General features: G+C 36.8%; 6 protein-coding genes and 2 long non-coding RNA genes across 12 annotated transcripts; 3 read left to right on the top strand and 5 right to left on the bottom strand.

The window, feature by feature from the left end:
• Positions 1-15,620: 15,620 nt before the first annotated feature.
• LOC111998260 (potassium channel KAT3) lies at positions 15,621-25,463 on the top strand. Its single transcript, XM_024030368.2, has 13 exons — positions 15,621-15,975; positions 18,371-18,586; positions 19,404-19,565; positions 19,678-19,735; positions 19,850-20,167; positions 20,622-20,861; positions 21,182-21,280; positions 21,380-21,412; positions 22,701-22,886; positions 23,295-23,372; positions 24,132-24,201; positions 24,378-24,530; positions 25,130-25,463. Exons 1-13 carry the CDS (start codon positions 15,794-15,796, stop codon positions 25,231-25,233), a joined length of 1,899 nt encoding a protein of 632 aa, XP_023886136.1. The 5' UTR covers positions 15,621-15,793; the 3' UTR covers positions 25,234-25,463.
• LOC111998261 (uncharacterized) lies at positions 21,826-27,369 on the bottom strand. Its single transcript, XM_024030369.2, has 4 exons — positions 27,149-27,369; positions 26,323-26,374; positions 25,495-25,650; positions 21,826-22,371 (listed from the first exon to the last, which is right to left on the bottom strand). The coding sequence occupies exons 1-3, from the start codon at positions 27,228-27,230 to the stop codon at positions 25,500-25,502; spliced, it is 285 nt and encodes a 94-aa protein (XP_023886137.1). The 5' UTR covers positions 27,231-27,369; the 3' UTR covers positions 21,826-22,371; positions 25,495-25,499.
• Positions 27,370-35,862: 8,493 nt separating this feature from the next.
• Positions 35,863-42,727, bottom strand: LOC111998243 (probable E3 ubiquitin-protein ligase RZFP34). 4 transcript variants are annotated; one of them, XM_065778238.1, is made up of 12 exons: positions 39,396-42,727; positions 39,076-39,332; positions 38,861-38,948; positions 38,708-38,767; positions 38,561-38,593; positions 38,174-38,251; positions 37,829-37,872; positions 37,358-37,398; positions 37,161-37,243; positions 36,971-37,062; positions 36,758-36,869; positions 35,863-36,406 (listed from the first exon to the last, which is right to left on the bottom strand). In XM_065778238.1, the coding sequence occupies exons 2-12, from the start codon at positions 39,273-39,275 to the stop codon at positions 36,296-36,298; spliced, it is 942 nt and encodes a 313-aa protein (XP_065634310.1). In that variant the 5' UTR covers positions 39,276-39,332; positions 39,396-42,727; the 3' UTR covers positions 35,863-36,295. The 4 variants fall into 4 exon arrangements, with proteins under 4 accessions (XP_065634310.1, XP_023886120.1, XP_065634311.1 ...); XM_024030352.2 differs by having other exon boundaries at positions 39,076-39,674; positions 39,794-42,727; XM_065778239.1 differs by having other exon boundaries at positions 39,076-39,674; positions 42,526-42,727.
• Positions 42,728-45,019: 2,292 nt separating this feature from the next.
• LOC111998252 (uncharacterized) lies at positions 45,020-45,583 on the top strand. Its single transcript, XM_024030361.1, has one exon. It carries the CDS (start codon positions 45,020-45,022, stop codon positions 45,581-45,583), a length of 564 nt encoding a protein of 187 aa, XP_023886129.1.
• A 5,775-nt stretch (positions 45,584-51,358) lies between these two features.
• LOC136069550 (uncharacterized) lies at positions 51,359-53,609 on the bottom strand. Its single transcript, XR_010630770.1, has 2 exons — positions 52,423-53,609; positions 51,359-52,327 (listed from the first exon to the last, which is right to left on the bottom strand). It is a non-coding gene; the product is annotated as an uncharacterized LOC136069550 (long non-coding RNA).
• A 2,469-nt stretch (positions 53,610-56,078) lies between these two features.
• Positions 56,079-58,210, top strand: LOC111998259 (leucine-rich repeat extensin-like protein 4). Its single transcript, XM_065778218.1, is given in 1 exon segment — positions 56,079-58,210. A coding segment is annotated over 1 exon segment (1,977 nt). The 5' UTR covers positions 56,079-56,233.
• Positions 58,211-58,620: 410 nt separating this feature from the next.
• LOC136061546 (uncharacterized) lies at positions 58,621-61,839 on the bottom strand. Of its 2 annotated transcripts, XR_010630769.1 has the most exons (5): positions 61,010-61,839; positions 60,777-60,824; positions 60,261-60,581; positions 59,312-60,109; positions 58,621-59,137 (listed from the first exon to the last, which is right to left on the bottom strand). It is a non-coding gene; the product is annotated as an uncharacterized LOC136061546 (long non-coding RNA). The 2 variants fall into 2 exon arrangements; XR_010630768.1 differs by lacking the exon at positions 58,621-59,137 and having other exon boundaries at positions 59,193-60,109.
• A 32-nt stretch (positions 61,840-61,871) lies between these two features.
• On the bottom strand, positions 61,872-66,964 carry LOC111998258 (uncharacterized). Its single transcript, XM_065778237.1, has 7 exons — positions 66,804-66,964; positions 66,641-66,700; positions 65,164-65,435; positions 64,106-64,766; positions 63,382-63,581; positions 63,050-63,294; positions 61,872-62,566 (listed from the first exon to the last, which is right to left on the bottom strand). The coding sequence occupies exons 2-7, from the start codon at positions 66,659-66,661 to the stop codon at positions 61,872-61,874; spliced, it is 2,094 nt and encodes a 697-aa protein (XP_065634309.1). The 5' UTR covers positions 66,662-66,700; positions 66,804-66,964.
• Positions 66,965-70,864: the final 3,900 nt, after the last annotated feature.

Raw genomic sequence — 70,864 nt, 5'->3', positions numbered from 1 at the left:
TGGTTGTTACATGTAAAGAAAGAGAAATAATTTTAAAAAAATTAAGAAAATTTAACATTTTAATGAATGTAGTGTAAAAAAATAGATAATTTGACGTGTGGTATTTTAAAAAGTGAGAATGTAAAATAGAAAAAGTAAGTCCTTATGCTAAATAGACATGAATTTTTGCATAAATTGATGCAAATGCGCTGGGCAAGCCATTGGTCTTCCACTATCCTCACCACGAAGAAACAGGATCCTCTTTGTCCTCCTATGGTCATATTATTGCAAAGTAATCCAAAAGGGTCACATATATGGATCCGGTTTCTATTTATAAGATTGAAAATTAGTTATCAAACTTTATTTTGTTAGAAATGATGAATTGAATTGCAGTGCCTACAACTAATAGGTCTATAACATTCATTGTATTACAAGACTAAAATGCATACTGATCATTCCATCTTTGATGTTATATGTGTAGCAGTCAGATGCCTTCTCATGTACCAATAATTTGCAGTATGCTTACATAATTTCTTCTTTGACGTGAACAAGACAACAAAAATGAAGGAAAATACAGTTTCGAATTGACACTGCAAGAAATGAATCCTATTTATAATTTGGGTAAATTGCAAAGTACACTCCTAACGTTTGGGGTGATTGAATTTTACACCCCAACGTTTCAGAACTTTGATTTTACACCCCCAACGTTTGGTTCTGCTAGCAAATCACTCCCCCGGTTAGTTTCTACTGTTAACTGCCATGTCATCTTATTGATGTTTTTTTTTTTTTTTTTTTGCCAAATAAGCCCCAAAACGACATAGTTTTAATGGAAATGATGTGTTGACCTTGCACATGCTAAGCGGCACCTTTTTGCCCAAAGAGAAAACAAAAAACTTACTGTTACGACATCGTTTCCCCACCAAACAGAAAATCTCAAAACCCAGCCCTTAGCTCCCTAACCCACGAACCCAACCCTTGCAACCACCACATCGGCTCTACAACCAGTCCTTGCTTCGTGAACCTAGATGTAAGTTAATTGAAGGCTCCAAGTTTGCTCCAAGGCGGCAACAACGGTGGCAACGGGTATGGCTATGGCTCTCTCCCTCTCTTTTTGATTTTTCTTGCCATTGTTGGATTGGAATTTTGGGGTTTTTCATTGGGTTTGCTGGGGCTTTTGTTGTTTGGGTTTGTTGAGGGTTTTTGTTCAATTATTTTGTTTGGGATTTTGTTGCTGGATGCACAAAATGCTAGGTTTTTATTCAATTATTTTTTGGGTTTTTGTAGCACTTTGATACTATTGATTGGGACAAATTTTTTAAAGGATTTTTGTAGCAGTTTGTTGTCAATGGTTTATTATATTTGGTTGTGTTTTGTCTAGAACTGGTTACTTTCTTGAAATTTAATTTTGGTGGGTTAGCCTGTGATGATGAATTGTGTGTATTGAATGGTGTAAAATAATGCACATTTTTACTTGGTAAATTGATTAAGTGGAATGGTTGTGGTCCAACTGAGTGGTCCATGTGTTATGCTTTATAGCTCTTGTTTGCATATAGTATTATATTTATTTTAATAATGGCTTATGTCCATTGAAAGGAGATGGTGATATTAGTGATGTGTTAATTAAATGTTATATTATAGTAATGCCTCTTGTATACATGTAGGTGAATTATATTTTATTGATTTATTAATTAAATGTAATATTTTAGTAATGCATTTATATGTGTGTGTAGGGCTTTGAATATGGATCAACCATTTGATATGTCTATACATCATGGAGGGGTATTCATTACACATAGTGATACACATGTTGAATATGCTAGAGGGACTGAATCAAGGGTCTCAAATTTTGATCCTGACACTTTTGCTGTTTTTGATATGCCTATGTATGCTAAAGATCTTGGTATTATGAATGTAGCATAATTTTTTTTTCCGAATTCCTCATATGGAACTTCATAATGGCCTATTTCCATTGAAAAAGATGATGATGTTAGGGCTGTACATGACTGGTTAGAATTTGTACCTGAAAGGTTAATATACATATATGTGGGGCATGTTGAACAAGCTGTTAAGGAAAAAGTTGATGAGGATCAAGGTAATGAAGGTGATGATGAGCATGAGTTTCATAAAGAAGTTGATGAAGGAGTTGGAGTAGATGACAATTTTTTTGATGAGGACTATGCTGATTTGGTAGGTGACAGCGAATTTGATAGATATGAAAAACCTTCCTCCCCCATTGACCCATCTGCTTACATTGCTTCATCCATTCACATTGTCCAAACTACTGCCTATGACCAATCAAATGTACAACCTTATGTGTAGAACACATCAAATTGGGTACCCACTTGCTTTAGTGATGAGGAGCATAATATAAAAAGTGGGGAAAGTGATTATGGGCACTCTAACGTTTTGTGCACACCTATCAACTTTGAAGATGATGAAGAGCACCTCAAGTAATTGAATTTAGAGCTGAGGTGGATATGTCCGACCCCGTTTTTGGGAAAGGGATGTTGTTTAGTGACCACAAGGAGATTAAGAGGGTTGTGCAATCTTATAGAATCAAGCACGGATATCCATTATTAATTGTTAAGAATGAGTCTCGCAAGGTGAGTTACAAATGTGAGAATTGTGAGTGGTATATTTATGCTTCATAGGACCATGAAGAAAACTCTTTGCTTGTGAAAACCTGTCAGGAAAATATACATGTTCTAAGGCTTTTCATAGTAGGATGGTTTCTGCAAGGTGGATTGCAGTTGCATGGCTAGAAGTGTTTAGATGGAGACCCAACATCAAAAGTGCTGAGATAAAGGAAGGTATAAAAAATCAGTTTCAAGTAGACATTTCCTTGGACAAAGCCTTCAGGGCTAGGCAGATTGCATTGGAAATGCTTAAAGGAATGTTTGCCTATCAATTTGAAAGATTATTGTGAAGAGTTGAGAGTTTCTAATCCGAGCACTACAGCCAAAATTAATTTACACACACCCACACTGCACCTCAAGAGAATGTATATGTGCCTAGCTACTTGTAGAACTGGATTTCTGGAGGAATGTAGGCCAATTATTAGTCTTGATGCTTGTCATTTAAGAGGGTTTTTGAAGGGGCAACTATTGGCAGCTGTTGGGATTGATGGGAATGACGGGATGTATCCAATAGCATTTGTTGTTTGTGAGGGTAAGACCAAAGACAGTTGGTCATGGTTTCTGGAGTTATTGTTAGCTGGTATTGGTCCTGTGAGGGAACGTGGCTGGACCTTTACTTCTGGCCAACAGAAGGTATGTATTTCTTTTTTGTGTAAGTAATGTTGTATTCATTGTATATATTTAAATTTAAATTTATTGTTCAAATTATTTAATATCTACGTAATAACCTTTATTTATTTATTTAAATATAGTCCACAAAGTCTAATCTAGCTTTTTGGAAACCACAAACTTAATAAAATAATATAATACTATTTTATTAAATTATAATAAATTTAAGCAATAAAACATTCGCACCTAATGCTATGATAATGATACTACTACAGTCGACAAAGTCTAATCTAGCACAAACTTATCTTATGATAATGATACTACTATAGTCCACAAAGTCTAATCTAGCTTTTTGGAAATCACAAACTTAATAAAATAATATAATACTATTTTATTAAATTATAATAAATTTAAGCAATAAAACATTCGCACCTAATGCTATGATAATGATACTACTACAGTAGACAAAGTCTAATCTAGTACAAACTTATCTGAGCAAAAAAAAAAAATCAAGCATAAACTTAAATAATATAATATAAAAATTAATTATCTTTACTGGTGGTTTGAATCACAAAATCAATTATCTTTACTTACTCTACTTTCCATAATCAAAGTGCCAAACAACTTTTACTCTATCAAAACGTTACAAGAATTAGCCAAAAAAAGAAAAATCAGAACATAGGGAGAGACCCATACCGCACGTTCACACTTCACAGGGGAGACAGAGGCGAAAAAGGGGCTGCGTTTTTTTTTTTTGTACCAACTTTTTTTGGGACCAACTTAAGATTTGAAGAAGTGTATTTTTTTTTTTAGAATATTGAGTATTTTTAACACACACAAGGGAAAATAAGAGGATCTCTTAAAGAAACTATATTAAAAAATGCCTAACTCTTGGAGAAGTGTAGAATGCATTATTTCACATTCAACCACTTTTATTAGCATGACTATAGTAACAAAAAAAAAATGGTTTCTTATAAATATATTCAATAAATAAATATTAACATACATTATAATTAACATCCATTACATAAAATACTAAAAATAAAATTTTATTTATTAATATCCATTACATACATTATATTTATGATTCGTTGGGATTGAGGGGGAGGGAGGGGGAATAGGGTAGAGTAGAGTAGATTTAGCACAAAATTAGCTTATTTTTAACCAACTCTACTCTACTCCCCTTCACTCCCCCTCCTTTCTCTCTCCATCCAAACAGACTATTAGGTTTCAGGGTATTTTGGTTATTTTTTAGGTTTAGTGCGTATTTTGGTAATTTTTAGTGGCTCTTGAGCATATTTGGTCTTTTTTTTTTTTTTTTTTTTTTTTTTTTTTTTTTTTTTTGGTGCATCCCCGAATGCTAGTGCTAGCTTTAAAAACATCAACTAGCCAATGACATGCTTCTAAAACAGAATCTCATGAGAAATAGTAAAGATAAACTGAGAGATGTTAAGAATTACTATAGTTTATGAGCCACAATAATAGTAACAGTGGTTCTAAAAGCAAAAAGTTCCACGCACCACATCATACTACAGTAATTAATATTTACTGTTAGCCAAAGAACAAAACTTAAACTCTGTATTCGCAAAGGTTACAATAGTCCAGTTGACTGTTTGGAAACATTGTGTTTTCTTAAAATGGCCAACTTAGCAATTTAAAAGATAATCTATACCATACCTATTACCTAGAGAGACTCACTCAAAGATCAATGGTCGACCTCCTCCACTTAAAAAAAGGAGAGTATGCATCTTTCTTCGCACCCCACATTAATTATAAGAAGCCTAAGAAAGAAATTGATACACATTATATTAGTTTATTATCTCAAGTTCTCAACACTCTTTGTCATTTCTCCTGAGCTTATTCAGTGATTTTCTTTATTGATCTGATTCTCATAGTGCCTCTAACCAACCACACTCGTTGCCCTTAGGCCTAATGAATAGGTAATTCTCATTTTATCGACTTCTTACCTGTGATCCTTGGGATTTTCGACCTTTGGGCTTAATCAGAATCCACGTAGCAATTCTCTTCTTTATTTCCCACCTACACCTACAACATCCATTCATTATTTTCTAGGATTCGGGACAAAATTGGCCTATGTCCTTTTCGCCCAAATTATATAACCTTTTGCCCCTCTTCCCAAACTAATTAGGAAAATGCCCTTTTTTTGTAACTCGATTTGCTCAAAATCAAGTTTAAAAAAAAAAAAAAAAAATTCTGGAGCCTTATAGTGGCGTTTTAAGGAGCCTCTAGTGACGTTTTAAAGACCTATAGTGGTGTTTTGTAACTTAACTTTCATAAACTCGAGTTATAACAAAACGCCACTATAGGTCCTTAAAACGTTACTATAAGTTTCTTAAAAGCGCCACTATAGGACCTAACTTGATTTTGAACAAATTGAGTTTTAAAAGATGGGCATTTCCCTAATTAGTTTGGAAAGGGAGGCAAAAGACTATATAATTTGGGCAAAATAGACATTGGCCAATTTTGTCCCTAGTATTCGCTTTTTTTTTTTTTTTTTCATTTTTTTTTCAACATGTTTTCCAATCTGCTTTTTCCTCCTAACAAGAAATTGAATTCAATGTCAACATCCTTTCTTCATGTGGCACTTACATTAGTGGGTTTATACTCTATAATAGAAAAATGTGTAAAATTTATACAATTTTGTCTAAAAATGACTCACATCAATCAATATATAATTATGTAGAAGTTACAAATTTGTATTTATAATTTTATATTGACACTATTCACTTTGCATTTAGTTTTTATTTTTTATTTTTTTATTCTTTCTTTATATATCTCGATGATGAAGCTAGGAAGAAGTGGATATTGGATAATGGTTGTTACATGTAAAGAAAGAGAAATAATTTTAAAAAAAATTAAGAAAATTTAACATTTTAATGAATGTAGTGTAAAAAAAATAGATAATTTGACGTGTGGTATTTTAAAAAGTGAGAATGTAAAATAGAAAAAGTAAGTCCTTATGCTAAAATAGACATGAATTTTTGCATAAATTGATGCAAATGCGCTGGGCAAGCCATTGGTCTTCCACTATCCTCACCACGAAGAAACAGGATCCTCTTTGTCCTCCTATGGTCATATTATTGCAAAGTAATCCAAAAGGGTCACATATATGGATCCGGTTTCTATTTATAAGATTGAAAATTAGTTATCAAACTTTATTTTGTTAGAAATGATGAATTGAATTGCAGTGCCTACAACTAATAGGTCTATAACATTCATTGTATTACAAGACTAAAATGCATACTGATCATTCCATCTTTGATGTTATATGTGTAGCAGTCAGATGCCTTCTCATGTACCAATAATTTGCAGTATGCTTACATAATTTCTTCTTTGACGTGAACAAGACAACAAAAATGAAGGAAAATACAGTTTCGAATTGACACTGCAAGAAATGAATCCTATTTATAATTTGGGTAAATTGCAAAGTACACTCCTAACGTTTGGGGGTGATTGAATTTTACACCCCAACGTTTCAGAACTTTGATTTTACACCCCCAACGTTTGGTTCTGCTAGCAAATCACTCCCCCGGTTAGTTTCTACTGTTAACTGCCATGTCATCTTATTGATGTTTTTTTTTTTTTTTTTTTTGCCAAATAAGCCCCAAAACGACATAGTTTTAATGGAAATGATGTGTTGACCTTGCACATGCTAAGCGGCACCTTTTTGCCCAAAGAGAAAACAAAAAACTTACTGTTACGACATCGTTTCCCCACCAAACAGAAAATCTCAAAACCCAGCCCTTAGCTCCCTAACCCACGAACCCAACCCTTGCAACCACCACATCGGCTCTACAACCAGTCCTTGCTTCGTGAACCTAGATGTAAGTTAATTGAAGGCTCCAAGTTTGCTCCAAGGCGGCAACAACGGTGGCAACGGGTATGGCTATGGCTCTCTCCCTCTCTTTTTGGATTTTTCTTGCCATTGTTGGATTGGAATTTTGGGGTTTTTCATTGGGTTTGCTGGGGCTTTTGTTGTTTGGGTTTGTTGAGGGTTTTTGTTCAATTATTTTTGTTTGGGATTTTGTTGCTGGATGCACAAAATGCTAGGTTTTTATTCAATTATTTTTTGGGTTTTTGTAGCACTTTGATACTATTGATTGGGACAAATTTTTTAAAGGATTTTTGTAGCAGTTTGTTGTCAATGGTTTATTATATTTGGTTGTGTTTTGTCTAGAACTGGTTACTTTCTTGAAATTTAATTTTGGTGGGTTAGCCTGTGATGATGAATTGTGTGTATTGAATGGTGTAAAATAATGCACATTTTTACTTGGTAAATTGATTAAGTGGAATGGTTGTGGTCCAACTGAGTGGTCCATGTGTTATGCTTTATAGCTCTTGTTTGCATATAGTATTATATTTATTTTAATAATGGCTTATGTCCATTGAAAGGAGATGGTGATATTAGTGATGTGTTAATTAAATGTTATATTATAGTAATGCCTCTTGTATACATGTAGGTGAATTATATTTTATTGATTTATTAATTAAATGTAATATTTTAGTAATGCATTTATATGTGTGTGTAGGGCTTTGAATATGGATCAACCATTTGATATGTCTATACATCATGGAGGGGTATTCATTACACATAGTGATACACATGTTGAATATGCTAGAGGGACTGAATCAAGGGTCTCAAATTTTGATCCTGACACTTTTGCTGTTTTTGATATGCCTATGTATGCTAAAGATCTTGGTATTATGAATGTAGCATAATTTTTTTTTCCGAATTCCTCATATGGAACTTCATAATGGCCTATTTCCATTGAAAAAAGATGATGATGTTAGGGCTGTACATGACTGGTTAGAATTTGTACCTGAAAGGTTAATATACATATATGTGGGGCATGTTGAACAAGCTGTTAAGGAAAAAGTTGATGAGGATCAAGGTAATGAAGGTGATGATGAGCATGAGTTTCATAAAGAAGTTGATGAAGGAGTTGGAGTAGATGACAATTTTTTTGATGAGGACTATGCTGATTTGGTAGGTGACAGCGAATTTGATAGATATGAAAAACCTTCCTCCCCCATTGACCCATCTGCTTACATTGCTTCATCCATTCACATTGTCCAAACTACTGCCTATGACCAATCAAATGTACAACCTTATGTGTAGAACACATCAAATTGGGTACCCACTTGCTTTAGTGATGAGGAGCATAATATAAAAAGTGGGGAAAGTGATTATGGGCACTCTAACGTTTTGTGCACACCTATCAACTTTGAAGATGATGAAGAGCACCTCAAGTAATTGAATTTAGAGCTGAGGTGGATATGTCCGACCCCGTTTTTGGGAAAGGGATGTTGTTTAGTGACCACAAGGAGATTAAGAGGGTTGTGCAATCTTATAGAATCAAGCACGGATATCCATTATTAATTGTTAAGAATGAGTCTCGCAAGGTGAGTTACAAATGTGAGAATTGTGAGTGGTATATTTATGCTTCATAGGACCATGAAGAAAACTCTTTGCTTGTGAAAACCTGTCAGGAAAAATATACATGTTCTAAGGCTTTTCATAGTAGGATGGTTTCTGCAAGGTGGATTGCAGTTGCATGGCTAGAAGTGTTTAGATGGAGACCCAACATCAAAAGTGCTGAGATAAAGGAAGGTATAAAAAATCAGTTTCAAGTAGACATTTCCTTGGACAAAGCCTTCAGGGCTAGGCAGATTGCATTGGAAATGCTTAAAGGAATGTTTGCCTATCAATTTGAAAGATTATTGTGAAGAGTTGAGAGTTTCTAATCCGAGCACTACAGCCAAAATTAATTTACACACACCCACATTGCACCTCAAGAGAATGTATATGTGCCTAGCTACTTGTAGAACTGGATTTCTGGAGGAATGTAGGCCAATTATTAGTCTTGATGCTTGTCATTTAAGAGGGTTTTTGAAGGGGCAACTATTGGCAGCTGTTGGGATTGATGGGAATGACGGGATGTATCCAATAGCATTTGTTGTTTGTGAGGGTAAGACCAAAGACAGTTGGTCATGGTTTCTGGAGTTATTGTTAGCTGGTATTGGTCCTGTGAGGGAACGTGGCTGGACCTTTACTTCTGGCCAACAGAAGGTATGTATTTCTTTTTTGTGTAAGTAATGTTGTATTCATTGTATATATTTAAATTTAAATTTATTGTTCAAATTATTTAATATCTACGTAATAACCTTTATTTATTTATTTAATGTAGGGCTTACTTCCTGCGTCTTTCCGCAACTCATGAGCCGCCCCCTTAGCTTCATGTTTTACTTATTTCTACAACTTTCTCTTCTCATCCCATTCACGATCTGGATCATAATCTCTACCCTTAACAAAGCTGCAAGACGATGTGACAAATTCTAAGTTCCAACCAGTTATTGTAAGGAACATTATCTATTGCAACAAAGTTTTAACATGTGGTTAAGAGCAAGGGAAAGAAAACTACTTCTCCTTAAATTTTAGATTCAGCATTTTGATAGGCACTGGCTTTTGCTTCTGCATTAGAAATTGCTGCCCATTTGAAATTGCTGTCCATTTGAACAAAAAAATTCTCATTATTTTGCTTTCCCAACCAGCATCAGCATGAAAAATGGGATCCCAATACATAGAAAAAATAGTATCAAAGTGCTACAAAACCCCAAAAAATTACAATAAAGAGAAACAAACTCCACCATAAACACACTCAAAGTTCCAATAGCAAAGTAAATAAGTTTAAATCACAAACACATAGAGAGTTCTAGCAACAAATCTATCACCTAAAAAATAATTGAACAAAAACCCAGCATTCTGTGCATCCAGCAACAAAATCCCAAACAAAAATAATTGAACAAAACCCTCAACAAACCCAAACATAAAAAGCCCTAGCAAACCCAATGAAAAACCCCAAAATTCCAATCCAGCAATGGAAAGAAAAATCCAAAAAGAGAGGGAGAGAGAGCCATAGCCATACCTGTCGCTGCCGCTGCTGCCGCCTTGGAGCAAACTTGGAGCCTTCGATGAACTTACGTTTGGGTTCACGAAGCAAGGGCTGGTTGCAAAGCCGATGTGGTGGTTGCAAGGGTTGGGTTCGTGGGTTAGGGAGCTAAGGGCTGGGTTTTGAGAATTTCTGTTTGGTGGGGAAACGGTGTCGTAACAACAAGTTTTATGTTTTCTCTTTGGGCAAAATGGTGCCGTTTAGCATGTGCAAGGTCAACACATCATTTCCATTAAAACTGTGTCGTTTTGAGGCTTATTTGGCAAAACACACACACACACACACACACACACACACACACACACACACACATCAGTAAGATGACATGGTAGTTAACAATAGAAACTAACCGGAGGGGGGGAGGGTGATTTGCTAACGGAACCAAACGTTGGGGTGTAAAATCAAAGGTCTGAAACATTAGGGTGTAAAATCCAATCACCCCCAAACATTAGGGGTGCACTTTGCAATATACCCTTATAATTTTATATACGGCAATGGATGGAAAGATGAAATTGATTGAAATGTTAAAATCTAAAGACTAAAATGACAATTCAACCAAACTTAAAAGGTGTAATTTGTAAAATTGCACAAACAATGCATCTAATTTGATTGTAGCTTAAGGACATAGCTTCCATTTAAAAAATTAACATGATTATATATTTTGGAAATCTAACCATTCGATTTGCATATTCATTATATCTTTAAAATTTAAGTTTCAATAAAATAGGTATTAATACTTATATTTGGAAATAATTAAAAAAAATGTTACAATTCTAAACTTATATAATAATTTTTTTTTTAAGAACCGGTTAGAACTTATATAATAATTTAAATTTAATGTAATATGTTACATGTGTTCCATGGAACGAGAGTATACCTTTTCTTTAATATTCTTGGATATGTTCAAATTTGTCAATCAGTGTTTTTTTTTTTTTTTTTTTGAAGTCCTTTTAATAACATCTTTTCCATTTATATAAAAAAAAGTTGGTACATTGATAAGTTTCTATTTTGCTTTTAATTTGGATAGAGTTTGTTCCCCCAGATATATATTAATAAATTTGTGATATCTGATTTATCAACTACTAAATAAAATTATGCTGAACTATTTCCTATATATATATATATATATATATATTTATATTTATATCATTTTTTAATTCAAAATATATTATATGTTCTATTACATAAATCTTATAAAAATATAAAATACTTTTAAATAACACATGTACTATTTAACTTACAAATTTTATATTATACTCTTATAAAATAATTATATTACATTTTCTCATGCAATGCATAGGTTTGTGACTAGTTAGTTATAATTTTGAGGAGGAAGTATGTCCATTTTATTTATCATCCTTGGTAGGGACTGACCCAGGTGGGGGCCGTGCCCTCCTGGGTCCAATTTTTTTTTTTTTAGTTATTCTATATTTCATTTTTATAGTTGGGCCTTCCTTCTCTCCAATCAGTCTAGTTAGCCAAATCCAAACAGCAATTATCCAATCCAAAAACTTAACAAAAACAATAAAAATATTAACAAAGGTGATTGTATTTTAGCAAAAAAACTATTTTACCACTAAAGAACAAAAAAAGTCATGTGTTATTGGAGAAGGTGAAGCTAAATTGTTTGCAATTACAGTAAACTGGTATAAATATCAGTTGACTGTACGTAGCAAGTTGTTAAAAATAAAATACATTATTTTATTAAGATTATATATCTTCCTTCAATTAAAAAACTCAAATTCTCTCTCTTCCTTATTATTTTAATGAGTTGTTTATATTATTTTAAATGAAGTGATAAAAAAAAAAAAATAGAACATTAGATATTTGGTATATTGTAAAGTGAGGTGGTAAAATAGATAAATTAGTTTTTTGAGATACTAAAAGCTGAAATTTTTAGCACCACCATTGTGAATGCTCTAACTTAAAAAAAAAAAAAAAATCCTAACCAATTTAGTATTAAAAAAAAACATTATTTTGTTTTTGTTTTTATTTTTGTTGGTAGATAATTGTATTATAACGTATTTAGAAACAACGATTTTGTGTATTTATAAATTTTTAATACTATCTAGATGTCTATTTGAAGTTTTTTTTTTTTTTTTTTTAATTTTTTATACTCCACCCCTATTAGCTTAAAATCCTGAGTCTATTAACAACGATTTTGTGTATTTATAAATTTTTAATACTATCTAGATGTCTATTTGAAGTTTTTTTTTTTTTTTTTTTAATTTTTTATACTCCACCCCTATTAGCTTAAAATCCTGAGTCTATCGCTGATCCTTGGAGATAAACTGGCAAGCCAAGCATATATAGTTTGAAAATGATTGACATCAAATTCGAGAATAGAATCTTCGAAAAAGAAATCGAGGGACAAATGAAAAGACTAGAACAACTTATCTGATTCTTTCGCATATAATAATATGTCATAGTCACGCAATGAGCTCATGAAAAAGTTAAAAAAATAGTCGCAAATGAGAGAGTTTAAGCAGAATAAAAAATGTTATTTTCAAATTTCAGCTAGTATCAGTTTATATATTCACACCCCATCAGCCAAAGTAGGAGGCAAAGAATGAGAATCGTCTTTGAGCTTTTCCCTTTAAACAAATGCCTGATTCTCAAAAAATAAAAATAAAAAAAATAAAAAAAAAATTAACAAATGCCTAGTAGCACTAATAAAATTTACATCTGATAGGTTTGCTGAATTGTATGGTTCTCCTCTCTCTCTCTCAAAAATACAATTTAATTACATTTTATAGGCTTGCTGAATTGTCGTTGTTGAGTCTAGGACTTAAGGCCGGCAAACCGTGATTAATAAAGTTTCTATGTATTAGTCTTAGAAGTATATATATTTTTGAGTGGATTCGGAGTTATGTTGGGTAATAAATAACAATAGTAGGTTCTATATAAGGGAGTAGCAAACTAGAATAGTGTTATTCAATTTGTTAAAGTTCGATTCAGTTAATGGATTTGTTTTCCTTAGGCTCCGCTTGGGAGTTCATAAGGGAATGGAATGGAATGGAATGAGATGATTATAAGGAAATGGAAATGAATGGAATGGAATAGAATGTATTTAAGTAAGGGAAAGGAATGGAAAAGAATAGAATATAATTGAATTAAATAACCTTGACTGGATGTTTTAAAATAAAATAATGGAAAGGAATCAAAATGAATGGAATGTAAGTAATCTTGTTTTGGAGCAAAATAGAGGGAATAGAATGGAATCATTTTATGACAATATTACTATTAGACCCCTATTTAAAAATAAAGGGTTGAATATATAGGGGTATTTTGGGAGTTTTAGTAAAAAAATCATTAAATCTAATTTCATTCCCTCCCATTCCTCCCAATTTCCGGGGGAATGAAAATTTGAGGTTTTAAAGGAATAGAGAGGAATGAGTGTTCCCTCCTACTCATTCCATTCTCTCCCACTTAAACTCTCAAACAAGGGAATGAACTATCCATTCTTTCCATTAAAACTCTCAAATAAGAGAAGGGAAGAATATTCTAAAATTATTCTTTTTATTCTTTTTCATTCCATTCCATTCCCTCCTCCCAAGCGGAGCCTTAGGATTGCTAGGTCTTACCCTCCCCTAGTTGTTCACAATTTCACACATCATTATTTTAATATATATATATATATATAATATTTAAATTTCATTCTATATTTAAACCATCCATTAAAATCTTTGCCCAACATATTTTCTTGAAATGGTAGAATATATAATTCCATATACAAACACAATATACTTTTTTTTTTTTTTTTTTTGAGAAAGTCAAACACAATACTCTAGAATGTATAGTTTTTTTTTAGAGAGTTTTAACCTATGGCGTCTGCTCCTGATGATAGCTCTTTATTATCAGACCAAGACACCGATCAATTTTGGTGTAGGCGGGGATTGAACCTCAAATCTTTTATACAATCATCAGAGACTTTACTAGTTGAGCTAATTATAACCCACAGAATGAATAGTTTTCTATACAACTTCAACCCTAATAAATTCCTATTATAAAAAAATCGAATTATGTTAAGCTTTCCTGTGCATTACATTCTTGTCTTATTACTAACTTGTATAACACTTCTTTCTCAAAAAAAAAAAAAAAAAAAAAAAACCACCTAGTATAACTCTTGTGCACATGTGTGTGTTAGAATCAAGTTACATATGGGATAACTCTTCCTTATTATTAATTACACAACATTATAAATTTTGATTGAATAATTTTTGAAAATTTCATCATAAGGTTACATGTTCTCTAACATAAGCCAGATTTCATATTAATAAGATCTTATTTAATATTTGACCCATAAACTCATTTTTTATGCATAATTTTAATTTTTTTTTAAAAAAAAAAATGAAATTTAAACATTTCGTAGATGAAATGTCTATTCATCTTTGACTGTCTTGAATTTTGGAAGTAAGGAGGATATACATAAAATGTTCAATAATGGATTTTTCTAAATACAAATTTAAAAAAAAAAAAAAATAAGTAGTGACTGTAGTGTAGTATTGCTAAAGTTTACATAAGATATAATTTGCACCAAAGTTGTCGTAGCCTAAACTTATGCTATGTTATTAAAAAGAGTTAAATGGGAATAAAAATGCATTTATTTCTATTTATTAATTATATAGGCGGTGTTTCTGAAAAAAAAAAAAAGAATTATACAGCCGGTTCTTCTATTAAAAAAAAAAAAAAATTATATAGGCGGTCCACTAGTTACTTTTGTAAAAGGAATTTTTATAATCAATTAAAAAAAATTATTTGGGAAACAATTGATTGGGATTTATGGTATTTTTGCTCAAGAGACTTGTAACTCAATTGACACCTCATGATATTTTCAAATTTGGTTACTTTGACAACAATGGAAATATAATCAAACCAAACAGTGAAAAACATATTTAAGAACATATACACTGAATAATTAACAAAATTGTGTACTTAGCTAATTAGCTTAGTGGAAATAATTAAATATCTATCAATTCACTAAAGAAAAATAGTTGTATTCTTATCTATATATATTAATTATAACAATTTACATTTTTTTTTTCAATGAGGTGTAATACAATAAAAAATAATTCTCAAAATATTATAACATATAATGAGTATTATATGAGCAATAGAAATAATTTATTATTAAAAATTTCTTAATGAACTTATAACATATGTGTGCATCACGAGAATAGTAGTGAAAATCTGATAATCGGATGGTTACAACGTGTGCTAAAACCTGCATATGAAGTGTTTCTGACATATTCTTAAAAAAAAAAAAAACGTTTTCTGGCTTTGAGATTTGGCAATCTATCTATAGTATTGTGATTAATATTCTAACTCCATTAAATTAAATTATCACTGCACAGAAATCAGAATAATTAAATATACAACACCAAATAATAATATTTAACTATGAAAGCTGTTTGCCACCTTCCCTATATTATTCTAATGAGCTCAAAGACTTTGACAGACAAGAAGCTATGGCATTCTAATACTTAACAAGGCCTAAGAAAACAAGAACATTCTCTCTCTCTCTCTCTCTCTCTCAGAGTGAGTTTTTGTGTTTGTGTGCGTGCGAATTGTAGAAAAACTCCGGTGAAGAATCTAAGGATGTTATCAGAAACAAGGCCTCCTGTACCACCTTTGCAATTCCGTAGGCACTCAAGTAGTCATGAAAGCAAGAATTTAAACTCACTGTCTAGCAGCCTGTTACCAGCTTTTGGAACAGTCGTGGATGAAGGATACTTGCAGCTCAAGAAATATGTTATTGCTCCCTACGATCGTAGATACAGGTGATTTTGCCTTCTTCTGTTTTTTTTTTATTTTCTTTCAGTACCCCAAGAAGTTTCTCTTCTTTGGTGCAAATTAAAAAAATAAAAATAAAAAAGAAGAAGAATAAAGTGCATAAGATTAGGATGGTGTTTTCATTTTCAAATTTCAATGTCTTTTTTTTTTTGGATGAAAGACGATTTCAATAAAAACTAAGAAAATACAAGCGGGGCAGGACACAGCCTGTTCATATTGAGTTTCATCCACCCAACAGGAGGTTTTTCCCATCTAATCCTTTTAACACATCTTCGCCTCATCAATCTAGGAGAAGCTATACAGTGCATGAATTCAGCTATTTGGTTCAGTACTTCAATGTGAAGCTGCTGGTTCAGACTTTTCCTTTGAAAAAAGAAGTTGTTCTTGCTCTTCCAAATATTCCAAACGGCGAACGGGAACAAGATTTCCCACGGTGGATTCATAGTAACTGATGTGCTTTTTTTATTTCCATTCCTGCTAAGCCAAGCCAGCAGCTCGCTACTCCAAAACACTCGGTCAACTTCTGGTCTTTCCAAACGGTTCCACACCGCTTTAGCCCAAGGACAGTCACGAAGTGCATGTAAAATTGATTCCTCAGCTTCTTGACAGATAGGACACAGCTTCTACACACACCTCTCCTCATCAGGCAGCTCCTAACCCCAATACTATTGTGAGCACACATCAAAAGAAAAGTTTTAATTCTTGGAAGGGTGTTTGCTTTCCATATCCAGCTAGCACTGAATTTTGAACTCTCTTCGTGCCCCATCGCAATCCTATAGGCACTTTTCAGGTTGAAAGTACCTTGAGAGGAGTCAGCCCATGTAATTTTATCACAACCTCTACTTGTCATCGCAATAGGAGTGGCTTTTATCAACATTTTGATGTCCAAAGGAAGCTCAACCGAAAGTCCATTCCAATCCCAGCCCGTGTCTTTCATGAAGTCCTTGACTTCCTACTTATTTGCTTCCCGAGACAGAGGACCTTGAATTAGACTTCGAAGGGGGCCCTTGTTCAACCAGCTACTATACCACAAACTCAACTTACTTTCCCTTCCAACTGACCACCTACTGCCCTTATCAAATGTGCCCATTCATTTCTTCATTGCTGCCCAGACTGAAGAGCAAGGAAGGCTAATGGGGTTTGTAGCAAATTTCAATGTCTGTAGTCTAGTAATGGTTCTTTCTTGAATTCTTGTGTATATTATTGAGTTTTGTGGAAGGGAGGAGAAAACTCCAGTCTAGAATTATTTGCATCGTGTTTGTTATCTTGAAAACAAAGACTTTGTCGCGTAGTGTTGAAAAAGAGACAGAGAAAGACAGATTTCCAGTACAAGTTCCCTATAATGTGGTGGGCGGTGTTAGACTTGCTTAAACTAAGAATAACCTCGGAAATTTAAAGCCAGTATAAAAAGGTTTCTAGGTAATAATAATCCTTTAAGGAAATTACTTTGTAGAGTTAAAACAGCCAAGACTTCAGAGTCCAGTAACGATGCCTTCTGTTTTGTTGGATCTAGTTTATGTAATGTATAAGGGAAAAACAAAGAAACTGATGATAACTGGTGTTGGAATAGAAAAGAAAGATCAAAGAGTGACAGAGAAGAAGAAATTACAGAAACTGTAATAGTATTGACTTGTTTAAACTATAAAATAAAGAGTGCGCATTGAATATGACATATATATTAGTAGTATTATACAACTATACAAGTATAGACTCTATATCATCATCAATAAGTCCATGGGCACAGAAAATTTCTTGACACCTCTTTTTTGTGTGTGTTGTGTTGGGTAAATGAGGCGAGTTACAATTTTAGGTGAGAGTGGGTGTGAAAACTTCTGTGAAATTTTGGGTAGTTGTAGCAGAACTGGTATATAGATAATAGATGTAATAAATACCAAGTAATGCAATGCAAGTATGCAACTATAGAAAAACCAACAGTACACAAGCTATTCAAAATTGGGGCCTTACTATTCTAACAACCAGAAACCTGCATACTCTCTTGGAAAGCTTAATCAGATGCACGTGCAATTCTACCAGCAAGAACTTGTGCAAAGGATGAACTCTAGTCTCAAACCCAAGACCTCACAAGAAGTGACACACTTTATCGTGAACGTGGCAGTATTAGAATGTATCAATGGAATGAGATCCACATATTATGAAAGGGAGGATACATATTTTAAATGTATAAGATACTTTCTCAACTTAGTAGAGTTTTGAGTTCCATTTTACCACACAGTTTTTTGACAAAAAACTACATAAATTAATGGACCATTAACTTCCAAGCCAACCCAAGTTCCAACTCAACTCATGTTCAGTCACTTAATTTAGTCATAATTTTGTAAATGGATAATTTAATTGATTGTAGTGTGATATCATATCATGCAGGTGGTGGCAGACATTTTTGGTGGTGTTAGTCATATACTCTGCATGGGCATCACCTTTTGAGCTAGCTTTCAGAAAAGTCGCAACCGGCTCACTCATGCCCGTGGACTTAGTCGTAGATGCTTTCTTTGCCATTGATATAGTCATAAATTTCTTTGTGGCTTACTTGGATAAGTCAACCTATCTCCTTGTAGATGATCACAAGAAGATCGCCCTAAGGTACCCTGCTACTCTCCTAAGTGATTTTTGGTGTTCTGATAATTAACATAAGCTCCAATCCAAACTACTAAGAATTTATTATTAAATTTATGTATTCCTAATACAATTTTTACAACATAAACCTTAAAAATTGATGTTAATTTTTAAACATATCGAAAAAAATAATCAAGAAATTGATTTATTATGTTGATATGGCACTAATTACATTTATTATGATGCCAAATTATAAGCACTATGTAGTGAGATTGAAATGTTATTGAAACTTCAAGTCATGATTTATAAAAAGTATTGAATTTTGTCAAATAATTTTAGAAGTTCTGTATTCTTAGTAATAGTTATAAAAAAAAAAATGTTAATTCTAGCCAAACCACTCCCACATCATTTTTTTTTTTTTAATGATAAAAAAGTAAATAATAAAGAAAAAAAGAGAACAGCCCTAAATTATCTCAAACTTTTAAATCTAGACTATTTAGCACTCAAGAAGAAAGAGAGGAGATAGAGATAGGCCCATCCCAATTACAAAAGACAGACAATCAGGCCATATTATGAAACAAAAAATTTACATTCTGAAGAACAAAAATGAAATCCCATGTCATTATTAGTACATGCAAATGAGTAAACTAACTAGAATCAATTTGATCTCAATGTGCAAATGAGTAAACTAACTAAAATCAAATTGACCTTTTCATTGAGGGCAGCCAAACAAGCCCACAGCAAATAGCTAACAAGATAATTATTTCCACTTATTAGTTTTTTTTTTTGGTAGTACACTTCTTATTAGTTAGTTACTTTACAAGATTTGTTTCCTCTTGATCAGATACGTCAGAAAATTATGGCTCCCCATGGACATAGCCTCAACCCTGCCCTTTCCGTTACTATACAGAATCTTCACCGGCAGAATGCATTATGGTGAGATCTTTGGCTTCCTCAACATGCTTCGCCTCTGGCGACTTCGGCGTGTCAGTGAACTCTTCACGAGGTAACATTACTCTCTTACTGTTTCCATGGACACAAATTCACAAGCTCTATTAATAAAACATCAAGCAGCAAGAGCAACTTTTTATCTGATAAAGCACTATATCTTTTTCCAGGCTAGAAAAAGATACACGTTTCAGCTACTTTTGGACAAGATACTGTAAGCTGATATGTGTAAGCATTCGTTTTAAACTATTGCTCCCATCTTTTTTCTTATATTATGCATACTTCACTGAAAGGAAAAATCTTCTTAACACTTCATTAAGAAATTTAAATAATTTATCACAGGTAACACTATTTGCAGTTCACTCTGCTGGGTGCTTCTATTACTGGCTTGCCATCCATCATCAATCATCAAAGAATACATGGATTGGAACAGAGGTCCAGGATTTTGAACAAAAAAGCATCTGGGTGGGCTACACCTATTCCATGTACTGGTCCCTTGTCACCCTCAGCACAGTTGGCTATGGAGACCTTCATGCAGTGAATACAGCGGAGAAGATTTTTAATATGTTTTACATGCTATTCAACATAGGCCTCACAGCTTATCTGATTGGCAATATGACAAATCTCATCGTCCACAGTGCTGCCCGAACGTTTGCCATGGTAGAGTCTACCCTGCCCTGTTTAAAGTAGATCATTTTCTTCTTCTTCTTTTATAATTATTAATTTTATTTTAACCAATTACAGCAAATCAGCAAAGTGCACATCCAAACACGTCTACTAACTTTAACCAGAAATGAAAATGAATTTATAACTTGCATTCACTAGACCAAAAGAATTGATAACAACTTTTAGAAGCACTGATCATACATGTCTGTCCATATGAATATCAAATCATTATAAACTGCTTCTAAAAGCAATAACCTAAACATGCACACACCTCAGACTATTCCCATGGAAATAAGCCAAACAGTTTAAGCAAAACTCTTACCACATCTTGTTTTGTAAAATTGACTGGAATGCTCAATTCCCCAAATAGTGCCACCCCATATATGCATTTTGATCTAAGCAAAACAAACTATTTGACATATTTTAAACTTATACTGTTGCTTCACAGAGAGATGCCATCAATGAGATATTGCAATATGCAAGCAAGAGTAGACTCCCAGAAATTCTGAGAGAGCAAATGCTGGCACACATGCAACTAAAATTCAAGACAGCGGAGCTAAAGCAGGAAGAAGTGCTAGGGGACCTGCCCAAGGCAATAAGATCCAGCATTGCCCAGCATCTTTTCCGCAGAACTGTTGAAAATGTGTACCTATTCAATGGAGTCTCAGACGACCTCATTATACAGTTGGTAATATTTTTTTGGAGTTTATTGTTCCATGTTGTTTAATAATATTATTAATAATACATTTAGAAGTAATTATAGTCTTACTGAAAATGACTTATCAATAGGAAAAGACAGGTTGTAAATCAAAGATGTTAGCACGAATACTACATAACATTGAAGCTTGGTTATGACCATACCATATGTCCACAGCATCTTATAGTAAAATCATAGAATTGGAAGTACTGCCATCATCGATACAAAATTGCAGTACTATGTAGAAAAAGTAATCTTTACTTCTTCAAAGTTGTTATTTCAGCAGTATCTGATATCTTTTCTTCTCACAGGTGTCAGAGATGAAAGCAGAATATTTTCCACCTAAAGTGGATATTATCTTACAAAATGAAATACCAACAGATTTCTACATCTTAGTATCAGGAGCAGTGGTATATCATCTCTCTCTCTCTCTCTCTCTCTCTCGTTTTCTTGCATTCTCATTCTATGCAATCTCATATACAAAACCCAAATTGTATCTGAAACTGCAGGACATGCTGACATACAAGAATGGAATGGAGCAGGTATGCTTGAGCAACTCTACATTAAATAAAATCCCAATTTACTACTCACACTGATATTCCTACTTCTATTTAACTAATCCAGTCCAGAAGATAGTGGAGAGGTAAGAGTATTGAAACTGACTTGGAAAATAAATAGTTGTACTTCTATAATAAGTTTTCAAGTGGAAAAAAATTGTCAGCAGATGACACCTCCTACCCCTTGTTAGAACAAGGTGATGGTGGAGGTTGTGGGTTCACAACCAAGTAGAAAGAAGACAACGTTTAAGAAATTAACATAAATCAGTGAAAAATGGAAGACAATGGCTGTGTAACACCAAAGTACTTAACCCAACTTATTTATCCACCATAAAGCAAAAGTATTAGTATTAGTAGTTAGTACTGAAAAAGATGGCAATAACACTACAATCACAATGTGGGAACTCTAAATTTGTAAACTTTAATGCATTGGTGGTGGTGAATATAGATACTCCTGCATAGTTTAGGCCTATGATTCAATACCATCATTGCAGTCCAACATACATAGCTTAGAGAACAAGAATTGTATTAAAAAAGAAAGACAACCAAGAGGGTAACAGATTCACAGTTTAATATGTGTAGATGTAGAGCAAGACAAAAGTAATTTTCCTGGAAATTCTACCACCTGTACATTCTAATCATTACATATAGCAGTAATTTCATTCATATGACATCATAGTGAACCAAAGAATATTTAGAAAAGTAAAGAGGAAGTCACATGTTTACTTTGCACAAACCAAGAATTTTGGAAATCATCACCATGAGATCTGTTCTGCACTTGAAGCAAAGGGTGAATCAAAACTTGCAAAACATAGCTTTTAACAGACTGCTGATAGCTCAGACTGTATCTACAAGAAGATGTATCCAGCAAAAATAGAATGAAAGTCCATACTTTCTCTACAAAACAGACTGATTTTTCTCTTCTATACACTTCCAACAACAACCTGCAATGGAAAATTAACAAAAGGCTCAATAATTAACTGTGCATTATTTCCATAACTTGCAGAAGAGTTTCATCTCAAATATCAACATTGTACACGCATAAGATTGGCATAAAAAAATATATAATTTACATATAGCAGTAATACAAATACAGCAGTGAGTTCCCTAATGATCATCCCCATCCCCCCCAGAAAAAAGAAAAGAAAAGCCTGCCCTCCCCTCATCTCATAAATAAAGAAGGAAAAGATGTTGCAGGGGAGATTCTGCCATGCCTATTGCAAGACATAACACATTTTTTATGTTATTTACCAAACTCATACGAGTTTTTCAGTTTTTGTCAATACTAGGATCGGCAGACATGGCAGGAGACATTGGGGTAATTTTCAACATCCCACAACCGTTTACAGTGCGAACGAGGAGGCTATCTCAGGTCATTAGAATCAGTCATCATGATTTCAAGCAATTGGTGCAGCCACATAATGAAGATGGAAAGAAAATTATCTCCAACTTCATTCAGGTTTGGAAAATTGTGATCTCTTCTATTCTTAGCTTTAATCTGACTTACAATTTTATGAAGAAATTAAAAGAGATTAAACATCACAAATGAAGTTATAATAAAAGTTACTTCTCACTGGAAAATACCCACATTGGGCCTAATGAAGTTGAAACAACTTTTAAACAAGCACATGTAATGCTACTTTGATTTTGACACAGCACAAGAACCATCGTGGTTTGATAAGAAAATAAAGCAAGACCTTCTTCCTGTATGGATATTATGAGCTGGAAAAATATCATTTTCAACCATGACATTTTGTATTCAAAACATAACCAGTAGCTGGAAAATTTATTGTTTCTTTCCTTCTTGAGATTTTTATAACTCACTCTGATATCATATGTATTTGTTTATACTGATACTTTCACTCAGAATTTGGGGGGTTTGAAAAAAGAGGTGCTACAGGAAATACCATATCTAACAGAATTGCTGGGTGACATGACAACAGAGGTATATATCTTCACCTTTCAGGTAGAAATTGATAATTTCCTAGGAATATATCTTGCCTAGGATCTAAGATTACAAAGATCCAAAAACTTCCAAGTAAAATAGTGGAGGAAAAGCCCTTGTGGTTCTTGTCCAATTAAAAAGAGAACTGAGAAATAAAGATTTCAATTCAATCACTGTGAGCACGAAGTCCAATAATTTTTCTCCATTCAAATACACCACATGAGCTAGAGTGGAATGGTATTCCAAAAAATGCTACCCCAATACATCCTAAAACGATTTTTCCAATACAATATGATAGGTTGATATTTTGTTTGAAATATGTAATATAGTTGGAATACGATCAAGATATTTAATACATGCCCATATGCATATGAACTACTACTCATCTTGTCCAATACAGATAAGCCCACATGATCACTTTTCTACATACATACACACATGTCAGCAAACATTGGATAATGATTTGAGTGAATTATTTATGTACGTATAGAGAGTCAAATATCAAGAGATATATATCTCTTCTTCTAGTATAACACAATGGCATTTCCAGTCATGTAAGAAAACTTTTATGGCACACAGACACAGTATGTGTACAATGAGATCCTAGATATTCACAAAAATGTCATCTTCTGATCTTCTTCTCATTCATATGACAAATATTTCCCGAAATGTCCAATCATTTACCTGACCTTATCATAAATTTAAGGAATGCAAGTTCTCAAATAGTAGCTAATGATAATCCCAGCATGTTCTTTGCAGCATACAGCACCAAATGAGCGCAATGAAAATCGTGAACAATTGAGTAATCAAGAAAATCAAAATGCATTAGGTAACTTGAAGCTCATTCCTGTTTTTGGTGGTGGTGGGGGGATGTGACCATATGGTACCCTATGAACCCCACAAAGTTTCAATCCAATATGGTTATAGATTTTTCTTAAATAAATGGTAATATAAGAACATCTAGCAATTTGTCAACTTTAGTATGATTTGAGCTATTTTTTTCAGGAGCACAAGAAACTTCTAAAACAGTATCAAGCACATTTCCTATAAGGGTGATAGTCCATGGACATCCTCCAAATGAAAATGCAATGAAAGACGACATGATGGGAAAGCTTATAAATCTGCCTGAATCAGTAGAAGATCTTTTCAGATTAGCAGGTATTACCATGATTGAGATGCATACATCCAAAAATTCCATATATTGGTAAGTTATGCATGCCGGCGGCGTTTGAACCCATGCCCATACCTTCCACCCTCACTTGTGAGAAGAGGAAGTGCTGTCGGAGCCATAACTCATTGGCATGCATACCTCCAAAAGATGCTCAAATCCTAGTATTTTTTTTCCCAGAATAGTTCTGGAAGACATGCTAAAGGACTACTAAAGGACTTAACCATTACTAGATAATATCAAATATCTCTAACAAAAAGAACACAAATCCAAATTACACCTTAAATGTTTCACCAAAAAACTAGAGGAATTGCCACACAAAATTAAATTAATGAGATCTTGAGAGTCTATTATGGAAGGCCTACTGATTTACTGATTTAACATGTGGCCGAATTATTTAGACAGCAAGAGTTATTACACTGATACAAGTTACTCATAAAATGAGAGTACTAATCATTCCCAACAAAATTTAACTTTTCAACCCTTGCTCTATGTCAATTTATTGATGCAATTTTTGTATGTATAAATGAGGGAGGAATCCCCATAATGATGTAATACATTGAAACTGTCTCAAATTCTGCCAATGCAGAGAAAAAATTTGGCAAAAGGGGAAGTACAATTCTCATGGCTGATGGATCAGAAGTGGAAGAATTAAGTGCTTTAAGAGAGAATGATCACTTGTTTATCTTTTGAAGACCAAGATGATATTTAACAAAATGTCAATGCAGATAATCCTTTGCTATGGGCAAGTGATGATTTCAACCATCTTCCAAGTATTTTTGCACATGATAGAGTCATAATAGATAACAAGGGGAAAAATGGACGTTAAGCATGAAATGTGGTGAGAATAACCTCTTATGTATAAACACGTGTCATGGAACTCATGGTATTTATGAAAATCATATATTCCGTTAAGGCACAAAGGGCTACCAGTATAAAAATAGCAGAACTTACAGTTTCTAATCTCTGTTGTCAAGCATGCCTAAGACAGTGTAAGCAGCTTTCTGAAATCGCTGCTTCTCTTCCTCCAAAATTCTCTTCCTCTCAAGAGCGGAATCTTTGCACTTCTCTATCTCTTCCATTATTCCTGCAGAGTTTTGATCAACTTCACTGTACGGAGTTTGTCAAGGAAAAAACAAGTAGAGATGACAAATTGTCAGCAGATAGTTATTAACAAAAAGGAATAGTATACTAGTATAGAAATAACATATCCAATCCTTCATTGAGCAAACTGTTTTCTGGGTAACCAAAAGGGCAAAGATATAGCGTGTGTGTGTGCGTGAGAGAGACTACAGAATGGTCAGATATTAACAACAAATGACCAAACAAGACCTGGAGAAGAAGAAGAAGCTTTGGGTTTGTTTTGCATGCAATATAGGAGACCATAAAAGATGTTATACATAATTAGCAAATAAGAAGCAAAGGAAGTGAGGTGGGAAAATACAAAATGTGATAAAATTATACCTGTAGAAACTATATAAATAAACTTTTTTTGTGTTGTGTCAACATTAGCATAGTCATTGTCAAAGACAACCAAAACTGTGATAACAGATGCAAAAGTAACCTCAGACATAGTAGCTGTGTTCGGAAAAAGAATACTACAAAGAATATAACATAAAAGTTTTTGATTTACACGGAAGAGGAACAACAGCAGCAACAATGTGATGGACAAAGAATATGAAAGTAGTGATAAGTAAAGTGAGTAATTGGCTCGAAAAAGTGTGCATTGTAGTGACAAGAAGCAGTATTTCTAAAATTTTATAGTACTAATTATGAACTCACTTAATCATTTTAAGCATGTTCTCCATTGCCCCTTGGAGTTGTTGTGACAAATCTGCATTTGTTAAAAGAAACACGAGGTATTAAGAAAATTCTAGGAATCTTATATTGTCATTAAAATGAGAGCAAATTGACGATGTGACTTAGAGGTTTGATTAATTCCAAACTATTATAATACGTTTCGTCATTTATCATATAAACTAGTGTAAATTCCATTCATTGAGAAAGAGAATCTTCAATAATTGTGACATGATCAACTATTTCTCAAACAACAATAGCCTCGATTCCCTCGAATCCAACAAGGTACAACCCCTCAGGTTCAACAAATCAATAAGAATCCGATGAGTAAAATAATAGTTTGGTAAAAACGTTGTAAAAGTTAGATATACAGAAGATTATGCTTAGTTTAAATTAGTTTCAGCTTTAAAACAACACTAATTTATCAAGCATTAATGTAAAGCTGGCAGGATCTTTGATATTCTTGGCGTGATAACTCTCGTTTTCCAAATATGAACAAAATGCACATAAAATACAGGAAAAATGTGAGCCAGAGTTAGCTTCAACGAGTAAAAAAACTGTTTGGCGATTTTCAAAGCATTTTTGTTTCTTTTTCCTGAGCAGAACTGAAATTACAAAATTCGGACAATTAGAAATCGAATTCTCACAATAATCACATATTTCACAGCGATTAATCGAGTACATTACGAAAATTTTGAACAAACGTACAATAGAGATAGTTAACGTAAACAGATGCAGTGAGAATAAATTTTCTCAGATCATAGAATGTAACAAAGATGGAAAGCGAGAGAGAGAGAGAGGAGAGACTGACCGTAGACGAGAGATGAGAGCTGAGATTCAGGTTCCGGAGCAGGAAGGAGTTGAACATCGGAGTGAGATGGTGAGGCCGCCATTGCTTTGCTTTGAGAGAGAGCGATTTGGGAATTATGGGCGGGAATGGATGAGAATTTGAGAGGGAAGGACGAAGGGAAAAGTTATGGGTAAGACCGTGCGAGTGGAGTGGATGTATATCTGAAATGACAATAAATATTTTTTATACTAGTAACCTTTTTTTTTTTTTTTTTTTTTTTTGGAGAAACCTTTATAAATAATTTCACAACACAATTTCCACCGCAACATATCGTGTATTTGCTTCGCCCTGTAGGCTGTAGTCAATTTCGGCTCACTTCTGTCTGCTTATTTGGTCCTTTGGTCCAATTCGGTCCATTACAGTCCAGTTCAGTTTATTTGGGTCCACTTCAGTAAAGCTTGATCCATTTTAGTCTATTTTAGTCCAGTACGGTCCTTTCAATCTATTAGGTCCACATAGGCCTATTCAGTCTACTTCGATCCATTTGGTCCATTTTAGTTCACTTCAGTCCACTAAAATTACTTTAAAATAATAATTTTTGGAATGTGATTTTTATTAATTTAATTTTTATTTCATTAACTTATATATTTAATATATATATATATATATATATATTCTATTTTTATTTATTTGGGTGATAAGTGCTCTATATCATTATAGTAGTCTTAATAGTCATGCAGCTATTGTCTTTTTTTTTTTAATAGTTCTTATTTTATAATTAAGTTTTTCTATGGGAAAAATGCTCATACAATCCCTAAACTTTGAAGTAGTGGCCAAGACACCCACTAAACTTTTTTATTAGCCAATTTACTCCATAAACTTTACGTACTTGCCAAACTAGTACCTCCGTTAATCTACTGTTAAAAGAACTAACAGAATGATCATGTGAGACACACGTGAGCTTTAAAAAAACAAACTCAAACCCCTTAATTTGAAACCTAGTGGATTGATGCAAAGAAGAGGAGCAAGGTCTGACCGGATTGACAGAGAACATTTAAAGAACCCATTGACACTTTACAACTTGAAGGGGCTTTGAATCCCTACACGAATCCAACAACACACAGAAAACATCATAATCAGTGCAAACACCTTGACCCATATACTCCACAACTTTTTTTTTTTTTTTTTTTGCATAATAGTGGAAATTTTATTGATGAAACAAAACGTACAAGATAAATTGGAGTTCACACTTAAACCAGAGTAACCAGACACTAACTACAACACACAGGACTACACATTGACTATTACAACAAAACTAAACAAACAAAGAAGTCCTTAACCACACTAAACTACCAGTAACTAAACATTACCAAAAAAAAAAAAAAAAAACCTGGGAAAATAGGCCACAATTTCACCAAGGCCAGTTGTTAGCCTAAGCAGAAAACAACTCCTCCAACCACACTGAACGAAACCACTCAACACAGATGAATCCACTCCACAACTTGTTCAACCTTGCCTTCCTCACACAAACCCATCAAATCAACATTTGGTGGGTCACCACATAATGGGTCACTCTCATTTTTATTGTTAAGCTAATTACTCTTCATCTTTTGCACATTGGAGTGGTTCTTCTTCCTGTTACTCTATTACTTTGAAGAAGGTTTAGGGTGGGATTTTTATTGAGTGTTGGTGCTTTGGCGGTGAGAGACACCACTACTGTGGCGGCAATAGGCCTTTGAGTCGTGGTATTGGGTAATGTGTAGGTGCAGAGAGGTTTGGATGATGTGGGGTTGAGAGAGCTGAGCTGAAAGTTGTGGTGCTATTTGAGGTCTCAAGTGGGAAGCGATAATGGAGTTTCTTGAGCCTTGAAGAGATATTAGAGAAACCATCCTCTATCCAGTCAAACATTGCTTCTTTTCTTTGTTTAATTCATTGAGTTTTCAATTAAGGGGTTTGAGTTTGTATTTTTAAACCTCGCGTGCATCTCATGTGACTATTCCGTTAGTTTTGACAGTACACTAATTGGAAGTACTAATTTGGCTAGTATGTAAAGTTTATGGAGTAAATTGGCCAATAAAAAAGTTTAGGGGGTGTCTTGACCACTATTTTAAAGTTCAGGAGGTGTATGGGCATTTTTTCCTTTTTCTATTATAGTTATTGACAATATGTATTTGCTTAAAAAATTGTGTTATTTTCTATGTTGTTATATCCTATTGGCATTCATGGTGGTTGGTAACTAAATTTTCATTTTGAATTTACATGTCTTGACTAAAAATCAATTATAAATTTATCCAAAATTTTAGTATTTCAAGTTAATGTGGGTGTTAGCTTTATTTTACAATGTTGTGTTTATTTTTATGATCATGAATACTATTTAAAAATAAAATTAAAAAAGAGGTCCATGATCATGACTACAACTGTTTTTTACTCGATAGAGAAAATGATGGGATGCTTATGATGAATATATGGCAGTTATAAACGCTAACAGTTTTAAATCTTTTAAAGTGATTACAAAACCTAGCATTTCATTTAAATTTTGTTTTTTTATACTTCTATTTTTGGGTTATTTCCAACACTATTTAATAAAAATATGATTGTGTTAATATAATTGACAAGGAATATTTAACTTTGAATATAAAAGTGTAACCTTTTATTATTTAGTAATAATTTAGCTATATTGTTTTCACATAATTTCATAATCTGTGTCAAAAAAAAAAAAAAAAAAAACACTAGTCATTGGTAGCATAGCAATGACTAAGAGGTTCATTGGTAGCATAAGGAGCAATGACATTCACGTATTTGTACTTTGTTGAGAAAGACAATCGTTTTCCTAATCCCTTCGGTCCATTTTATTTTCTAGCCTTTAGGTTCCAAAGTTTGTATTGATAAAAAATTATAGTCTACTAACACATTAGCTATGGTAGATTATGGAGTGTGTTTATATGACTGTCCACAAAACCATTACAAGGTTTATCTTTGCCTCCAATAGAACTAATGCATTTTTACATAATCAAATGAACCTAACAATGAAAGAGTTGCATTCACATTAAGACCAGTAGTAAAGACTTTGATCCACAAATGAACAAAACCTTGGGGTCTTTCCTAATCAAGGATTCTTTGTTAAGATATTGTGTTTTGCCAATCTAGCACATGAACATGGTGGTGGTAATCTCTAACGAGATGATGGCTCAGATAAGAGCTACTTCGACAGAGACACCGGGTTGGTTCGACCCAACGCTATGCAATGCTTGAAAACACCTATTTCCTATAACCCCCATCAGTATTAGAACAAGGGATCTTGCTCTGGATCATTCAGTGTGGGCTTAAACGCCCAATCCGTGGTGGAGATTCATCACCGACACCCCACTGCTGTCCTGGGAGGAGGTAGAGATTTTAAGCAGGCAGAGGAGGCCATTAGTCTTGCCCCACTTCGACGAATCAGGGTGGATTATTCAAGATAGGAGGATTATGGATTTTCGAGGATCAGCTTCGACTCACATGGGGAATCATCCTGCGTTGAAGCTGATTCAGATTCTCGTCCTAGTCAAGAGATGCGACCTGTTAATATGTTGCAGAGAGGATACACTAGGGATTCTCAAGTATATGATGATATGGAAATCGGAGTGGAACTCGTCCAAGGATCTTCTAAGGAGGCTAGGGTGGACTATGGTGGATGCTGCAATAATGAATCCTAAACCTGTGGAAGTGCCGTTGGGTCAGTTTGTTGCAATGAATATATTAATGTGGAATTGTAGGGGTGCCTTGAACCCTCATTTCAAAGGACGAATTTATGAAATGGTTGTCAATCACAATCCAACAATAATGGTGATCACAAAAACTAGAGTGGGTGGAGATAGGGTTGAGAGGATTATTGATGACCTTCCTTTTGATGGTTTTATTACAACGGAGACTGTTGGTTATGCTTGGGGTCTTTGGGTGTTGTGGAAAAAGAAGGAAGCTGATATTGATCTCCTTGCAGTTACGGAGCAGGAAATTCATGCCTCAGTTAAGGTATGTCACTCTAACTTGACCTAGTTTATTTTAGCTATTTATGCAAGTCCTCACCTGGTTGAGAGAAGGTTAGTCTAGTCTAATCTTTCGAAAATTGCTAAACTCCACAATCATCCCTGGTTGATGCTTGGTGACTTTAATGAAGTGTTGAGTAGTGAGGAGAAATTTGGAGGGAATAAGATAAACCTAAGTAAGGCCTTGAAATTTAAAGAATGTTTAGCTAATTGCAACTTTTTGGATTTGGGCTTTACTGGCCTAAAGCTTACTTGGACTAATAAGAGGCTTGTCATAAGCCTTATTCTTGAAAGGCTTGATAGATGCTTTGCCAATCCTAGTTGGAGAATGTTATATCCTAAAGCTACTGTAACCCATCTCCCTAGGACTTCTTTGGATCACTGTCCAGTTTTAATTGAGCTATTGGGTAATAGAACAAATGCCACTAATAAACCCTTTCATTTTCACACTATGTGGTTACTGCATTCCCAATTCCCGAAGGTGGTTGAGGAAGCTTGGTCTGGAGATAGGTCCCTTCCTTCAGCCATTTCTGATTTTACCATCAAAGTGAAGAAGTGAAATATTGAAGTATTTGGGAATTTGTTTGCAAGGAAAAGAAAGGTGCTAGCTAGATTGGGTGGAGTTCAGAAAGCTATAGCTTGCAACCTCAGTGAAGCCTTTCTCAGGTTGGAGAAACTATTGATTGAGGAGCATGCCTTGATTATGCTTCAAAAGGAGGAGTTTTGGGCATTGAAAGCTAGGCTAAATGCTGCTGCGATTGGGGATTGTAACACCTCACATTTTCACATCACAGCTGTGGTAAGGAGACAAAGAAATAAAATCAGATGCATAATGGATGGGACTGGTGAATGGATTTATGAGGAGGCTAAGATTAAGGAACATATTCAACATGAGTTTTCTAAATTGTATACATCAGAATTATGCATGGCTTGTATACATTCTCCTATTATGAATTTTTCTTGTTGTATGCTATCTGAGGATGAGAGGTGTAGAATGGTTAGAGAGGTGGACGAGGAAGAGATTAGGGCTGCTTTATGGTCCCTCAAGCCTTTTAAGGCCCCAGGACCTGATAGATTGCATGCTAGATTTTTCCAATATTTTTGGCATGATGTGTAAGCCTCTGTTTGTCATGAAGTTAAGAAGGCTTTTACTCATGTTATCATTCCGGCCTATTTGAACACTACCTTGATTACCTTCATTCCTAAGTGTAATAACCCTGAGTCTCTGGCTAATTATAGGCCCATCAGTTTGTGCAATTCAAGTGTATAAAGTTATTTCAAAGGTGCTAGTTGCCAAGATTAGGCCATTGCTCAATAACCTCATATCCCCAATTCAGATTGCCTTTAAGCCGGGGAGGAGAGGAGTTGATAATGTAGTAATTGCTCAAGAACTAATATATACAATGGATAGAATCAAGGGATGAGAGAGTTATATGGCAATGAAGGTTGATCTTGAAAAAGCTTATAATAGATTGGAATGGAGCTTTATACACAAAGTGCTCCAAGCTTTTCGGTTTCCACACAACATCATCAAGTTAATCATGAGTTGTATTTCAACCTCATCCTTGTCTGTGTTGGTGAATGGGTGTGCTCCTGAATCCTTTAACCCCTTAAGGGGCATTAGGCAAGGAGACCCTTTGTCTCTGTACCTATTTATCATGTGTATGGAGTACTTATGATTTCTTATTGAAGAGAAGTGTTCCAAAGGATTGTGGTGTCCCCTTAAGGCCTCATGTGTGAATATCAAAATTTCCCATCTTTTTTTGGCCGATGATCTCATCCTTTTTGCTAAGATAACTAATGAGATTGGTGAAGTTATACCAAAGGTGTTACAGACTTTTTGTATGGAGTCTGGCCAAAAAATTAGCTGTGCTAAATCTAGAATATATTTTTCCCTAAATGTTGAGTTGATTTAAAGGAGGGAATCTATGATAAGTTCGGTATGTTTGAAACGAATAATTTCGGGAAGTATTTGGGGTTTCCCCTTAAACATAAAGGAGCAACGAGAAGGCAGTTTAATTTCATGGCTGATTAGGTTATGAAGAAATTGGCTAGATAGAAGACCAAATTTTTATCCTTTGTTGGAAGGGCGATTTTGGTGAAGTCTGTGATGTCAGCTATACCAAATTATGTTATACAAGGAGCTGCTTTACCAATTCATTTGTGCGACAAATTGGATAAAATAAACAGAGATTTCTTATGGGAGTCAACCAATGAGAAGTGAAGAATGCATCTAGTTGGGTGGGAAAAAGTTATAAGACCTAAGGAAGAAGGTGGTTTGGGAATTCAGTAAGCTAGAGCCAAGAATATAGCTCTGTTGTCCAAGCTGAATTGGCGTATGTACCATGAAAAGGAGGCTTTATAGGCAAGGGTGCTCTTGACTAAATATTGTTCCAATGCTAGAAACAGATCCAATAACCTAGATGACCTTCCTTTTTCTTCTAATTGGAATGCTATCAAGGTTGGCTTCCCTATTTTCTCTAAAGGAATTTGGTGGAGGATTGGGAATAGCTCTAGAAAGAGTGTATGGATGGACAGTTGGATCTGTAGGCAGTCCTTAAGGGAGCTTATTAAGGGGCCTTTAAAAAGGGAGGATATGCAACTTACCATAGTTGACTTTTGGGACAACAATGATTGGAGGTGGGAGAGTTTGTCCTTTGCCTTGCCTCCTTGCATCAAGGAGAAAATTCGAGCAATCCCAGTTCAAGAGTTTGGCATTGGAGAGGATGTATTAATGTGGAAATTTACGAAGGATGGAAATTTTTCCACTAACTCGGCTTACCTTAGTATAAAGGCTGATACGGGAATGGAGAACACATTCAAGGGTGCTCGGATTTGGAATTTATATACTCTTCCAAAGATCATGAGTTATTTCAGGCTGTGTATGCACAATAGTGCACCTGTGAGGGAGGTTCTTGCGGGCAGGGGCATCAACTGCAACCCTCTCTATCCTATTTGCAAGAATCAAGGTGAGTCCATAGATCATTTGCTGAAGGAATGTTTATTTTCTTATCAATTCTGGTTAAAGATTTGGTCTCCCCACATCATACCGCCCTTGCACAACCAAAGTTTGGGTGACTGGCTATATGAAAATTGCCACAGTAAACGAATTCATCATAGCAACATTTCTTGGAGTGTATTTTTCTTTTTGCTATTTGGAATCTACGGAAGCATCGTAATAGAGTGGTTTTTGATAATGCTCCACTCAACATTAACCTTCATGGGCATTGTTTAAGTCAAGCCATGGAGTTTATCTTTTGTGTTGGAAAGATGAGGAAAGTTAATTAGAGAGTTTTAATGCAGGTGAAATGGTCCAAACCTCCTAAAGGGTGGTATAAGCTTAATTCATATTGAGTTTCTTGTGGGAACCCAGGTAAAGTAGGGGGTGGTGGACTAAGTAGGGATTACAATGGGAATTGGTTCAAAGGATTCACAACATCCATTGGCTTTGCCACTAGCGTTACAGCTAAGTTCTGGGCTTTAAGGAATGGTTTGAAGCTAGCTTTGAGTGAAGGGATCTAGAACTTGATTGTGGAATTGGATGCAAGAGTGGTGGTTGATCTTGTAAATTCTAACGTGGACACTAATAATCCATACTCTCCTCTCTTATGCGACTGCAAGTGCTTGTTGAGAAGAATTCCTCGAGTTCAAGTGGTGCATGTGTATAGGACAGGCAATCGATGTGCAGATGTGCTTGCAAGATGGGAGAGTACCATGGATGAAGATTTTGTTGTTTTTAGTTCTCCGCCAAGCCTTGATGTTTTGTATTTGGTTAATATGGATATAGCTAGCATGTATGTTAATAGAATCACTGGAATTGGTCTCACCTCTAGAATTGGTCTCACTTGTAGTGAGAGAGTTAACTTATTTTCCCTTTAACCCAAAAGAAAAAAGAAAAAGAAAAAAAGAAAAGAGAGTTATAATAGACAATCTAATGTAGGTGTTTTTGTAAAATGACTGTAAAATAAAAAAAAATAATGAATTCTTATTCTAAAATAGACAAAAAAATTTATATAGACTAATGCAATTGCTCTAAGAAATGATTGTAAATTTGTAATAATTGTTGGATATGCCCACATTGAGAGATAATAGTAAATAATAGTAGAGTTTACCCCATGTATAGATTTGAGATCCATGACATGGCATGGAGTCTATGGAGACACACACACACACACATTTATTTTTGTGAATATCGCTATATAATAAATTGGATTTCTATGTTATAAATGAGATTTCTTTTGTATTCATTACTACAATTTTTGTGTGCTACTCATTAATTTATAGATTTCTAATCCCTATATAGTGGAGAAATGCTATTTAATTGTAGTGCATATGGATTATTACATTAATGCAAAATTTTTGTGCATAGCATAAATTAGTAATTAGTATTGCATAGGTTAGTAATTAGTATTTATACCCTTATTTGTATTTAAAAATAAATAAAATCTACATTCAGGTTCTTCATTATTTGTATTTACTTAACATCAATGTGCTTTGTTTAAGTTTATCAAAATGGTAATTGATAAGTAAAATTTTAATAATATTTTTGATAAGCGCAAAATTTAAAGACCATACTTATAAACACTACTCCTAAAATTCCCATTTTAAAATATTACTATATAAATTTTTTCTCATAAAATAAAAAAATATTTTTAATTAAATAAACACACGACTAAATTTAAAAAAAAAAACCTAAAAAAGCAACACTAATGTAGCTAAATATTGTTATTTTGATAATTTATTTAAGCTAGGCGGTGTTACAGAGAGTGCAGGGAAACAAAGTAGATGGCAATAAAAGCATAGATGGCATTCTTTAAATACAAGAGAACATTATGGGGGGACAAAAGCATAGGATAACAGGGGATTGCAAGTGGATCATGAGGTATCTTCTGGCAGAGAACGGGCTGCAGGACAGGATCGTGAGAGATTCCCAGCAGATAACAAGATCAGTACCACCAAGGGAGGACCACAATTCTCCCTATCCATGAATATGACTCGGGTAATTGAAACAGTGAAGAGAAATCCCTGTAAGAGATGCATTCAATTTAAGAACACTTGCAAGAGATGCATTCAATTTGAGAACGCTTGCAGTTGTCATTGCCATTGCCAGTTTCATTGTAACGGTCTAGCCATAGCCACTTGCTCAGCCCCGTGTTTGGCGCGTGTTATAAGATTTGCAGTTCAAGCATTTCTGAGCCACAACATGGAACTGTACCTTTGATTTTTTACCGCAGTCGTTGCAAAGGATCCAAACCTGCAAAACAGTATTTCCATCAGATTTTCATAAATAGTAATTGCCATTGATAGTGTTCAGGTGTTCCTCTTTGGCCAGAGGATTAAATGAGAATGTGCGAAACTGAAGGGCAGGTTTCCTCACGCTGGCCCTCCCTAAACTAAGAACACGATGTTGAACCAGGGTTTCCACAAAGATATTAAGCTGCTAGAATGGCATAGAAAATTGTATAGAGCTCTGGTTTAAATGTGATTACTTCTGAACAACGTGAGTGGCGAAAAAGAGATAAAGATATCAAACCCCAATTAGTTGGTAAACAAAGGACTCAAAAGTGATTAAAATCAACACAAGAGAGGGAGAGAGAGGACTGACCATTTTATTTTGATAAGGTTCTGGCATAGGTGTAGCTGCAATTTCCATGTCAATTTTCTCCCATACCTTGGACATATCACAAACAGACTTGGAGCAAAGAGGGCAAGCAAACCTGTTCAACGAAGAATACAATATGGAGATGATCAGTGAGATTGTACAGCAAAAGGGTTATAGTAAAAAAAAAAAAAAAAGAAAAAAAGTGCCAGCACTCACTGAAGATGATCCCGCATTTCCTTCAAGCAGTATTTGTGAATAGTGTGACCACATGGCAGAACAGTCACATCATTTCTTGACTCGAATAGATACTGCAGATCAACATATTATCACACTTGCAATTCAGCTTTGATCATGCAGAACAAATATTACATCAACTAGAAAATGAGATGAAGCTAGCGTGTATTACCTCAAAGCAAACAGGGCAGTCATGATGCATAGCTCCTTCTACACATGGGTGGCTGTTCTTCAACAGAATTGAGTAGCAACAACCTTCATCATAATCAAATATATGATAAGCACAATTAGATAACACATGGAATAATAACACACAAGCTCCCAGCTAGGATTTTAGGTAATAAGAATAATAAGACAAGAGTAGCTTACCACACTTGGAGCAGTGGAAGAAGTTCTCACGCCCTCCAATTCTGTTCACAAAATATAAAAATATAGGTTATGACCAAACAAGAAATTCAAGCATGATGATATTGACGGCAAATATTAAAGGAGGATTAGGTGCTGGCTGTTGGGGACTTAGTGGGGCAGTATCTCCTAAAAGTTGTGAAGATACAATGGTGATAAGCAATCCCTTGATTACAGAGTTAGCATTTCCACTTTCTGGGGCTCTTCGCACCCACATACATATTTAGGGAAGGGCTATGCCAACACACCATATCTTCTTTCTTTCTTTTTATTTTTTTTACTTTTTTTATTTTTTTATTTTTTTCATCTTTTAGATTCTTGGTCTCATTCTTTAACTCTACCGAATCACTCACTACGATCAGCTGTAATTCTTCCCTAAATATGTCCCTAAATATGCTCTAAGGCCTAACCAGATTGAGACATGACCAAGCATACCTGCATATTCCACAGCCATTGCAATGATACTGTTTCTTGGATGTCTGCAACATATGAAAAACAAGACAAGTAATTAAATCAATTCCTTAATATGAATTACCAGTGTAAAAGATATCATGAGTGCTGACAACAGGGCTGAAATAAGACCAAGTAACAAGGACAAAATCCATGTCTACACAATTGTCATTAACTTTCATTAATGGGTACTTATGTTTCAGTACACCATCTGTGACACCAAGAAGATGCACGGAATCGACAACCATGCTGAGGTCCTTGTTACTTTCTTTTTTTTCTTTTTTTCTTTTTTTGGGGAGAGGAGGTTGAAGGAAAAGATTGATTACATACATCATCATCAAACAACTTGCAAGTCTCGCAGAAGTACTTCCCCATACAGACACCACAATTAATACATACTTGCTGAACCTGTAGTAGCAGCAACCAACACAATGAGCAACTTGAGTTAGATAGAAGTCGTTAGTTCTAAGAGACCAACCAAAAAAAATATATCTTTAAAAGAAAATAAATCTTTTAAATTGAGTAGACTACTTTGTTTTTTGTCTTCAACTATGATCATCTCCTAGTTAAAAGTACAAACTATGGGTACACAAATTGACTAGCAAGCCACTTTTATGAATATTAAATTCATAAAGTTCTGTGATATTGCATTCCCTTTTTTATAAGTGGTAATGAAGGACTGATGGAAATCAATAATACAAAGTAATCTCTGCTCACCTCTTGTTCGGTGCCACATAGTGAACATATCACCTGAAAATATTTAACAAGGAATACTTTGTCAGTGTCAAAGAGGTACTAAAACCGTGAAGAATGCATAGAAAAGCCAGAAAAACAAAAGCCAGTAAACTGGAGAATGATTTCTACCTGTTTGACTTGATGGCGTGGAATGTCATGTCTAAGCTTTTGATCAACATTAATGCTATTCTGTACAACAACAGAAAAGTTAAAATCCATTAATACTTAAAAAAATCACAAAATATTCATAAAAAATTATTTAAGGATGACCAGTTAGCTCACCTTTGCCTCATTATGACAATGACGACAATCAAATATCTCATTGCAACAAGGAGCTCTAATGCGGCACCTTCGCCGATAATGTGAACATCTGCAATAAATGTTGCCAAGTATTAACTATCAAGAAAATAGAAAAGATAATTTAGTTAAAAATAAATAAAATAGAAAAGATAAGGAGATGCAAATCCAAACAAGCAGCTAAACGAGCAAGACTTTACCCATATTGCATAAGTCCTTTCTCAAATTCTTCGGCAGTTTTTGTAGAATCTGCTGATTCTTCTGCAATCATGCAATCCTGATTTGACTGTTCAGAGTAGACAGCTTCCATTTCCTTCCCTTTGAAGGCTATATGTTGTATGTCTTGAAGCGCAAATTGTTGAGACTCAGAATGATTAATTGCCATAGCCAGTTCCCCCATTGGATACTTTGGATAGAATTATAAATTATCTAGAATCTGGCAATAAGCCTAGAGCACCTGCACAAAGGAAAAAGTTAGAAATCATTCTAAAGCTTTGAAAGACAGTCTCAGTCACCCGACCATGCCAGGCAAACACCGCATGCTACTGTTGATTTCTTCTACACAGCTGCAGACCAATGGAAATCAGCAACAACATAATCCAAGTAAGGTTGAAGTGCTCCAATCAGCAATACTCCCAGACAAGGATTCATCAAAACAAGTAGATCTATAAGAGTCCCATATAACGGAACTCCAGAGCCTTCATCTGTGTATACTTTATGGAAACGAATAGCTTGGCATGATCACTTCTTGATTGGAACCAAATCCACTATACTGGATACGACCAATAGATGCCCCAACCTAAGGTAAAAGCAATACATCACACAATCAAATGTGCTCCAGAAAGCAAAAAAGAAATTGAGGGGTAAGTGAGATTGAAGAAAAGTGTCATTTTGAGTGTCCGACAAGGACAAGCCTACCTCAATTGGTATCTCTGAACCAAGTCTCCATTGAGAACTGTAATTACAACAATCTTAAAACCTTATTTCAAAGGACTTATAGAGAGGCTTCTCCCCAGTCACAATTCAGTTCATCTGTGTCTTAGAAAATCTTCTAATTATCTAATTGATTGAGTCTTGAACCACAACAATTATCATAGGTTTAAGGTCTGATTGTCAGAAGATATCAGTATCCTCCAAGACTGAGGCTCCTCAATCCTCATATCCAAGAAGATACAATCCTTACCCAGATTAGTGGAGCATCATCTCTCTCTACTGACATGGATTGTAAAATTGATGGGTTTCAATAAGAGTTTAAGATTTAGAAAGGGACAGAGAGGCCTAATGCCATTTTGGTAAGGGTGGAGCAATGAAACTAAGGATCACTAAAAGAGGTGATGCAGTTAATTACCCAAATCCCAGGTATGTTTACACTTTATAGTGGCCCACTCTAGAGTTTATGACAGTGTGAAGAGTTCCTATTGAATAGCAGAGATGGTGGAACCTAACAAATGCTGTTTGTTTGTCCAGCATAATTTTTCTTTTTGGAGGGTTCACAAAGACAAAGAATTTATTTTTTTATTATACAAAATTGATTTTACTCTAGTCTAGTCTAAGTATATATTTGTGTGAAATTTCTTCCTAAAGACTTAAACCCCACCCTTACCCCCCACACCCAAGCTCTTATACTTGGTAAGAGAAGAAGATGGAAAGACCGAGCACAGACCATGGGGCATAAAAGAAGAGGCTCTTTATTAGCTGGCTTTTATTTAGACAGTCAAAACAAGATAGCTTACTAGAGATACAATAGTTTCTTATGCTATTCCACTCAATTTACTTTTTCACTGCCATTAGCACGAACAGCTGTAGCAGTCGTTAGCCTAAAAAATGCACCAAGTATGTCACTTACAATCCAAAATGCCTCAAACGTTTATAAAGAATTTGTAAATATCACAAGATATATTGAGCAATGTTACAGAAACACTGAGTTATTGAGTAGTGGTGTTTTCTATTTCCCGTAGATAATTTTTTGTCCACAAAGACACTACCAAAACAAAAATTTATAGTTTTTCCGGTACCTAATTTTGTGTCCGTAAAGACACTACCAAAGCAAAAGGCTTTTTCACCCCCAGCTTCCTAAGTCAGTAAGTTGCTTCATGAATTCACTTTCGTTCTATTTATATTTGCAGTAACTCTTTATGTGTCCATAAAGCTACTTCCAAATATAAAAAGCTATTTTACCCCGACTTCCAAAGTTATTTTTTCCACTATTGATGTCATGTTTATTCTGATCAAATTTGTAGTTTACTTCCTTCCCCCATTTCTTCCTCCTCTTAATTAGAGGTTCACAATATTGAGACATATTAGCAAGAAAAAGAAAAAAACACACACAATTGGGGTGTGTTTCTAAATTCCCTATGCCATTGCCATTATAAAGGTTCACTCTTTGTTAATTAAATCAATCCTAATAATACCCCCATTGAATGATGAGTTGTTGTTTCCAAACACAATACTCTCATGATGCAATGTAATTATTTCATAACACCTTCAAGGAAGACCAGTTCAGCTGCGGTGTCGGTTTCTCCATTAATAAAGAATTCGATACACCAAGAGCAGACATAATTTCGACTACCATATCTACTTAATAATATTTAATTTATCGAAATCAAAGTCAAATGAAAGGCTGGTGCTTCCTTTACTAACAAAGAGTTTTTCCTAGAAAGATTACTGGAGCAATATCGACCCTACTAAGGAACTGCTTTATTGACTTCGAACCAGAATGCACATAATCGAAGAAATTCCTAATATGCTCGCAAAACTACAAATGATATTTGCCACATAAAATATCAACTGCAACCAACAGCGTTGATAATGATATCACGCAATGACAAACCAAAAAAAGAAAAAATCTACTGAAACAAGAAATCACCACACGCGTCAAACACATGATATAACTCGCGTTCCCGCGTAGATTTAAATATCATACAACATGTAAACATAAACTAAACATTAAAAAATGTAACAGTATATAATTAACACAGAAAATGCACCAAGACAACCATATCACCACACTAATTGAAATTAAACAACTTTGAATGGAGCATAAATCAGCCATAATCTAGCAGAAAAAACTTTGAATGGAGCATAAATCAGCAATGACCGGAAAAACTAAGATACAGATTGAATGCGAAATTCTCACAGTTACTTCAACCAAAAATAACATCCACAGCAATCCAGGCATTGCAATTCAATTTCATACACAATCATAGCTCAACAAAATTCACTTTCACACACGCAGGCACAGAAGCAAATAATGACACTCTAAACTATCCAATTTCATCAATTTGACCCTAGTGTACTGTTTGGCCACTGAGAAACCTAGCGTAAAAGGGAAAAAGGAATCCAGAGCTTTGAAACCTTATATTCTCCGTGTAATCGTTCCAGAGAAAAAGAAACTTTAAATTTCGTTATCTAGGCAACTAGACCAGAAAATGTAAGATTTCAAATCAGTTTCTCTCTCCTCAGCTGAATTTTCTCAGAAACCAAACAAAATCTAACGAACACAAAACAAACACAAAAATAAAAGCAAAAAGGATAATTACATTACCTAAAAAGAACTAATTTATAAAAAAAAAAAATCAGAGCCACTCAAAACACGATCAATTGAAAGAAACTAGTATAAAATTATACTAATTAACAACATAATGACGAACTTTCAATCTGCGGAGAGAGACGTCTCGGTCGCCAATTCGAACACTTTGAGATTGATCCAACTCAGGTTGCGTAGCTCCGATTCGCCTTCGCGGTGACTCGCTGACGTTTTGAGTTTGCCAAATAGAGAGACAGAGAGAGAAACAGAGCTCGAAAAATAATATATGAGAGAGAAACCAAGTTTGGTAAAGAAAATTCGAAAGCGCGTCGTATTTATAGCTCTGAACAATTCTGTTCTTCCAGAGCTTTCTAATTTTCGAAATTACTCTTATACCCTCGTTTGTCTAAAAATATCTTCTACTTTTAAATTGATAATGTGCAGAACATTGCTACTCACAGCCGTCAGATCTAATTTTTTTTAATCAAACGGCTGAAATAGAGGATTGCTTGTTTTGTAGTTATTCTTTTCTGAATAGTCGGTTATCTTGATCTGAAGTTGAGCTTACACAGATGTGATTACCGCCTTTTTTAAAGAAAGCTTGAGTTTTTTTTCTAAAGTAGAAACGAATTCGAAGCTGACGCGTGTTACTAAATTCGGTTTACGTTACTGGAATTTGACACGTGTGATAAGGCCCGACAGTCGGTGGGCTGAAGTTACGGAATATGACGTGGAAGGATTATCATGATATTGATGTAATCCTCTCTTGGGCATGATCTGTCAATTTTCTATTCGTGCAACGAATTAATTATATGTACTGTATTTCAATTTGTACTTATCCACTAGACGTGATCACAATGATTACATAGATTTTTGGCCAAAGAAAAAAGACAAAAACTATATTATCTTCTTTAAGGTGCGGTTTGAATAGCTGAAACGCTACGCGATTTGTATCTGCGTTTCAGCCTCCTCCTTTTTCTTTTTCTTCTTTTTTTTTTTTTTTAGTGTATAAATAGTGCATTTAGCTTATAAACAGTATCTTATACGGTTTATGCACATAGATTACACTGTAAAAGATATTTTGTACTGTTTACAAGACTCACAATCACTTTATTAAAAAAAAAATTAAAAATAGGTCTTACGGTATTATTTATACATTTAAAAATTATTTTGTTACAGTATTTTCACTTTTCAGTAAAATAAATTGTATCCAAACGGATCAAAATAGAGCCATTACTCACTTTATTATTTATAATAGAGTAACCAAATTTGTCCCATTTTTTATTTACCAAAGATCCAAAGATAACCTTATATCATTTTTTTTATAAAATAATTATGATAAGAATTTTTATTTTATTTGTTTTATAATTAAAAATAATTGTATTAAAAAGAAATTGAGGAAACAAGCATAGACCCGTCCCTGTCTTCTAGAAAGATTCAATTAAAAAGATTAAAGATGATTATAAGTTGGGACACAAGAATTCAGATAAGATACCTGTGCCACGTGTCGTATTTATGGCCGAGGAGCCTATTATCTGCTAAGGAGGCCACACGCTCAGACAGTAAGACCACGTCAGTGGCACATTGCTAGAGGAGGTCCTGCTGTTGAGAAAAAGTTTCAAAAGGTTAGCCCTGACATGATTGGCGGGATGGTGGCTGCCTCTACATTCAATGCATCCCACCAAACCTCCTGTCTGCATTTATGTGGAGAAGACCCTTGAACAGTGCTGCCTTGACTACCACAACTCACAAGGGGCTTGGGAAGGTGTCTGATGGGACAAGCACTCGAGTGATGGACTGGACAATCAACAAATGGAGGGCTAAGATCACCTGAAAGGAGCTATATAATGTGAAAGACCCTCTAAAGCTAAGGGCAGGGGGACACAAAATCTGTAGAGAAAAACACCGTAGTATTAAGAAAAGTAACTGTAATCAGAGTTAAGAGAAATATATTCAAAAACTACTCCTCTCAAACATTGCCAAGGAAGAATTTTTGTGCATCACATTTGTCTATTTATTACTTTTCCTTACTCTCTTACTATCCTTAGCCTATTAAGAGCGTCATTCACTTCATTGAAGCCTAACTTTTTAGCCCACTCTTTACAAATTTATTGTATTGGGCTTTTTGGGCCTTAATCCATTCATCTTTTGGACTTAAGAACTAAAGCCCGCCCCTACAATTGGCAGCATCTGTGGGAATAGCTTGAGCTTTAGTGAGTTTAACGTCCAACCATGGCAGGATCAGGGTAGGACTGGGAGGAGTCTATCGGCTCCCAATGTCAAGATCAATTCCTCAACCTTGAGCAGAGGAGGGACCGTGAGGTTAGTGTGCACACCATGCATACTGGTAAGAGCCAGTCTCAAGGGGGGAGTCACATCTCCCACGAGGAGAATACTAGAAGCTTACAGCTGGAGATAAACCGTCTTCGCAGGAGGCTACGTCACAAGCGATGAAGAAGGACTTCCTCAGATTCTGACCTTTCCTCTGAGGACGAGGAGGATGGTAGCTACAAGCCTAGGTCTAGGACTCTTCCCAGTGAGTCTTTTCATACGACGAAGACTGTCACTACGAGCAAAGGAGTAAGAGTCCGCCACGCAAAGGTTTAGGCAATGACGCAATGAGTAGGGCCCTTAACCAGATCTCCAAATCACCGTTTATGCGTAGAATCGAAAGCGGAAAACTTCCCCGGCGTTTTACTCAGCCAACTTTCACCATGTACAATGGAAGAACGGATCCCTTAGAGCATGTAAGCCACTTCAACCAGAGAATGGCTGTGCACTTCAAGAGTGAGGCCCTAATGTGCAAGGTGTTCCCATCTAGCTTAGGGTCTATGGCAATGAGGTGGTTTAACGACCTGAAGGAAGGCTTTATTGACTCCTTTAAAGAGCTTAATCGAGAGTTTGGGGCCCGTTTTATGACTTGCAGCAGGATTTCTCGGCCTTTGGACTCTTTGCTATCCATGGCAATGCAGGAAGGGAAGACCTTGAAAACATGCTCCGACAGGTACAAGGAGATGTTCAACGAGATAGATGGGGACTTTAATGATGTGGCTATAAGAACTTTCAAGGTCAGCCTACCAGTTGAGCATGATTTGAGAAAGTCTTTGACCAAGAAACCGGTTAAGAGTATGCGTAGGCTCATGGATCGCATTGATGAGTATAAGCGGGTTGAGGAAGACTAGCAATAGGGAAAGGGAAAGCTAAGGTGGTCCCTCAGGACAGAAGGGATCTCAGGTCGGACAAGTACAATAACAGCCAACCTCGGAGGGATTTTGCAGGACACTGTGGATCAACTACTACTCAGGTAGTCAGTACTGTGTTCTGAGAGCCGGTACACCAAATCCTAGAAAAAATCAAGAACGAGTTATATTTTCAATGGCCAAACAGGATGGGAGGAGATCCCATGAAGCGCAACCAAAGTCTTCATTGCCAGTACCATTAGAAACGAGGGCACACTACCAAGAATTGCAGGATTTTGTGGAGCCATTTGGAGCAATTAGTTAAGGCGGAAAAGTTGAAGCATTAATTCCTGCATTAGCCTAACGAACAGGGCGGTCAAGCAGGGTCAGAGGCTCAGAGGGACGCTTCTAGAAAGGCCACCTTTAGGTACAATCAGCGTCATCCTGGCTGCCCAAGGAAGGACTGGTTCTCAGCCATCCAGGGTGATGTCTATGGCTCGGCCACCTACAGATGGCTCGTCCCTTGACCCGAAGAAGAGTAAAGTGGAGGTCCAACCAGCATTGAGCTTTTCCGACGAAGTCAAAGTGGGGACCTTGTAGTCACACGATGATGCCGTAGTAGTTACCCTTATGATAGGAGGGTATGATGTGAAGAGGGTGCTGGTGGAATAAGGCAGCAGTGCCAAGATTATATACCCTTACCTATTTAAGGGACTGAAACTAAGGTCTGAGGACTTGACAAGCTACGATTCCCCTCTAATAGGGTTTGACGATAAGATTGTCTTTCCAAAAGGATAAATCCGCCTACCCGTTCAGACAAGGATAGAGGTTATGGAAGTGAACTTCATTGCGGTAGATGCCTATTCCCCCTACACTGCCATTGTGTTAAGGCCTTGGCTTCACGCCATGGGGGCTATACCTTCCACCCTGCACCTGAAGGTGAAATATCCATTTGGAGGATAGGTTGAGGAACTGGTGGGAAGCCAATCCATGGCCAAGCAATGCATGGTGGCTGCAATTAGACATCAGACCAGGGGCGAGTCCTCGGCCTTTGCGATGAGGGACATATAGCAATCAAGGGTGCCAGAGTTGTCTCCGAGGGCAGCGGCAAAAGGGGCTAAGTGTGAGCAAATGGAGAAGATTGTTATTGGCAATGATGAGGAGAAATTCTTCTAAGTCGGAGTTCAGCTGCCTTCTCGGGAGAAGGAAGAGCCGATAGATTTTCTTAGAAAAAATATTGACGTATTTGCATAGAGTGCTTACGAGGCCACTGGGATGGATCCGGACTTCATTTGTCACCATTTAAACGCCAATCTATCTGTCCTCCCTAAAAAGCAACTACCTCGATGCTTATCCAAAGAACATTCTGTTGTTGTCAAGGAAGAAGTGCTTAAATTAAAGTGGGCTGGGGCCATAAAGGAAGTGTTTTAGCCCGAGTGGTTGGCCAACACGATGGTAGTGAAAAAGAAATGTGGGAAATGACGGGTGTGTATAGACTTCATGGACTTAAATAAGGCATGCCCAAAGGATCCTTTCTCCCTGTCTCGGATAGATCAGTTAGTGGATGCAACCGCGGGCCATTCTCATATGAGCTTCTTGGATGCTTTCCTGGGATACCACCAGATACCCTTAGCTTACGGTGATCAGGAGAAGACTTCTTTCGTTACACCCATAGGGAATTATCATTGCAAAGTGATGCCCTTTGAGCTGAAGAATGTGAGGTCTATTTATCAGAGAATGATGACCAAGATGTTCGAATCACAACTGGGCAAGAACATTAAGGTCTACATAGGCGATATGATGGTAAAGAGTAAGGTGAAGTCCGAGTGCATAAATGATCTTAGAAATATTTTCGAGATACTGAGGAGACACAAACTGTGCCTCAATGCCGCTAAATGTTCTTTTGGGGTGGGCTCTAGCAAGTTTCTAGGTTATATGATTATCCATCGCGGAATTGAAGTTGACCCAGATCAGATTAGAGCAATCCATGACTTGCAACCTCTTTGGAATCCCAAAGAGGTCCAAAAGTTGACAGGAATGACTGCTGCTTTGAATCAATTCATTTTTCGATCAGCAGACAGGTGTAGGCCTTTCTTCTAGTTGTTGCATAAGTAGAAGAGATTCGAGTGGACAGAGGAGTGTTCCTTGGCCTTCCAACAATTGAAGGAATATCTTTCTCAGCCACCTATTATATCCAAGCCTAAGAAAGATGAGGTTTTGTTCGCTTACATTGCTGTAGCCTCACACGCGGTGAGTCTGGTACTGGTGCAGGATGAGAATGTGGTGCAAAAACCGGTTTATTATGTGAGCAAGTCATTACATGAGGCAGAGGTTCGCTACTTACCACTGGAGATGGCTATCTTGGCAGTAGTGCATGCTACACGAAAACTCCCACATTACTTCTAGGCTCATATTATTGTGGTTCTAACCCAACTCCCTCTCCGATCACTGCTTTAGAAAGTTGATTACACAAGGAGGGTTGCAAAATGGGTAACGATCTTAGGAGCCTTCGATATCAAATACATGCCTCGCACTTCTATAGAGGGGCAGGTCCTCGCCAACTTAGTAGCTGAGTTTACTGAGCCTTGTTTGAAGAAAGCAGTGAGAGGCCGAGTATGGATGGAGAATCAGTTGGGATGATCTCCTTATAGGAACCTCTACCTTGGAAGGTGTATGTTGATGGCAAGGTAAAGTAGAGGAGATCAAGAGTAGGGCTAATTGTGGTATCTCCTGAAAGAATTATCATTGAGAAATCCTTAAAACTAGGCTTCTCGGCCACAAATAATGAGGCTGAGTACGAGTCTTTGTTGGTGGGGATGGCCAGGTTCAAAAAATGAAAGGAAGAATAGTGGAGATGTTCTTAGATTCGAGGTTGGTTTTAGGCCAAGTAAAGGGAGAATTGGAAGCTAGGGATGTGAGGATGCATGAATATCTTAACCAGGCTAGGCATTTGTAGTCAGGATTTGACTCTTTCTCCTTGCACCAAATCCTTAGAAGCAGAAACACGCATACTGATTCTCTTGCCACTTTTACGACATCCTCGGCACAGAGCCCACCTCGGGTCATCTTGGTCGAGGATCTATGCAGCCCTGCTGAGGCAAAAAGGGAGAAGGTCCAAATTCATCAACTAAGGGTGGGGCTTAATTAGATGGATCCTATTGTCCTATTCTTTAAGGATGACATCTTGCCTAAGGAGAAAGTGGAGGCTAACAAGGTGTGGAGAAAGGCTCCTCGATTTTGGCTGTCTGAGGACCAAGAGCTGTACAAGTGCTTTTTTTCAGGGCCATATTTACTGTGTATCCACCCCCAAAGTAGTAGAGCTACTCTTGGAAGAGTTGCACGAATGAATTTGTAGGAGTCATATAGGAGGTAGATCCTTATCTCATCGGGCTTTTACTTAGGGATATTGGTGACTTAATATGCAAAGAGAGGCATAAGAGTACATGAAGAAGTGTGACCAATGTTAGAGATTTGCTTTTAACATCCATCAATCTGGGGGCGTTCTTAACCCTTTATCTAACTCATGGCCTTTTGCTTAATGGGGCTTGAACATTGTGGGACCCTTCTCCAAAGCAGCAGGAAATAGGAGATGGCTTTTGGTCGGCATTGATTACTTTACCAAGTGGGTTGAAATTGAGCCACTGGCAAACATCAGGGTCGTGGATGCCAAAAGGTTTGTGTGGAAAAACATTGTCACTCGGTTTGGGATCCTCCTACTCTCATCTCAGACAATGGACTTCAATTTGATAGCAAGGCTTTCAGAAGGTAATGTTGTGATATGGGTATCACGAATAGGTATTCCACTTCAGCCTACCCCCAAGGAAATGGGCAAGTCAAGGCTGTCAATAAGGTTATAGTGAACAGACTCAAAAAGCGGTTGAATGATGCAAAGGGTAAATGGGTGGACGACCTTCCACACGTCCTCTGGACATATCGGACTACCCCTCGTAGGTCGATGGAGGAGACCCCCTTTTCAATGACATATAGGGCCAAGACTGTGATTCCTCTGGAAACTAGGTTCCTAATGCTGAAGACTAGCCTATTCACTCCAGACAGCATTGGCAATCTACTAGAAAAGAGCTTGGACCTAGGTAAGGAGCAGAGAGAAAACGCCATGGTTCAATTAGCATATTACCAACAAAAAATTAAACAAGGGTATGACTCCGGTGTGAAGTTAAAATCGTTAAACCCAGGGGACTTAGTATTGAAGAAGGTGGTGAACACTTCAAAAAACCCAGCATGGGGGAAGTTAGGGCCCAATTGGGAAGGGCCGTACCGTATCATCTTGGTAGCAAGCGTAGGACCATACTTCCTAGAAGATCTAGACGAAAAAGTTATGCTGCGACCTTGGAATGTAAATAATCTGCGAAGGTAGTATTATTAATGAAAGGCAGCTCTACCGTGTTTTCATTTATGACATTATGTGTTGCGTCTATTGCTAGTTTGAATATTAAATAGAGCCTTGGTTATGTCTGGCCCCTCAGACCACATACCTTGGGTAAATTAATATTCTTGATTATTTTTCTAAATGTTAAACAGAACCTTGGTTATGCTTGGCTCCTCGGACCACATGCCTTGGGCAAATTAATATTTCACATCATCTTTGAGTATTAAACAGAACCTTGGTTATGCTTGACTCCTCGGACCACATGCCTTGGGTAAATTAATACTTCACATTATTTCTAAGTGTTAAACAAAACCTTGGTTATGCCTGACTTCTCGGACCACATGCCTTGGGTAAATTAATACTTCACTTTACTTTTCTAAGTGTTAAACAGAACCTTGGTTATGCTTGGCTCCTCGGATCACATGCCTTGAGTAAGTTAATACTTCACATTATTTCTAAGTGTTAAATAGAACCTTGATTATGCCTGGCTCCTCGAACCATATGCCTTAGGTAAATTAATACTTCACATCATTTTTAAGTGTTAAAACAGAACTTTGGTTGTGCCTGACTTCTCAGACTACATGCTTTGGGTAAATTAACACTTTCCATTATTTTTCTAAGTATTAAACAGAACTTTAATTATGCTTGGCTTCTTAAACCACATGCCTTGAGTAAATTAATACTTCACATTATTTCTAAGTGTTAAATAGAACCTTGGTTATGCCTAGCTCCTCGAACCACATGCCTTGGGTAAATTAATACTTCACATCATCTCTGAGTGCATGCCTTGGGTAAATAAATACTTCACATCATCTCTGAGTATTAAACAGAACCTTGGTTATGCTTGTCTTCTCAGATCACATGCCTTGGGTAAATCAATATTTCACATTATTTCTTAGTGTTAAACAAAACCTTGATTATCCCTGGCTCCTTGGACCTCATGCCTTGGGTAAATTAATACTTCACTTTACTTTTCTAAGTGTTAAACAAAACCATGGTTATGCCTGGCTCCTTGGATCACATGCCATGGGTAAATTAATACTTCACTTGACTTCTCTAAGTATTAAACAAGAGCCTTGGCTATGCCTGACTCCTCGGACCACATGCCTTGAATAAAATAATACTTCCTATTATTTTTCTAAGTGTTATATTTTTGTTTAAAAACTTAGACACCCTGTTAATTGCACAGTTTTCAGTGCCAACACATAGCCATTTTTCTCACTGTTTATACGCGTTTAATTCATTTGAATTAGCAACAATTCATTACTGTTAGCTTTTGTTAAAGTCTCGGTATTCACCCTTAAAGGCATCATCAATCTCAAGTCTCATAAGAGGGCAAAACGATAACTACACCAACCATAAATAAATATTGCAAGGAAAATAAAGATCAATAAAGCAAAAATTGATATCTTTTCATTGAACAAAAGAGGGGTACATTATACATAGTGGCAAACCGCCACAACAAAAGGAAAGGTACCAAAAAAAAAAGTAGAGTAAAAAGAAAAAAAGAAAAAGAAAGAGGATCCTAAGACTATGCCTTGGCTCGGGGAGGGTCATCCTTGGGATCAACTGCCTTAGACTTGGGCTCAGCATCTTGGCCTTGGAAATAGTATCCTTGATCATGAGAGCAGCCTCTGTACCCTTGGCCTCTGGCAGGGGCTTGACCTCCTTGCCCTTGCTTTTGTCCTCGAGTCAAGGACCATCCTGACCAGCCCTCTTGCCCTTGGATGCCTCAGCCTCCTAGCCTTGGTTAGCAACCTTGCCAGGCCCTTTGGAGACTTCAGGAAGAGGAAAAGAGGTCGGATGGTGGAGGGCTACTCAGAGGAGGTTAAGGTAAAAGCAGTAGAAGGAGGGAGCACAGTTGGAACTTTACAGATGTCCTCGGGGTAGAAGATGTTCTCAGCGTTCCTCCACTCGAAGGCAGTAAGGACTCCTGCCTAGTTGAACACCTCTACTCACACTTCCTTGCAGTAGTCCTTGTAAACCTCTGCTAGCTTCTCTACCAGCCGAATCTCAGTTTCTTGCACCCTATGGTCATAGGATGCCTGCTTCAAGGCCTCTACAGCTTCCTTGGCCCTCTATAGCTCTGCCTTCAACTCCAAGACCTGCTGTTTCTCAGTGGCCAGCTTTATCTCGATATGATAGAGGTTTTTACGTTGATCCTCAACCTAGTCCTAGGCATTTTTTAGACCGACCTCAGTGCTTTTCCGTGCCCTCTCATCCGCGGTCAGCTTAGTGGCGAGCTCTTGGTTCTCCTACGTGGCGGCTCCCAAGGCCTTGTTGGCCTCGGCACGGAGGTTGGCCTCAACCCTAGCCTCATTCCTAGCATCTTTGACCCATTCCTCAACCACAAAAACTTCCTAGATAGCTTGCACATAAACAACAGAGGAGTACGTTAAAACAAAAAAATAGAAGAAAGGAAAACACTCTTAGTGAAGCATGCCAAGGAACTTACCAGAGCTAAATCCCTCTTTAGGGATAGGAAGAGGTCCAGCTGCCTCATGCGCTTCAAAGCGTCCATATCCTTGGGTAATAGGAGAGGATGCTTTAGAGCCTCGGCCACATAATGGGTGTGGCCTCTCTAGAACTCCCTAATGGAAGAGCTTTAGGGTACTACCGCGCTATCTAACTCCAATCGGGGATTCCAAGTTGGATGGTGCAAGTCGACCGAGTGCTTGGCTTCCTTACTCTCCATCGAAGAGGCCCGCCCTTTGTCTTTGGCCGTTTTCTACTACTTGGGCTCCTTTTAAGGGACCATCTCCCCCTCCTTGGCTATCTCCTTCTCCTTCCTTTTCTTCTTCAAGTTGGGGATGAGGAACAGGCCGGTTGTAGGAGCAGGAGGAGGAGGGGGGAAGAGTAGGTAAAGGTTGGGACCCTAAGGTGCCCTTATTCCTCCCTACGAGGAACTCCTTCAAGCCTTTCTTCCTATTCAAGGCCACTTCATGTTCGAGACTTGAACCACCGGTTCTCTTGACTCCTCTCCCTCTTCTTCGAGGCGAAATTGGTCTATCTCGGCCTCAAGTGACAAACGCGAGGAGGCTATCTCTTCCTTTGGAGCCATTACCTCATAAGGGGAACGATGGAAGGGCAGCTCAACTGGCGAGAGATCTTCTCGAGCTAGAAAACTTGCACTGAAACGTCTATCCGAGCTAGCTGAGGATCGCTTGCTTTTATCTCGTGGCCCACGTCCTAGAACTTATTCGACAAGGGTTCAAAGTCGAGGATGAGGTGGACAGCTCACAATTACCTGTCTTTATTCATAAACACTTCAAACCTCAGCACCTCAGGCTCGCAATGTTGACGAGGTTGAGGTTGGGAGCTACGTGTCTTTTATCTGCAAAAACATCCGAGAAGCAAAACCACGGTCAGGATAACGAAACCATCCATCAGAAGTAAACAGAATACTAAAAGAAAGAAGAAAGAGGTGAAATTGCAAAGCTAATGCCCATTTTCAAAAAGAAAAGGGGAGACCTAAACCTAGGGTACCTCACTTGGCTCTCCCTTCCGGATTAGGCAGTAAAGACCATTATGCCATTCACTCGAGGCTATCAGGAAGTCATCCTTCAAACCCTTATTGGATTTGGGGAGGCACGAGATGAGCCTGATAATCGAGGATCTAGACTTAAGATAATACCCTGTGTCTCTAAGTAGGTGGCACTCGTACATCTAAACGACATCATGCCAGGTGAGGTTTAGTCCCATATGCTCGTTGAGAGCATCTACACTACCCAGAATCCTGAAGAGGTTAGGCGCACACTGGTAGGGGCACAACCTATGGGTGATTAAGTAATCCCTAGTTACCCTACCCATAGGAAATGTCATCCTCCCTTCTATAAAGGCGATCATGAGAATGACCACCTTGCCCTCATTCCTATGGGTACGCACCTGATTTGGAGCATAGTACCGCAGGGATACTCTCTGGGAAATGTGGTACTTAGCCCTAAATCCCTTCATACCGGCGGGAGAGTCTACAAGGTGAGTGGATCTACCTATCTAAGCAGGCTAGGTGAAGTAAAAGAAATTTTCAAGGAAAGGAAATAGAGAACAGAAAACCGAGGAGACTGGCTGAGGAGAAAAGAACCTAAAAGAGCAAGAACTTACGAGAAAAAGCACGAGGTTGGCTTCCTGAACTTCTTAAAGTTTTAAAAACTTTTTTTAAAGATTTGGAAGACTTAGAAGTTTGGAAAGTCTTGAAGGTTTGAGAGTTTGAGAAGTCTAGAGAGCTCGAACATTTGCAAAGTGGGGAAAATGACTCCCCCAGGTGCCTTATATAGGGGGCAAAACTGGGTGGGAGTTATCCCGCCCAAAATTTGAGGAGAAACACCAGCCGTAGGATCTCCATCTCACCGTAGGATGTGGGGAATAAAGTGCTGTCTGGAGCATTTAATGAAACGTTGCAGACTCCGAAGCGCTAGAACAGTTGCAGGACACACGAAGTGGTGCTTTCACGTGTGAAAATCAAAGAAACATGTGAGATTAGTATGCCAAAGTCAAAACCTCATTTTTCTCCTCGGATAAGAGAGAGAGAGAAGAAAAAAAAAAAAACCCAGAGTTTTGAGGGGTTATTGTAGGACACAAGATTTCATATAAGGTATCTGTGCCATGTGTCGTATCCGTGGTTGAGGAGCCCATTATCGTGCTGAGGAGGCCACACGCTCAGATAGTAAGACCACGTCAGTGGCACATTGCCAGAGGAGGTATTGCTATTGAGAAAAAGCTTTGGAGAGGAGGTTAGCCCTAACATGACTGGCGGGATGGTGGCTGCCTCCACATTCAATGCATTCTACCAACCCTCTTGGCTACATTTATGTGGAAAAAACCCTTCAATAGTGCTACCTTGACTGCTACAACTCACAAGAGGTTTGAGAAGGTGTATGATAGGACAAGCACTTGAGTGGTGGGCTTGATAATCAACAAATGGAGGGTTAAGATCACCTGAAGGGAGTTATATAATATGAGAGATTCTCCAAAGGGCAGGGGGACACAAAATCTGTAGAGAAAAACACTGTAGTATTAAGAAAAGTAACTATAATCAAAGCTAAGATGACAACTAAAAAAATTAAGTCTTTAATTCATTTCACATGACAGTTTGAATTAATTGGAACCAACGTAGAGGAATTAATTGGAACCAATACAGAGCAAAGATGAGAGGCCTAAGTGTAACATTATATTTTTCAGCAAAAATATAACAAAAGAAAAGTAGCATCCTTCATGAATCATGATGTAGGGGGGCTTTAATTACAATGAACTACGTGGCGCATGAAAAGCATTATTCGTGATGTATGGGGTTTTACAATTAATTACGTGACGCATGAGCTATAAGTTGCAATGGAATTTAGATTTGTCACCAAAAAGAGGGATAAACGGGAAAAGAAAAGGAAGATGCACTATATTAGAAGGGAATAGTTATCACTTGGAAAAAGAAAAGGGTTATCCCAAGTTTTGATCAATCTTGTGACGTAGAAGTCTGAGGTGCTATGTATGAGAAACTTCTCAACTTATTTATTTTTTATTTTTTTGAGGGAGAGAAACTTCTCAAATTGATAGATCATTTAATACAAATTAATACAATGAAAACTATATAATAGGATTAATGAAGAAAAATGTGATGATAATAGAGAAAAGCAATACTAAACCATAATGGAATGTCAAGTTATTAACTTATTATACCAATTCCTAGCCAAGAGATTTTAACCAAAAAAAAAAAAAAATGGTTTACTTTTAATAACTTATAAGTACAAACCAACAGCTTAACCTGCTATCATTTTTAAATGTTTTCAAGATATTCAAGATTCAAATCCTTCATTTATATTGTATCTATCAAAATTTTCAAATTTACCTTACAAACTAGTTATATATATATTTTTGGGCATGTGCAAATTGAAGATGAAAAACATATTACAAGTCAAACAACATAACAACGCTTTTTTTTAAAAGAAAAGAAAACCATGTTATGTGGCATATTTTCCTTGCAAGAAACTTTGAACAAGCTCTTCACATTTCTAGCTCCTAAATTTTTGGTTTCGGAGAAAATTCCACTCTTGACCAGAAAATTTAGCCGCATTATTGTGAAAAGAGTTGCACCAAAAGCTTGCCATCAAAAAACAGGAAACGACAAGCAAAAAAGAAAAAGAAGCCGCGTTGTGGCTATTTTGCTGTATAAATCTTGATCCATGAATCTTTCTCATACCCAGCAAGAGCTCTAAAATCTAAACCAAACAAACAAATAGAGAGAACTCTATCCCATATATGTTCACTGGAGTGTGATGAAGGAAAGGATTCACATTCTTCTATCCTTCACTTTTCTCACACTCTTTTGCCTCCTCATTAGCACTACTCAACAATTCCATATTCCCAACAATGCAGTCCTCACACGAGCTTCACACATCAAGCAAAGACAGCTCTTGTATTACAGAGACAAGTTTGGCTCAAGAAGTGAGATTGCCTCAGTCCCACACTCCCTTGTTTTTGACAACCCAAGACTCAAGAATGCCTACATTGCCCTCCATGCATGGAAACTAGCAATCATTTCAGATCCTCTGAATTTCACATCCAACTGGGTAGGATCCAATGTTTGCAACTACACCGGCGTGTTCTGCTCCAACGCCCTTGATGACCCTTCGATCCAAACTGTTGCTGGCATTGACCTAAATCACGCTGACATTGCTGGGTACCTCCCTGAAGAGCTTGGCCTCCTTTCAGATATTGCATTGTTTCATATCAACTCCAATAGGTTTTGTGGTACAGTCCCAAAGAGTTTCGAAAAACTAAAGCTTCTGTTCGAGCTTGATCTAAGTAACAATCGCTTCACGGGTAAATTCCCTTATGTTGTTCTTGGTTTGCCAAGCCTTAGATATCTCGACCTCCGATTCAATGAGTTCGAAGGTAAAGTCCCTAAAGCTCTCTTTGAAAAAGACCTTGATGCCATATTCATGAACCATAACAGGTTTGCCTTTGAACTCCCTGATACTTTTGGGAACTCACCGGTCTCCGTTGTGGTTCTTGCGCACAATAGTTTCCAGGGGTGCGTACCTGCGAGTCTAGGCAACATGTCAAAGACTTTGAACGAAGTGATTCTTATAAATAGTGGGTTAAGGTCATGTTTGCCTAAGGAAATTGGGTTGCTGAAAAATGTGACAGTGTTTGATATTAGCTACAATAGTCTAGTGGGTGAATTGCCTGAGACAATTGGAGAAATGGTGAGCTTGGAAGAGCTGAATGTGGCTCATAATATGCTCTCAGGGACTATACCTGACAGTGTGTGTTCGCTTCCGAGTTTGCGTAATTTTAGTTACGAGTATAATTATTTCACTGGTGAACCGCCTTTGTGTTTGGATTTGGAGAGTTTTGATGATACAAGGAATTGTTTGCGGGGTAGGCCAAAGCAGAGATCAACATTACAGTGTAAAATGTTTTTGTCTAGGCATGTCTTCAATTGTAGTGCTTTTAAATGTCATCCATTTGTTCCTTCTTTGCCTCCAACATCACCATCGCCGCCACCTCTGCCACCAATTTACTCACCTCCACCTCCTCCTTCAATGCCACCATCGTCACCACCGCTGCCTTCACCACCACCTCCTCCTTCAATGCCACCATCGTCACCACCGCCTTCACCACTGCTGCCTTCACCACCACCTCCTCCTTCAATGCCACCATCGTCACCACCGCTGCCTTCACCACCACCTCCTCCAATATACTGTGTTCACTCTCCACCACCACCACCTTCACCTCCCATGTATTCTTCACCGCCCCCTCCATCAAAATCACCGCCACCTCTGCCACCAATTTACTCACCTCCACCTCCTTCACTGCCACTGCCATCACCACCTCTGCTTTCACCACCACCACCACCATCTTCACCACCTCCTCCAATATACTATGTTCGCTCTCCACCACCTCCTCCAATATACTATGTTCGTTCTCCACCACCACCACCTTCACCTCCCTTGTATTCTTCCCCACCCCCTCCACCAAGTCCTTTTAAGTCACCACCACCACCACATTCACCTACTCTGCCTCCACCTTATTCTAACGCTTCTCCACCGCCCCCACCAAATTCACCACCACCACCTTCATCTTCATGCACAGAAACTCCACCACCTCCGTCTCCCCCACCATGTGTGGAATATTGACCACCCCCACAACCTTCGGTACCACCACCTAGTCCAACATATAATGGTCCACTGCCACAAATTATAAGGGTACCCTAAGTGTCTCCACTACCACCACCATTCAAATTTTGATTTTTTCAACGGATTTTTCTCCTTTCACCACCCCTTTTGAGTGAGAAAATTTTGATACATTTCAATTAATTTCCGTGGATTCTTCATCTTAACTCTCTTTGCATTTTCTCCTTTTGAACATGCCAAATGAGATACAACAAGGTAGAAGAATGCGATCGCTTGTGCTAGAATTGTCAAAGAAGTGGTTATGTGGTGAAGTTCAAGAGAAAGGAAAAGTTATAGTGCTGAGAAAGAGGGTGTTAAGGAAAAGTTCTTCCATATTATTTGAATTGTTGTGGATGTTTTTGAGTAGATAATAAGATGAAAGATGTAGTTAGGAGGATTACTCGCAGGGAATGTAATTACAGATATTAGATTCATGTTAGCCATGACGGTTATTGAATTGGAATTATAGCAGGACTGCAGGTCTATTTTCCATTTAAATGCTGTTTCTTTTGTACCACAGTTTTGTTTCTTTGCTTTTACATCTAGAATAACAGTCAGATTCAGATTCATCCTTTTCTTGACGTGTGAGGGGGAAAAAATCCTGTTTGTTTTGTTTTGGTTTTTGTTTTTTGAGATAGATATATAGTGGGGGAGGGGAGGTTGATAAATAAAGTTTCCCGAACAAAGTCAAAGCCAATTGCAATCGGCAACAGTCAGCATAATTTGCTCTCCCCTCCATCTCTGAGGCAACTCTACCTAATTGGTTTAAAGTTTCATACCAATGCAACATTTGATGCTGATCGAATCATTGCAATTGTTGTAAAGGGATCATATGGGCAGGGTGGCGGTGGGGAACACGAACCTAATTGCAACCCAGTCAGTGTTGGTAACAGAAGTGCTAGCAGTTTGAGAGGACATTTGCTTGCTAACCAGCGTCATGTTTGCTATGCATGGGGCTTTCACACAATAAAGTAATGATATACATGATGGTGCCAAATTGTTCTGGAATAAAAAGTAATGTAGTAATTTGTAGCCTATAGTTCAGAAGAAAGGAATATACCAAGAAAAAGAAATAGTATGAAATTTATTAGAAATGAAATTGTGTGATACATATGCAGTATCATTCCAATGTTAAAAATGTTTCCCCAAAGAAAACTACAATAAATTAATACTTACAACGTAAAAAATGATATAATCAAGGGCCATCTAGGAAAAAATTTGCTTGCTTCTGCAGGGTAGTTAGACCTCCAAATCACACCTTAGTGGCTCAACAGCCTGCAACCTGCACAGAATTTTATGTACTTATATTCAAATCCAAATTCAACGTCAAACCATCCACGTATGAATGGAAAAATGTGTTGAGAAATAATTTCTGTGAAGAAAAAAGACTTCCAATGGCCATGAGCCAGGGGTTTTAAGCATCCTGGCAAAGTTTGTTTAATTACTGAGCAGGTTGAGTGTGTTGTCATGTCTAACTTCCACAAGGTCCTTCCTTTAAAATGCTTCCAAAATGTCATGTAAATAAGTCTTGCTCAGTACTATCTAATAGTAGAACGAGGTACAAACTAGTACCAGCTTGGGATTCTAGAGTTGGATTCACATTTTCCTTTTTCAGTAATTCGAAGATGATCCTTTTGAGTTGTGCCTTCTCCAAGTTCTTACCTGACGCTATGTTTCCAGGTCCTTTTTTTCAGTGCTTTGACCCAAAGCAATAGCTTCTACCTAGTTTAGTGATAAGATGTCTGCACTCCAGCTGTTCCTTTTTACTATTTTTGGGGCTTCTCATTCTTCTTTGGCGCCTGTGGTAGAGATTGGAGTGCTTTGGCCGCTAAAAGGGAGAGTTTTTAACTTTTTCTCTCTTGGGTGGATGTGGACTCCAAAAGTAGATCCCTGTTGCCACAAGTTTCATGATCCAGTCCTCTAGGGCAACCCTTGATCCTAACCCGCAAGCATAGATGGATAGGAAACAAGCACCTGGAGAAAGGAAGGGCCACAGTCAATGAGGTTGACTAAATACAAGCCCGCCACTACTCTTTCCATTTCACCTAGAAATGCATACAGTGAAAGCCGCAACTAGGAATAGTAGCCTTTCCAAGTGGAGAGTAGAGAGTGGGTCTTTCCTTACCTCTGAAATGACAGGTATGCAGTCTGATGTCTCTGCTAATTTGTCCCCTTCCTTGATAGCCAGAAGTTTTCCCAAAGGTATGCAAAGCTGGAGGAGTTTGTACCATCCATTCCATTGTAATTGGATTTTGTTCATTCCTCACAATTGCTCCATGTGATGCAGCAGATCAACCAATGCACAAAGCTCCCAATTTTGCAGGGTGTAGGAGAGGTGATTGGTAGCCAACCTTAACTCAAATTTTTTTTAAGAGATGCTGATTCCCTGACTTGGTCAGTTACCAAAATTAAAGATGACCAACCATGGAATCTGCCTTGATGTTTACTGCAGTCAGAAAGTTAAGAAGCTACAGTTCACCAAGAAAATTGAGCAGAAGAGAAAAAGATAGGAAAATGCATAAGCTGAGAAGATATGAAATGCATTTAGGTATATGGAATAGAATTTTCATTTTTTAAGTGATAAGTAAAACACACCCTGTGGGTTTTGAACTCAAGATCACACCCTCCACACTGTACTTACCTGGGGAGGAGGTTCAATTTGAGCTTTCATTAAGGCAGCAAGAGGTACCTACAAAAGCAGAGAGTCAGACCTTCATGAAGCCAAATTCTCATATAATCAAACAGTGCTGATTTTATCTGACTTGTTTTGAAGTGAAATTTGGGCTGATCAAAGAACGGAAATGTCACAGCCCTATCTAAAACGTTTGGCATATAAGCAGAAAAGCTTCAGCCCAAACATGGATGCTCAATCACCTGTTCAATGGTCTGCTCAATGAAGACGCGGAAAAAGCAGAACATTATCCGCCAGTTGAGAATTAATCTCAGGAGGTAATGGCTGGAGTAACCCATTATTAGACAAGTCTTCCAAACCTTTGATGTCCTGTTGCAAGCGGGTTGCATGTAAAATGGCATGCTCTAGAACTAGAGGATCATCTGGGGGGTTCTGCAGAAGGGAAACCAAGGTCTGCCGATAAACTTGAGCAGCCAATAATGGTCTTGCAACCTGCCGATTTTTACATAAAATTGCCACCTTGATAACATGCTTACATAGATTTCCCACTCTTGACCAGGGGCAATCACAGAGGGAGAATTCTGAACCAGGATTCCAAACTGTATATGCCAGGCTTCTATCTGTTTGAGAGATGACTTTTGCAAGCTCAAGATTTTGCTCATCCAATATCACATCAACATCAGCAACGTGTACAGCATGAAACCAAGCATTGGTTAAGAAAGATTTGTCCCTCAAATTTTCAAAATACCCAGTCTCCACACTGTATTGGTCTAACCAATATGAGGAGTGAAATTCAGTTGTCAAAAAGTGGATCAACCAGTCAACTCTTGCCCAGGAATTGGCATGCTGCTCATTATAAAGCTTAGATTTTAACCTAAGGTGATACGACTCAATTGCAGCATGGGGCTCTGGACTGGCCACAGGAAGAGACCTTACACCATTAACCCACAACTCTACAAAACAAAAAGCACATCAAGATCAGATTTTGCGTGTAACAGCTCAGTAGCTCACAATTTTTGGGGGTCCTTGATCCTGCTTTATTATTATAGAAGTAACATCAAACATTATAACATTAACCTCATTGATTGAATTTTGATATTTTNCTCAATGAAGACGCGGAAAAAGCAGAACATTATCCGCCAGTTGAGAATTAATCTCAGGAGGTAATGGCTGGAGTAACCCATTATTAGACAAGTCTTCCAAACCTTTGATGTCCTGTTGCAAGCGGGTTGCATGTAAAATGGCATGCTCTAGAACTAGAGGATCATCTGGGGGGTTCTGCAGAAGGGAAACCAAGGTCTGCCGATAAACTTGAGCAGCCAATAATGGTCTTGCAACCTGCCGATTTTTACATAAAATTGCCACCTTGATAACATGCTTACATAGATTTCCCACTCTTGACCAGGGGCAATCACAGAGGGAGAATTCTGAACCAGGATTCCAAACTGTATATGCCAGGCTTCTATCTGTTTGAGAGATGACTTTTGCAAGCTCAAGATTTTGCTCATCCAATATCACATCAACATCAGCAACGTGTACAGCATGAAACCAAGCATTGGTTAAGAAAGATTTGTCCCTCAAATTTTCAAAATACCCAGTCTCCACACTGTATTGGTCTAACCAATATGAGGAGTGAAATTCAGTTGTCAAAAAGTGGATCAACCAGTCAACTCTTGCCCAGGAATTGGCATGCTGCTCATTATAAAGCTTAGATTTTAACCTAAGGTGATACGACTCAATTGCAGCATGGGGCTCTGGACTGGCCACAGGAAGAGACCTTACACCATTAACCCACAACTCTACAAAACAAAAAGCACATCAAGATCAGATTTTGCGTGTAACAGCTCAGTAGCTCACAATTTTTGGGGGTCCTTGATCCTGCTTTATTATTATAGAAGTAACATCAAACATTATAACATTAACCTCATTGATTGAATTTTGTATATTTGATGTTTGAATACTAAAAGTAGTTAAATTGGGCATCTATGTTAGTAAGGTGAATCTTAAAAGGATTATGAATGCCATTTACCATGACACTGTCAGAGTTGGAAAGACAAAAATTTAATCAGTAATGTAATGATCCTCTACATCCTAGGTCTTCCCATTCTTCATCTGACTTTTGTTCTTAGCTTTTAAACCAAATGACTCCATGAAAATACGTCAATAGTTCCACATGTTACAGGTAACAGTACAGAGTAGAACAAGAAGAAGATGATTCTAGCCCTGTGACAGTGAAGAAGTCCTTCCAAATAATAAAAATTCAAGCTTATATGGGAAAATACCTATGGTTGGCAACCACCGGATCTTGAAATGATCCATAAAGGCATGTTGATCAACAAACACTTGCATAAACTCTTCAATCGCATCCATGGCATTTGGCCCATTTCTTGTGCAATATAAAATCCAGCCTAAATGCTTAAACATTTCTCGCTGTACATCAAAGTTACAGCATTTTTTTAAAATACTTCTCATCCAAGCACGGCGAATATGCCAGACACATAATAGGACTCGGCATTGGAAAACCTCTCTGCAAATAAGCATAATCACAGCACTCACATTCCTTTTTTATTATCAAAACTATTAATAAAGCTGGATGGCCGCACTTATAAATTACCTTATCATGGAAACCTCAAAAGAAGGATCATCCACTAAGAAGGCATTGAGTCTCCATCTGGGGTCCTTGGTATGGACTCTTTCAGCAAGTAATCCAATCCATTTATGGACATCTTGACCAATAAAAGAAGAGGTAATGACCCAAGCAACTGGAATTGCATTGTGGGTTGAGTCAAAAACAAGTAAAGTACAGAGGGGAAACTGTTAAGAGAGACAAAAAGAAAAAGAAAATTTAAGTATATCGTAGTACACAATCAAACTCAATAACCTTAGGCATGAAGAAGTTAATAGCTGTTTATACATCGAACTCCTTCCTTCCTAAACTGCTTGTTGAGAAAACTCCCTATGCAAGATGTTAGGTGCAAGCACATAATCATCCAGTGGCATTAATTTTCTAATTACTGGTTACGTCACTATAACTAGGTTTAGCATAATAGTTCAAACAGATACCAAATCCTTGACATGTGTTCATTTCTCTCAGACCCCTTAATATATCATTAATATTATTCAAAAATGGTGTTACCTTTTCTTGGGGCCCTAAGGCCAGCCTAACAACCACTATATTTAAGTTCCCCAATATCTTAAGTAATAATGTAGCTGACAATTATCTCAATGTCCTACCCTGAAGATCGTGCTCTTTTTTTTCTTTTTTTTTTTTTTCTGACAGGACAACAAACAGAAAAACTTATTATCCCATGCCCAAAGATTAAAAGAGAGTACATTACCTTAAGCTTCTTCAAGCCAAATGTTGAATGAGAAGCTATCGAACCATTATGTCCATAAAGGAGCATCTGTTGCAGCTGCCAGTCTGTCTGTATCCCCAAGATAAATGGTTCTGAACCAGAATTTTCCTGAAAGTAGAAAACATGCTTTTGATGGCGTTGGACCCACACCTTTATACTGCATTCATCACTTGCATGTAACTCATGTGAAGAATTACGAATAAGCCTTTCCATGTTACGAACATCATTTCGAGTGAGAAAATCATCACGATTGTGGGGTCCACCATGCCCCTGCACCACCTCCATATGATGCTGAATTACAGTGTCCAAAGATATTCCGACATAAAGCATAGACATCACTTTCTGCCGTAACTCTTCTGAGATTCGTGGAGCATACATAGCTCGTGTCCCTACAGCATCCTGATCAAGTATCCCATGACATGGGGCCCCTGATTTATCTACATGCTTTCTTTGATTATAGATGATGAGGGCTAGAAGGGGGCGAGTATATAATCGTTTTACGGTAAAATGGCAAAGGCAGCCTCTCATCATGTGACGCCTCCCTGGCCTGCTCCCTTTCCCTGATGCAGGCTTGATGTTTGAGCCATCTCCTATCCCGGACTCGCTGTCTCGGTAGTCTTCGGGACCATAAGAACACCAGTATCTGAAGAATCACCATTACAGATAATGTTAGTTCAATGTAACTCAGAAGAGATTGTTGAAATGCATACCCTTCTTAATATTTAAAAAATAATAATAATAACTACGTTATATGAAAACTGTTATCTACTGGAATACTGTTTAGTTGAAGACAATAAAGTTAACAGCTGAGGTTTACTGGCAAATAAATACCTATAATTAAACATTTAAGGAAGAAAAAAAAAAAAAAAAAACTGCATTTTAAGAAATTTTTTGCTGAAAAATCTTACACAAAACATAACAATAATTAGCATAGTCTTAATGATTTTTTTCCTTCTTTTTTTTGGGTTGAAGGAAGAAGAAAAGTTAGAAAAAACCACCCAATCAGCACCTAGAGGATTGAATTTACATGGACAACATACAATGTGTATTCGAGATAGCCATCGACCCTTGGTTTGCTGATGCTCCCCTCAGGTCTCTTCCTTCTTGACTCAATGCGGAAACTAGCAGGACATTCGGCATTAGAAGATTCTCCTTTTACAAAATCGTCCACTCTAGCAAAAGGAATGAGAGCAATATCATCACCACCTTGGCGACCACCTTCTACTTTTACCCACTTTATCTGAGCAGCAGAAAACTCAGCACAAGGAGGATCTTGCACTGGAAGGTTTAGAATATCCTCCATTCTTGGCATCTACAAAAAAAATGAAAATATGAGCGACAATCTGACATATGACAGGTCAGGGAAAGACACTCAGTGCATCAAAGTGTATCAAGCACACGAGTGGACATAATCAGAGATTTAAAATAGGAAAATGCATCAAATAAATAAAGAGAAGGAAGGAGTAGATGATTCAATAACTACATAATATATTTCTCAATGACATTCTTAAACATTTAACTTTTTGGGTCAACCAAACAATGAAAACCATGAAGAAAGAAATCAATGAGGTTCTCAGTGCATAAAGATAAATATCAGAATACTAACGCCAAAAGTTGCTTTCAACTATTTACTCAAACACAATGCAAAAGCAAATTGTATCTGAAATTTTCATCTTGAAGGCTTGAACAGTTTGAACCTATCATTTAGTCTTGAATTATGTTGAACCAAAGAGCGTAATGCAAACAAACAAAAAGCAAAACCGCGAAATGGGATACTTGTCATTAAACAACATAATGCTGTCTATAGCAAATTGACATGGTTAGGAGCCAATAGAAACAATGACAGGCTTATGAAGGTTGTCATGTTAACTTCGAGAATGAAACTAAAGGAAATTCTACTCTTCAATAAAACTCTTTGAAAATCTCAGTCTAAACTGAATAATTATCAGATTCAATCAAAATCTAATTTACAAATGCTTAGGCTTGGCTATTTATAAGTGCCAAGTCGAGAAGCCTTATGCTAAAATTACTTTGCAACAAACTCTAATTGTGCCAAGAGCCTTGTAACTCAATAGAAACCTCCTAGTGTTTCCAATGAAAACACGTCCAAGATTCAAATCTCCCCTCTCTCTAGTATTGAATTGTCAAAAAACAAACTCTGATTGCTCCCCCAATTACAATATGTATCTGAATCGTTAAAAGGGACAAGTTAACGAATGTCCTAAGGACATTGGTTAGAAACCATTTTTAGAAAGTTTTTTATGGAAAAAGAAAAAAAGTAACTTACTCCTACTGCTTTTTATATTTTTCATGAAAGTGGTATTAAAATTTTTCTAAAAGGTCTAAAATGGTCTATTAACAAATGCCGTAAAACCTTGTGATACAGTGCTACATGCACTCAATGTTACATCTTGTATTTCCATTTTTTAACAAATTCCCTAAATAACCAAAATTTTCATTTATTGTGTTTGCTATTAGTAACCTCTCAAAATTGGGACTGAAGAAGATAGAATTTACCTTTGCTTCATGGCCCTTCATGTTTCTTCAACAGCAATAAACTCTAACCCTTGGAATCCTGCACACAATCAAGAAAAAGAAACCCCAGTTTTTTTTTTTTTTTCCAATTACCACAAAAGGACCAGAAAATCAGAAAGTGAAAGAAATTGAAACGGGAATTACCTTTTTTTGGGGGGAGTTGATGATTTCAACGAGAGTGGCATGAATGAGTGTGTGATTTCTAATTCAGAAAGGAAGAGGGTTTCGAGTTTCGATAATTTTGTGGAGTTCAGCCTCTCTATGATCAGACACAACTAGTGATAGTGAAACCACCTCGAAATGACCAAAGTCCGCACCAGGTTGTCGCCTGGTCGGTACTGTCACTGGGCTTGAAATTTGGGCTTGTTTAAGCTGGGAGATTGGACTTTCAAAGCTACTTGCACTAGACTTTGACTTAAAGTAAGCCCAGCCCATTTAGGCCGGTGAGAATGGTTATTTTAGATTTTTTTTCCCCCCGAAATTTGGATGCCGAACAATAATATGATGATGAATGTCTGTTAACCTACACTTACTAGCTATCAGAGGATTCGTCTAAGTTTCTCAAAAAAAAAAAAAAATTAATAATAATAATAAAATAAAATAAGAGGTCCTCTTTGGATTGAACTTTTATGTGGTATAGAAATACCTCTAAACCCTAGGTTTGAGGAAAAAAAACTTAAGAAAAAAATATATCTCCAACTCCACTTAATATGCCTACAAAATAGGACACTCTTCTACTAATCTATATCTTTAATATGCTTACAAACTTAATAGCCTTTGGCTTTGTGATCAAGCTCACTCGGTATGGATGTCAATCCTGGAGTTTCGCCTGTTGGTGCTGAAGAAGTGCCGAACCTTCTTTGAGCTATTGGAGGAGCTGTTTATTGGTGGGTCAAGTTTCCAGATAGCTTTATTTGCCACGGTGGCTTGGTGCTTATGGCAATGTCAAAACTAGATGTGAGAACGTTAACCTGTTTGGCCGTTACATGAACTTGGTGACAGAGCAAGGGAGCTGGTGGTAGAGTACTGGGACGTGAATTCTCAAGTGGATTGTGCGCCAAATCCTCATCCTAGGGTGTGCTAGTATCCTCCGCCTGAAGACTGCTACAAATCCAACTTTGATGCGGCTTTTTCCAAAAATTCATGTTCAGCTGGGATTGGTGTTGTTTACCAAGATTTTTCTGGGCAAGTTATTGCGACATTATGTCAGAATTTGGGTCAGGTCCAGTTGGTTGAGATGGTGGAGGCTTTGGCAGCTAGGAGGGCAGTGAATTTTGCAAGGGAATTGAGCTTGTTTAACTTTATTGTTGAAGGCGACTGCCTTCATGTTATTACGGCTTTGCAGCAAGTAGGCCCTTGTAATCTGCTGTTTGGTCATATCATTGATGAGACTAAATGTTTGGGTCGGATGTTGAGAGGGTGTACGTTTCAACATGTTAGGCGGGAAGGGAATAGATAAGCTCATAGTTTAGCTAAAAAAGCAGTTTTATCTATAGATACTGAGGTATAGGTAGAAGCACTACCTGAGGAGGTGGCTGATGTTTTTCAGTCAGATCTGTCCTGAGTTTTTGGTTGTTTTTCTTGTAGTTGTTTCATTAATAAAAACTTCGCTTACCTTTTTCTCAAAAAATAAAAATAAAAATTTATATCTTTAAAACAAACTTATCCAAATTTAAAAAAAAAAAAATTATGATATTACAAAAAAAAGGCCTCATTGCAAGTGCTTTGCGTGTGTAATGAGGCTAGTATTATAATAACTTGTTGAAGTCAAGAGTCTTTTAACCCAATTAGAACCCCTTGTTGTTGTTAATAGAAACTACCATTGTTCAAATCTCATTTCTCAATAATATTTATCAAATTATGAAGTAATCCAAAAAAATTAAAACTTGTCAAAGCAACCTTTTTTTTTTTTTTCATTTTGTTGATTTTTTTTCTTTTTTATAAATGTTAGTCGATGCTATGGACTAGTTAATAAATTAGCATGGCTTTAGGGCTTCTTTTTTTGTGTGTGTGTATAATGATTTTGTGTGTGTGTTCTATTCACTACAATATGTAGTATTATCAAACTTTTACTTATTTGCATAGTGCTTATTAAACTTGTGACTAAAAGTTAATTTATTTTTAAAAAGTTAAAAGTTAAAGGTGTTTGACATAAAATTTATTTAAACTACCTATAAATGGAGACTAGCACACCATGCATGCATTGTGAAAATATAAACATGAACTGCAGGTTTAGATGACTTCATTAGATGACTACAGAGGCGGCAATTAACTAGCTTCAAGAGTACTTAGAGTATCCACAGCAGTGGAGCAAAAAATATAGCTATTTGATACTTACAAAAATCACTTTATCTATTTTACCTCCTCACACCCCACAACAATGGAGCTATATTTTTAGTTATTAGATTAAAATAATGCAAATAACTCATTAAAATAATAATAAAAATATCCCAAGAAAAAAAAAAAAAAAACCCCAGCACAGGACAAACATCCACCACCACCACCAGCAGTCCACAGCAGGAAAGAAAAAACCACCAATCCAAATCCTTAATCTTTTTCCTCACCCCAAACCAAACAAAATCACCAATCACAAACAAAATAAAAAATCACCAATCACAAACTCAAACCACCACCCACCATTAGAAACCCACCATCAAAAAACCACTGCAAAAACGAAACCCACCACCACTGCCACACTCATTGCCTCCAGCCACCACCGCCCACACCCACTGCCATCACCACCCATAACATCAACCCAAATCAAAACCCAAAACCAAATCACAACCTAAACCCACCATATCAACCAAAACCCAGTAAAAACCGAAAATCATCTAGAGAGAGAGAGAGAGAGGGTTAACCCACCATGGCTAATCCCCCACCGTCGCGCTGTACAACCAAACCCATCAGATCAACTAAAACCGAAAATCATTAGATCATTTGAGCTTGGATTCGATCTAGAGAGAGAAAATGACGTAGAGAAAGATCGGCGCTGGGCAGTGGTTTGGGTTGATGCTGGGCAGGGGTCGGTGGCGAGTGGAGGAATTGAAGCTTGCAACGGGAAGAAATGAAGAGGATAAGGACCGACTGAGGGGAGAAAGGAGCAACGGGTAGAAATGGGGAAGGAGGAGAAAGAAAAAAAAAATTCTAACCATGTGTGAACACAAATAAAATAATAATCTTTTTTTAGTTTTGAGCTACAGTGCACATCTATCTTTAGATGTGCACTGTAGTTGAGAAGCAAAAAAATTTGGCTATAGCTCCATTGCTGCAACTCTATTTTTGTGATTAGTGGTGCTAAAAATAGCAATATAGCTATTTAACACCACTGCTATGAGTGCTCTTACAAGCTTCAGCTATTCCAACAATAGTAATGATAAGAGCATAATATACAATATATAAACACTGATGGGACACTATTTCAAAGATTAGGAGGTGTTTGGGAGAGAAGTTTGGGTATGTTGTTTGGATGTTTTTGATATACGTGTGAGTGAAAAAGTATGTGACAATATATGTAATATTGTTTAAATGTGAAAAAAGTTGCTAGAACTCATCTCCCAAACATGTTCTAACTTGTGTACGTAGGAGCAGTGACTGTATAAGCAGAAGAGTCAAAAGAATCCACCAAGTTGAATAATTTGATGAAGCAATATTTGTAACTTTGAGAACGCTTGATTTCTCAAGGGAAGTGGGGGTATATATGCGGGATATTATCCTCGAAAAGGGGTTTCCACTAATGCAAGAGATATGGTTCGGTCCATTGTGGAACATAAAATTGAAAGAAACAAAAAAAGGTGTTTGAAACTTCCAGATTTTATGTTGGATTTTATGTTGCCTCTCATTTCAGATATGAAGATTTGGTAACCAAGTGGGTCACAAATGTTTTGTGATTCAAGTATATACTTCTTTTCTTTGATAGAGTTGGTCCACCAATCTTTTATATATAGTATCCACTTATTGAATTATTATAGGAATAACTTAACATAACTGTTGTATCAAAAAAAAAAAAAAAATTAATATAACTGTTACAACTTACAAGGGATATTTTATTCATGATAGACTTAGAGACAGTCATGCACTGTGCATGGTTGGAGGAAGAACTAGAGTTTGCCATAAGACAACTAAGCATGGATGTACGGAATACCAATGAATAATACTCTATCGTTTTTGTAATTAAAAAAAAAAAAAAAACAAGTTGATAAATGAATA

Source organism: Quercus suber, unplaced genomic scaffold, assembly GCF_002906115.3.
Source record: "Quercus suber isolate HL8 unplaced genomic scaffold, Cork oak 2.0 scaffold_176, whole genome shotgun sequence".
NCBI lineage: Eukaryota > Viridiplantae > Streptophyta > Magnoliopsida > Fagales > Fagaceae > Quercus > Quercus suber.
Note: the sequence above shows the minus strand (reverse complement) of the source record. Positions and strands in the feature narration are given on the sequence as shown.

Coding starts and splice junctions, on each gene's coding strand:
- LOC111998260 (XM_024030368.2), top strand. CDS start 15,794: ATGTTATCAGAAACAAGGCCTCCTGTACCACCTTTGCAATTCCGTAGG. Junction 23,373..24,131: donor TGGGTGACATGACAACAGAG/GTATATATCTTC, acceptor TGTTCTTTGCAG/CATACAGCACCAAATGAGCG. Junction 24,202..24,377: donor AGAAAATCAAAATGCATTAG/GTAACTTGAAGC, acceptor TATTTTTTTCAG/GAGCACAAGAAACTTCTAAA.
- LOC111998261 (XM_024030369.2), bottom strand. CDS start 27,230: ATGGCGGCCTCACCATCTCACTCCGATGTTCAACTCCTTCCTGCTCCG. Junction 26,375..27,148: donor GCTCTCATCTCTCGTCTACG/GTCAGTCTCTCC, acceptor TAACAAATGCAG/ATTTGTCACAACAACTCCAA. Junction 25,651..26,322: donor AACATGCTTAAAATGATTAA/GTGAGTTCATAA, acceptor AACTCCGTACAG/TGAAGTTGATCAAAACTCTG.
- LOC111998243 (XM_065778238.1), bottom strand. CDS start 39,275: ATGGGGGAACTGGCTATGGCAATTAATCATTCTGAGTCTCAACAATTT. Junction 38,949..39,075: donor AAAGGACTTATGCAATATGG/GTAAAGTCTTGC, acceptor CATTTATTGCAG/ATGTTCACATTATCGGCGAA. Junction 37,873..38,173: donor GCAAGTTGTTTGATGATGAT/GTATGTAATCAA, acceptor CATATGTTGCAG/ACATCCAAGAAACAGTATCA.
- LOC111998252 (XM_024030361.1), top strand. CDS start 45,020: ATGAGTAGGGCCCTTAACCAGATCTCCAAATCACCGTTTATGCGTAGA.
- LOC111998258 (XM_065778237.1), bottom strand. CDS start 66,661: ATGAAGGGCCATGAAGCAAAG. Junction 63,582..64,105: donor TTGGCTTGAAGAAGCTTAAG/GTAATGTACTCT, acceptor CTCTCTTAACAG/TTTCCCCTCTGTACTTTACT. Junction 63,295..63,381: donor TTTGAGGTTTCCATGATAAG/GTAATTTATAAG, acceptor GCTTATTTGCAG/AGAGGTTTTCCAATGCCGAG.